We start from the raw sequence: 64,260 nt of genomic DNA on the forward strand, positions 1-64,260 counted from the left end.
TATACGTTGCGGTCTGCTAGTGATTTCTCATGAAACTGGTCCAAGCAGCTTGTGAGCCTCTAGAACTGTTTCCAAAGCGGCAGGAGGGGATCCCAACACTGCAAGGTCTGTCCAGAAAAAGTCCAGCCTTTGTTACTATAAAAACAGTTTGTGATGCATCAATGTAGCCTGGCAGCAAAGGAGAGTGGATTGTACTGCACATACATGAACAATGACGACTTCACTGTTTTGGTGGGGGCACTAGATGCCTTTTGAGTGAGCATGTGTACTGTGTGTAGCCATGGCATTCAAAATTACTTTGCAAGTAGAGCAACAAACCTGCCTCAGACTCTGTTTTGCGCTTCAACATTCCCCTGCTGAAACTATTTAGGTGATTCAGAAGGCTTTCAGGGACAATGCAATGAGTGCAGCGCAAATAAGCGTGTCGCACAAACTCTACAAAGATGGCTAAGAATCTTTTTGAAAGTGATCCATGTTCTGGAAGGATTTCAACATGCAGAACACCTGAGAATGTTGAACGTGTTTTGATCTGCAACAGGTATCAACAAAGATCAGCAACTGTGCAAGAACTAAAAGCTGATCTGGGGATTCCAAAAACGACCAAAATTTTGTGTCAAATTTTTGTGGCAAGATTTGTTCTGCGGCTTCTGCTACCAGAGCACAAAACGCATTTTCTAATGACTTGTTTCAAACCACTGCCAATGAACCAGATTTTTTCAAGAAGGTCATAACTGGAGATGGGTCACAGGTCTACGGCTATGATCCAGAAACAAAGGCCCAGTCCTCCCAATGCAAGTCATCTGGTTCTCCATGCCCGAAGTAGGCACAGCAAAGTCATAATCAAGATCAAGTTGAAGACCAACGTTAACTGTGTTTTTTGACTGGGAAGGTGTTGCCCATCATGACTACACTCCTCCAGACTTAACTATTAATAAAGAGTAGTACCAATGAAAATGGACACAACTTTGGGAAACCGGTGATTGGTAGCTTCATCATGACAACACTCCCACCCATGCATTTTTTGGCAAAATATCAAATCACCCAGGTGACTTGGCCCCCTACAACCCAGATTTGGTGGCCTGTGACTTCTGACTTTTCCCAAAACTAAAATCACCTTTGAAATAGAAGAGATTTCAGACCGTCGAGATTCAGGAAAATATGACAAGACAGCTTAGGGCGATTCCACCAAAGGATTTTGTAGAGTGTAATAACACTAAGCCAAGTAGTGATGCTGCTGTTACTACTCCTTGTGAGCTTGTAGCAGCAGAAACTAACGTTTTTAATCGAAATCAAGGGCCAATTGATCTTTTGTGCCCTCTTAAATCAGTGCCACAACTGCAACCTTCTCTGCCCCTCTGTAGGCTAAAAGGAAAGGTCTATAAATGTCACTGTCACACTCTGTTCACATAGACAGGATTCTGTTTTAATTGTACAAATCATTTATCTTGTACAGGACACAGGCTCTGTGAATCCTCTGTCACAAAGAGAAGCAGTATATCCAGATTGGTGCTACCCCCATGACTGGATCCTACATGAGCGCTCATCTTCACACTTATTGCAGTGCATATAGTCAGCTGCAGGGTGCTATACAGATCCAGGGCTGAGGTCCATCCTTAGGGAATCCAGTTCCTGAAGACCCCTTCAAGGGTATGGCCACTGAGACAGGTGAAGCCTGTAGTTTATATACAGTACAGTGTCATGGACAATTAAGAGGGTCACTATCCCCAACTGACTGACAGCTGTTGGCATTGCTACAGAGACCGTGGTACCTTGCTCCATATTTACTGGCAATATCCACTATTATAACCCTACTGGAGGTCGGTACAGGATCTTCTTCAAAGATTGTTTGATTCGAATGTTCCCCTTTGTCCCAAGGTCTTTCTATTAGGGCTTCTCCCTACTACATTATAACGGAGGCCAGATGCCTTGTGGCTTGTCAATGGAAAAGGCGAACACCGCCAACCTCCATTGAGTTGTACACCTAGAATTAAAAACGTAGAGACCATGAAGTCAGTTACTGCTCACCTTGCCAATACCGTTGAGCGACATAATGTAGTCTGGGAGCTTTGGCATAAGCGAGAAGTGTCCTTGGAGTCTACTGTGTCCCAATGTCAACAGTGGCAGTATGCTCTAATCCCCGGGAGTGACAACTTCAGGACCCTTCTTACTTTTGCATTTTCTTCTGTTTTACTAACTCATACTTGAAAGCTCTTGTTAGGCATCGAATGGTGCTCTTGGCCCTATCCCTGGGCCCATTTGGGCCTCAGTTGGTTCTTTTTGGGATGGGATCCATTGGCTAATATTGGCTAACAATTCAAACACTGTTATTGATACTTACAGATGTTATGTTACAGATGCTGTTTTACTCATGCCTTCCCTTCAGACCTATACTTTTGTTGGACTGCTGGTCTGTTGTGGGCTGTATATAATGCCCTCTTTGAATTTTTCATTTTTTGAAAAGAAAACTTGGATAAAAATTGTCAAAAAAAAAAGTGCGGCACCATGTATGATTCTGACCTTTTTTACTGTAAAAGATCAGGATTATGTTTGGATTATATTCAATACAAGTTTCAAGTTTGGTGCTAAAGCTCAACCATTCAGAGCTTACTCTCTGTGGATGACGAGGTGTTACATCTCACCACAGGTAACACATTTTACTGCCACTTCCACCTAGAGCTCTTATATTGTACTCTTCTTTTCTCTTGCCTTTTTTTCCACAAGGATTTGCTACAGGACAGTCCACATCTAGGTTGCTGCGTTCTCCTTCTGGACACCCTATCTTCCACACTGTTCTTCATTAAAACCATACAGGGTAATTCCCCTCACACGTAGCTTATGTAAGAGACTTGGTGAAAGAGAGCCATTGCAAAACCAAAGCAAACATTCGCTCTGCCAAAGGCCCACACAACACTCAATCTCACGGTACCTGTTGAAGATGTCCCTTCTTTCAATTTTTTTGCAGATTTGTTGGAGATGTTCATAAAAAGGCTTTCTTTACTTTAGCAGGCTCAGCCCTGCAATCGGCTCACTGCAATTTCCATATGTCAAACTACAGCTAACTGGACTAGGGCACGGAACAACTAATATGACCCCGTTTTGCAGGATCATACTTTAAAGGGCATTTACAGCAATTACCGTCTGCTCTGCTTTTTGTATATTGTGTAGTTGCCTTTAGAACATGTCAAGACAAATTTCCAGAATGCCGCTAATCTTCATTTTACATGCACAGGATCTTGTGGCTAAAACCCTGGACAGCTTAGAGGATCTTTGTTGATAAAAAAAATGTGTTCAGCAGCTACAAAAACTGCAGCTGCTGGCTTTTACTAAACGCATACTAACCAGTCCTCGGCTCCAGCCCTCTCCACTAGGGCTGGTTATTTACCAGTCTTTGGTTCCCTAGTGCCGCTATCTTGGATGTGAGAAGCCCGCTGTGACTTCCTGTGGTTTGCTCCCCACTGCGCATGCGTGTGTGATGTGTCCCAAAGGTTGAAAAACTTCTTCCTGGGTCGCCTTGGTGAACCAAGCGGAAGTAGGAGCGGGTACCTTTCAGAAAAGGGGGGTAAAATAACTTCCAGAAGAAGGATAATTAAAAGCAGAACTTCCCTTTTCAGGTGAAGTTCCACTTTAAGAATGCCTCCCGCATATCTTTTTCGCACCTTTTCAAGAAAGATGTCTGTATTGGGAGGCACTTTTCCATTTCACAAAAGATGAAAATAAGGGAAAGAACGTCGACCCTGGAAGGTCGTGTTAAGGAATTAGAGGACACTTCACAGCCATTAACCACTTAAGACCCGGACCATTATGCAGGTTAAGGACCTTGCCCCTTTTTGCGATTCGACACTGCGTCATTTTAACTGACAATTGCGACGTGGCTCCCAAACAAAATTGGCGTCCTTTTTTTCCCACAAATAGAGCTTTCTTTTGGTAGTATTTGATCACCTCCTGCGGTTTTAATTTTTTGCGCTATAAACAAAAATAGAGCGACAATTTTGAAAAAAATGCAATATTGTTTACTTTTTGCTATACTATCCCCCAAAAATATTTTAAAAAAAACTTTTTTCCCTCGGTTTAGGCCGATACGTATTCTTCTACATATTTTTGGTTAAAAAAATCGCAATAAGCGTTTATCGATTGGTTTGCACAAAATGTATAGCGTTTACAAAATAGGGGATAGTTTTATTGCATTTTTATAAAAATAAATAAAAAAATTACTACTAATGGCGGCGATCAGCGTTTTTTTTTTGTGACTGCGACATTTTGGCGGACACATCGGACAATTTTGACACGTTTTTGGGACCATTGTCATTTTCACAGCAAAAAGTGCTATAAAAATGCACTGTTTACTGTGAAAATGACAATTGCAGTTTAGGAGTTAACCACTAGGGGGCACTGTAGGGGTCAAGTGTGACCTCATATGTGTTTCTAACTGTAGGGGGGCAGGGCTGGACGTGTGACGTCATTGATCGTCTTTCCCTATATCAGGTGACCGGGTTTGTGGGCGCGGTCACAGAGCTTAGGACCAGGTCGCAAGCGCGCCGCCGGCAGCGCTCACGCGACCCCACGGCTGGGCTTATAGAGACACGTACAGGTACGTGATTGTGCCCAGCCGTGCCATTCTGCCAGCGTACATCGGCGTGAAGGGGGTCATTAAGTGGTTAAGTACAGATATTAAAGAAGCAATGAAAAAAAATCAGATATCAATGCTCGAAGGGTGGAAGATCTTGAAAACCGCCTTCGGCGTAATATTAGGTTGGTGGGTCCCAAAATGTTGAAAGTTTTTCTTAGTTTGTCAGTAAATTTTGTAATTAAGTAATTTTTCTCCTTTGCTGATGAGGCGGCACCAATAGGCAGCACTTAAGGACACTGATGATGAGGTACTTATATGCCGCACTGATGTGTGGCACTGATGAGTGGCATTGATGGTCAGCCATGACTGGCATCACTAATGGCCACTGATTTCTCGCCCTTGTGGGCACTGATGGCTGGCACTTGTGGGCAAAGGTGGGCACTGATTGCTGGCAGTGGTGAGCACACATTGCTGGCACTGGTGGGCGCCTAATTGTCATCAGGGCACTGATTACATCCCTAGATGTCCTCTGTGAGGAGATGTATCTGATCGGCTCTCCTCTCCTCACACTGTTAGTGGGAGGCAAAGAGCAACGATTACCGGCATCTCCGTGTTTACATGTGACCCGCTGTGATTGGACACAGCCGATCACAAAAGAGAATAGGGAAGAGAAGATGGGTGGTGGTAGGAAGAAGGGGGGGGATAGGGGTAATATTGCTCTTAGAGGCCTTGTATTCAATGGATTTGTTGGTGGATATTGTTTTCTTTTTATCAAATGAATGGTGTGGAAATGGTGTACGAGAAGCCTCTTATAGGGTATTTTTTTTCTCATATATAGATAGATGTGGGGGGTAAGACACAAGGAACATGATGGTCTAATGGAGGAGGGTGGAGGGAGAGGGGCGAAGGGGATAGAGAGAATTTCCCTTGTATCTTGGAATATTATGGGGCTTAGTGACCCAGTAAAGAGACCAGCAATGTTTACTACATTAAACCCGTTTTCTCTGGCCTATTATCTTCCTGCAGAATCGACTCACTTAAATACACATAAATACAATTATTTGAAGCATGCACAATATAATAAGCAATATAATTCTACTTGTACTACATATTCTAGAGGTGTATCTATATTAATAGCAAATTATGTTGATTTCCTCTGCAGGCAGGTACAAGCGGATATTAAAGATTACTATATTTTTTTTTTTATATTGCACAATGTATAGAAAATCATATGTTTTGGCTAATATATACAGTTGTGCTCATAAGTTTACATACCCTGGCAGAATTTATGATTTCTTGGCCATTTTTCAGAGAATATGAAGGATAAAAAAAAAAAATTCTTTCACTCATGGTTAGTGTTTGGCTGAAGCTATTTTTTATCAATCAACTGTGTTTTACTCTTTTTTAAATCATAATCACAACAGAAACTACCCAATTGGCCCTGATCATTACATACCCTGACGATTTTAGTCTGATGGCATGCACACAAGTTGACACAAAGGTGTTTGAATGGGTACTATAGGTATCCATCCTCACCTGTGATCTGTTTGCTTGTAATTAGTGTGCGTGTTGAAAAGGTCAATGAGTTTCTGGACTCCTGACAAACCCTTGCATCTTTCATCCAGTGTTGCACTGATTTTTCTAGATTCTGAGTCATGAGAAAGCAAACGAATTGTCAAAGGATCTGCGGGCAAAAGCAGTTGAACTGTATAAAACCGGAAAGGGATATAAAAAGATAGCCAAGGAATTGAGAAGGCCATTTGGTAGTGTTCAAACTCTAATCAAGAAGTGGAAAATAAGGGGCTCTGCTGAAACCAATAAATACAAAAAGGTGATTAGCGCTAAAGAAAATACCCAATGGGGTGGCTTAAATGTGGCAATAAACACAAAAATATTAAAATAAACACAAAGTGCAAGTAATGAATACAACACCAAAAATGACCATCAAAGGTGTGTGAATGAATGTACAATACAAATCAATTAGTGCACTGAAAAGTGAAAGTTATATATATATATATATATATATATATATATATATATATATATATATATATATATATATATATATATATATATATATATATATATATATATATATATATATATATATATATATATATATATATATATATATATATATATATTAGGAATCCTCCTGTAGGGCTGGTGACTCTTAGAACCATGTGATATAAATAGCAAAGCTTCTCCCCTGGAGATATCCACTTTGGGAGTGTTTATGATCACAAAAAATATCCACGCCCAGTCTCCCAGAACTCTCACCTTACTGGTGTAATAACTTGCATGTAGCAAAAATGGCAAGGACCTTATAAAGTAATTTCTCCCACTTTTCTCCAAATCCTCTCCAATGGTGTATCTGTTATGGCCGCCCGTCTTGTAGCACTTCCACGGGTCTCAGATACTCTTAATATCTTGTCATAACTTTTCTATCTCCGATAGATTACGATGAACAAGCGGTCGATGTAGTCTCTGATAAGTCCACTAGGGTGTGCTGTCCTGTTCTGTCAAAGGACCTTCGAGAAGACGCTCCTTTCCTCCTGGCAGCCAACGGTCAAAATAGCTAAGTAAGCTGTTCTGGCTGAATAACCCCCAGCCAGAACAGCTCGCATGATGGGGCCAAGCTTACTGAGGAGAAACGTGAAGTGATAAATTCAGATAAAGAAAAAAAACTTTTAGAAGGGAAATTGAAGGAAAAAGTTGGTGAACCAACAATGCACTAGCTTAAAGGAACCTATTTAGAAAATAAAAAACAAACCTTTACAATCCCTTTTAAAAAAAAAAACTTTCACAACCCTGGGAAATTCAAACTGACCAACAGGCCCAACAACAAGGGTCCGAACTGACATTATAGAAACCAAAATGGCTACTGTGCAGTAGCGATCCTCTAAGGGAATATCCCTGATGGAATTAGAGGGTGGTTTCTGCAGGGCCCAGAGAACCAAGTTGAAATCCAAGGAAGCCCAGGGTGCTGCAATGTGGGCTTAATGCAAGATGCACCTTGAAGGAAAGATTTTTACGAAGGAAAGCAAAGCCAGAGATCTTTCAAAAACAAAGGACAAGGCCGAAACCTATTATTTCAGAGTGCTTAAAGGGGAGTTCCAGCCAATATTTATGTTTATTAAAAGTCGGCAGCTACAAAAAGTGTAGCTGCTGGCTTTTAATAAACAGACACTTACCTGTTCCAGCGACGTGCCCAGCCGGGGCTCCGCTCCTCTCCCCCCCCTCCCCAGGCCGGCGTCTTCATTGTCACTGTGGGCACCCAGCCGTGAGCGCTTTCGGCTTTAACGGCCGGGCACCCACTGCGCATGCGCGAGCGGCGCTGCGCTTTTTGATTGGACAGGCGATCGCCTAGGACCTGTCACGTGTCCTAGGCGATCGCCTACAGGGAGGGGCTGCCAAAAGACGATTAAGCTTAATCGCCTTTGCAGCCCCTCGGCGGAAGGAGGAAGTGGGACAGGAAGCCCCCACTCCCCCCCCAAAAAAATTACATGCCAAATGTGGCATGTAAGGGGGTGAGGAGTGGGATAAGCGGAAGTTCCATTTTTGGGTGGAACTCCGCTTTAAGGACCAAGCCTCCTTCTGACATTTGTTGTTTACAACTTAAACGCCTTTTTTTCCTAGAAAATTACTTAGAACCCCCAAACGTTATTAAAAAAAAATTCGAACATCCTAGAGAAAAAAAAAATGGCGATTGTTGCAATACTTTGTCACACCATATTTGCGCAGCGTCTTACAAGCGCACTTTTTTGGGGGGAAAATACTTGTTGGAAAAATTTAGACAACCGTGAAGTTAGCCCGCTCGTGGAATGGCAACAAATTTTTACCCTTAAAAATCTCCATGCAGCAAGGCCTAATTCAGGTGTCAACAAAAGGTAATATTCTCTTACTATATCACCATGGGAATAAGTGAGATTGTATTTTGGCCATAACACCCCTTCACTATTCCTTTCTGTCCTGAAATAAATAGTTATTTAACTACGGTATCTAAAGCTGGGTATACACTGGGAGTTTATCCCCATATCCACACATGCAACCTGGATGCAGGGATCTCCCCTACTGCGCTATTGTATTCTGACAGATTATGCCCCCTCTGTCAGAATGTACTGATCAGCACTGCAGCCATTGGCTGCATGTTCCAATCAAAAACTGGTTTTCCAGCAGGACCGTTTAACAGAAGCCACTCTAACGACCAGGTTCTGATGAACATATGGGGGTACACACCGGCTGAAACGGTCGATTTTTTTGGACTGTGTATGCCCAGCTTTAGTTTTAGGCTTATGTGGATTTGTGCTGGAATTTATGCACATTACTTACAACTATACCATCTTAAAACTGCGTTATACTGACCACAAAAGTACTTGCGACAGACTGTTTATTGTAAACAACACTTCGTATTAACATAACCATTATCACTGTACTTTTCGCAATACTCTACAAAAATAAATTTATGGCTACAAAAATTGCTTTGTAAAATACTTTCTTATGCTATACACATATTCAGCAATAATTTCACTAGTGGTGCCTAGCCTTTTTTTTTTTAATATGGAGCCCATTTTTGGTACCAATATTTTGCAATTACGAAAGAAATGCGCTGGTTTTGGGTCCCAATCAATAGGCTGTGCACTTTAGTTCTATGCTACACTTCTATTCGACAAGCAAAAAGACCTTCGACATGGTGATCTTGTAAATCTCAGTTAACTAAATGAAGCACGAGTCATACTTTGGGAATTTAATCTCCATCTCAAAGTCTTTTCATCCTTTTTAGTTCTACTCTGCTGAGAGTCTGGTCGAGGTGTTACATTGCCAGTTTCCTCTTTTGCTGGACTGCAGTAGACCATACACATAAGAGACAAATGCTGAGTCAGTTTTACCATGCCCACTATGGATGCTCCACCAACGAGCATAAGAGTTGGCCAAAAAAGGCAATGAAACACTACTGATCGGTCATACTTTTTAATCAATATGACATCTTCTGGTTTACTGTCATGTCGATGAAAGCATGCAAATGGGGTGTCATTCTTGCCTTCGAAGTACTGTTTCACATCTAGAACACCATCCAGCAGATCATTCTTATCTCGTTGGCACTTTGGAACATAAAAGCACTTCATGAAATAAAAAGAAATATTGGGATTGTTAGTACTGGTCAGTTTTTTTTTGAAAACTGAGATTATGGACATGGTTTACAGTGTCTATATTTTTCAAACACAGACAATCTGAGATTAAGAGTAATGAGGTACACATACACTATATTGTAAAAAGTATTGGAATGTCTGCCTTCACACGCACAATATTGGGTTGGCCCACCCGATCACATTAAGACCACCCACCTAATGTTGAGTAGGTCCCCTTTTTGTCACCAAAACAACCCTGAACCCTTGAGACATGGACTTCAAACTAACGTTTGCATTAATGGCAGGACCCAAAGTTTCCCAGCAGAACATTGCTAATAACATCACACTGCCTCTGACAGCTTGCCTTCTTCCCATAGTGCATATTGGTGCCATCTCTTTCACAGTTGAGCCACACACACACCCGACCATCCACATGACGTGAAAGAAAATTAAATTCATTAAACCAGGTCACCTTCTTTCATTGCTCTGTGGTTCTGATGGTCACTTGCCCATTGTAGGTGCTTGTTGCTGTGGACATGGGTCAGCTTGGGCACCCAGACCAGTCTGCAGCTCCACTGCCCCCATACAACACAAACTGTGATGCATTATGTGTTCTGACAACTTTCTATCGGGACCAGCATTAAAGGGGTTGTAAAGGTTTGTTTTTTATTTTCTAAATAGGTTCCTTTAAGCTAGTGCATTGTTGGTGCACTTACCATTTTCCTTCGATTTCCCTTCTAAATGTTTTTTTCTTTGAATTTCTCACTTCCTGTTTTTCCTCAGTAAGCTGTTCTGGATGACTAACCCCCACCCAGAATGGCTCGGATGATGGGGGCAAGCTTACTAAGGAGGAACAGGAAGTGAGAAATTCAGACAAAGAAAAAAAACATTTAGAAAGGAAATCGAAGGAAAAGGTAAGTGAACCAACAATGCACTAGCTTAAAGCAACCTATTTAGAAAATAAAAAACTGAACCTTTACAACCCTTTTAACTCTCCTTGTGTATCAATGAGCCTTGGCTGCCCATGACCCCGTCACTGGTTCACTTATTTGTATAATTTTAGGTAGGTCCTAACCACTATAGACTGGGAACATCCAACAAGAGCTGCAGTTTTGGAGTTGATCTGACCCTGTTGTCAAGCTTTTTTCATTTGGCCCTTGGAAAAGTCATTCATATCCTTACACTTATAATTTTTACTGCTTTTAGCACATCAACTTCAGGGGCAACGTGTTGCTGCCTATTATATCTCACTCACTTTCACCCTACATTTTATGAAATTGTCCCTTCGCTGAAAATCCTCCTACCCTGATAACCCCCCCAGCCCCCTTTGCTGTCTTCCACAGTGAAGGGGAAGATGCCTTTCACAATACCACATTGAAAGGCACTCTTCAAGAGAGCCTGACTATGCCTGCCCTCTTCCCATCTGTTGTATTCCTAAAAACTGTTACTACAGCTTCTATGAAAAAAAAGCACAATCTATGAATGGAGGGGGCTGATCTATCAATCATCCACATGTCCTCCATTCATAGATTCTGTTTCTTCACATGTGTTAACTTAAAGGTTTTAAAGCTGAACTCTGGGATATAAAAAAAAGATTGACTAAATATGAAAGACATATGCATTCTTTATTTTTACTTGAATCTTTGTGTTTTTTCTGATTTTCTTCCAGATCTTTGCAGTAGTAAAGTGTGAAACTTTGCCTTTGTGCAGCAACTTTCTGCAGTAAAGACCAGCCGATCTTATACTCTCTCCTGTGTAGAATGACTGATCTTGTATATGGCCCGTACTCTAAGTCTGAAGGCAGCCCGTACATGCTACATTTACAAGTTTATAACTGCAATTGAAAAGGCATTTGGGTCACAAAAAGTTAATTTATATCCTTTGCAGCTATTAAAGGATAAGTATACCTTTGTTACATGTTCCACCAATATTTAGGGTGGCATATGTAATATGTTACAGCTCCTGTCCCCTCCCTGTGACAGCAGGCAAGGGTTCTTCTCCCCACACCCAATGTCACTTTTTAAAAACAGCGAGGCATCACCCATACAGCAGCATTTCTGTGAATGAATAAACTACAAGTACCGTCTGATAATGGCAAACGGACTTGTAGTTTGAATGGGCTGCAGGCGCGCTGATGTGTTCATAGTCCACTGACATATTCTTCAACTCTTAAACAGAAAGCCGCTACAGGAGTACAGGCTGAAAGCTGGATGACATGTCTGCAGGGGCCCACATTGCACCCATGATCTACTTATCGCGGGTACAATACCTTCCAGGCTGTTGCATGAAAAAAATAATAAATGCATTTTTTTCCTAAAAAAATATGTGCATTTATTATTTTTGTAAAATTGAACTTGGGTTCAGCTTTAGATTTCATTTTGGAAAATACATAGGGTTTTTATTGCCATTTTCTAGGGAAAATGTGGTCAGTTATATACTTTTGGCACTCTCTGAAAACTTTGTATGCAAAAGTTTAATGAAAGGATGTGTTGTATTATTGTCGAAACCCAGAATCCTGTTTGATGTATGTATCCTGTACTGTTAATATACATGTTACCGTGAGCATTGGCAGATGTCAGCGTACTCACCTTGGGGTTTATCTGGACAGCCTCTTCATTATAATGCAGGGCAGCAACATGACCAGAAGCAGACACGTTCACCAGTATCTGAAGACAGGGGTATTTGGACTGGCCATGGCAATCTACACCACATGTGAAGGAACAGTCCACCCAGTCATCCATTATATCCGCCTGAATAATTGTGCAGTTGGACTCTTCGTTCCATACACTAATAGACAGAAAAATGATTTTCAGTTGAGGTTTATCATGCACCATTGCTGCAAAGCAATACCATATGACTGTAATAAAATTTGTTTTTTTGTGGAATTGTGAGTGCTAATTATGATAGCATGGTGTTATAAAACCCCAAAACATAACAGCTTTGTCTGCTGTTCACACGCATGGACATGATAAACGATGAACTGTGGGATAAGCATATATTGTAAGAGTCATGTGAATTTATGCATAAATCTTGGTATGCTTTGTTTAGTTCTAGATCTATGTAATAATCTGGTGTCTGCCTTGCCTTTCTGTAATGAAGTCTAGTCACTGCTGCTCTCCCTCTCATTGTGCATGGTGACTGGTCTTGTATAATAAGATGGTTGTAATTAAATGTCAGTAAACAGTCTTAAAGCTCAATGGGCTGGCCTCTTACCCTAGTCATCAATATCAAGCAAATAAGCAGACCAGAGAATGATGCAAAAAAAATTTGCATAATCCAACAATAATATATACAAAAAGCATAATTCCAGATAAACCACAGTGCTGTTGCAGAAAGTAATGAAAACTTGTATGTAGCGTTCTCTATCTCCAAATGCACGTTTTATTTACCTACTGTTAGAAATATTTTTTACAAAGGCTATACATACTTAAAGATATACTTACGATACATAAGGATAAAAAAATAGCAAATAAGGAAAAAATAATATAGCGTATACAATTGCGACACAAGTCATATTGTAATTGCGACACAAGTCATATTGTAATTGCGACACAAGCTCTGTCATTTTCTGTAAAGTGCAATGCAGTATGGCTACCTGGAGGTGTTGTGTAAACAGAATGTGTACAGAACGCCCCCCAGATATGTAATTTCCAGCTTGTCTGATTGGCTCACTGATTTTCCCAGAAGTCTGCACTAAAATGCAAGTCATATTTCAGACCTCCCCTGCATTAAAAATAAAAAAGTTGGTGAGATACTCCCAATAGGAAATCGTGTCTAAAGGGATGCAGGCCCAGCAGCTTTCCTCATTGGTGCACTGCAGGTGCAGCAGTCGATTTATAATTATAAAACCACTCTGATTACTAGATTCATTGACATTCACATGAACACAAACGCACTTGGATTTCTTCAGAATAGCAAAAGGTAGGAATCTTTAACAAAGTTTGTTAAAATCCTTGTAATGTACACAGATCACCCAGAGGGGAATGTTTTTTTTTTTTTTTTCAAAAGTGGAGTTACTCTTTAAGGCCCAGATTCACGTAGAGCGGCGCATATTTAGTTTGTCGTAACGCATGTCATTTACGTTACGGCGGCTGAATTTTGTGACGTAAGTGCCGTATCCACAGAGTATTTGCGCCCAAATTTGCGCCAGCGTAACGTAAATTCCGAGGCGTAAGGCGGGGTAATTGAAAGTGGGAAGGAAGTGGGCGTGCTTCATTGAAATGAGCCGTGACCCCATGCAAATGAAGGGCCGGCCGCACTGCGCATGCGCGCACGAATCTGCACCTCACTGGGCATGCTCAGAACTCGGCCCGGCGCAATCAGTGAGATATGAAATAGGCCAAGCATACTTGGTGAGATACGCCCATGTATAAATAGCCCCACACAAACACCCTTCCATTGCAAAAGTACATCCCTGTGTTCCCCTTCCTAAAGCAAGGTGCCTTTGTTCTGTTATCTGTTGGTGTTTGTTGGTTAGTGTAGTATTGTTAGAGTAAAGATTTATTGAAGTAGGAGATTGTAGTAGCTGTGTGTTTTTTGTGTCTGTTTTTTCTGTTTGTTTTTTTGAATTTGTATTAGCTGTCTGCTTGTGTTGTTTGATTTTGGTGTCTGGTTTTTGCTGTCTGATTTTTGTGTTTGTTCTGTGTCTTTTTGTCTCTGTTTGTTCTGTGTGCTTTTGTGTTTGTTTGTTCTGTTTGATTTTTGTGTCTGTTTGGTGCTGAGTGCTGTGTGGTGAGATGGCACCCAAGAGGAGAAAGCTGAACTTCTCGGTGCATGAGAAGCAAATCCTTGCTCGGGCCATCACCCGATTTGGGCGATATTTGCATGGCCCTGAGAGCCGGGACATCACCCCGGCCAGGAAAAGGGCGATCATCCAGGACATTACGGATCAGATCAATGCGGGGGGGGGAGAGGAGGACCACCAGTGGCATTGCAAAGAAGATCAATGATCTGAGGAGCCTGGTCCGTGACAAGCTGGCCCAGGTAAATGCCCATGCTAGGGGCACTGGTGGGGGCCCACCTTGCCCCGTCAGGTGGACAGAGGAGGAGCGTGCGGTGGCCCAGTACTTCCACAGCCAGCAAGTGGTGGGCCTGCCTGGCTTTGACTCAGAGGAGGGCGTGAGGACAGGTACGTTTTTTTTTTCTATCTGGCAAGTAGCCTGTGTGTGGGGGGGGGAGGGAATATGTGCCAAGTGTGTGGATCCTCCAACCTGTGTATGTTTTGTGTCATCCACAGATGGCCAGGAGGCTGCTGGGCCATCAGGCCAGTCTGCACCATCCCCGGGACTTCAGGCTGTTGAAGAGCCCCAAGAAAGGCAGGAGTCCTCAGGGCAGGGGAGTGAACACAACTCACCTCATGGGGGGGGGAGGTTGTGGATGATCGGATGGACCTTGCCAGGGAAATCCTTTTGTCTTTGGATGATGCTCCCACTGTGGCTGCCCCTGTGGCTGGCAGCAGTCAGGCCTCCATCAGGGGTAGCCCCTCACACTCCTCCCCCAACAGGGCTCCCCCCCAGGGGGCTCCCCTCATCCCAGGCCACAAGCCTCATCTTCAGGCAGAAAGGCCACCCAGAAGACCAGGGGGTTGGCCGAGGTTCTGCCTGCCAATCTGCGGAGGGACCAGGCCCGTCAGACACAACAACTGGGTCAGGTCACCCGGTCTTTGGCCCAGATGGAGGACAGCCTGGCCGCCTTTAAGGAGTCGGTCAATGATGTGGGCACGAACTTGTTGGCGGTCATAACATGCTTTTGTGACCTGCAGACCGCCACAGCAGGCGTGGCCCTGGAGGTGAGTGCCCTGACCCAGGCTGTCAACGCCAATACCCAGGCTGTCCAGGCCAATACGGCAGCCCTCACTGTGGGCCTGAACAGGATAGCCGTGGCCTTGGAAGGCAGGCCAGCAGGTGTGCAGAGCCCAGGGGAGGCTCCTGCTTCCCCCCCCCATGAGTCTCCCCTGAGGGCCCGTGGCCGGCCCAGGCGTAGCTCACGCCACCGTTGAAAATTTGGGATGTTCTTTTGGGGGTTTTTTTTTGTTTTTTTTTATGAATTTCTACTGTGATTATGATTTGTTTTATGTGTGTGAATGATGTATGAATGTGGGGGTGACATTCCTGATGAAAAAAGGGTGTCGCCCTCATTTTTGGTGGAGTAGGGATCCCCAGGACCAGGGAGAAGTGATCCCAGGTCCATATGAATGGTGTATGAATGCACAGTGACATAATTGGAGCCTTGGCGTGGCGTTGCTGCTCCCTAGTACCGTGTGGGGTACTTGGGTCTAATCCAATTCGATGTGGATGTGGGGTGTGTGCTAGGGACCACAGTGGTGTGCATGCATTCTCATTGTGCCATGTTTAATGTGTGTGTTTACTGTGCAAAGTTGCTTTCTGCGTGTCTCTAAAGTCACTAGTATAGCTTTGAGCATGGATGCCCCTGGCATGTTGGCAGACAGATTGTTGTCCTGCAAGTGTGTGTGCTCAGCTCTTCCCTAACGGTGTTGCTTTAGCTGACCTTTACACGGCTGGTGCAAAGTTAAGGCACCTTTTATAAGGTGTAACTTTACACCGTGAAACTAGCAGATGCGCACAGGGCGTAGCCTACGCCGCACAAGCGTACTTTTGTGGATCGCCGTATCTCCCTCATTTGCATATTTAACTAGCAAATCCGTGGTGTGTCTAGCGTATTTTGCGCTCCAAGATGCGCCGGTGTAATCGTTTTACGTCGGACGGAAAAAACTGATTTTCAGGCGTATCTCGTTTTGAGGATATGGCGCATAAGTACGCGCGGCGCATTTTTGAATTCTTTGTGAATCTGGGCCTAACTCCCTGCATAGAACATTTCTAGATTATGCAATGTTATGTATGTTTATCTGCTCTACTTATATAATTGTTTGATATTAGTGGCTGGGAGCTGTTGAGTTTTAAAACTATTTGCTGACATTTGATATATTATTGTTATGGATTTATTGTTATTCAAATTTGTGAGGCCTCTGCCTGATTTTTTTAAAGCGGTAGTTCACCCTCCTTCACCCCATTATTCCATTACTTTCGGCATCGTAGCGCGAGCTACGGTATGCCGGTCTTAAATTTTTAATCCCCGTACTCACTGTGCTATTGTTGATTGAAGAATCCGACTCCCGCGGGGAATGGGCGTGCCTATGGAGAGGGAGGATGATTGACGGCCGGCTCTGGCACGTCACGCTCCCCGAAGACAGCCGGAGTAGGTCTCGGCTATTCACAGCGCCTGCGCACAGGCTATGCGCAGGCGCCGTGAATAGCCAAGCCTATTTCGGCTATTTCCGGAGAAGCGTGACGTGCCAGGGCCGGCCGTCAATCACCTTCTCTCACCATAGGAACGCCCATTCCCCGGATTCTTCAATCAACGATAGCACAGTGAGTACGGGGATTAAAAATTTAGGACCGGCATACCGTAGCTCGCGCTACGATGCCGAAAGTAATGGAATAATAAAAAAAAACATTATTTTTTTTTTTAACAGGGTGAACCCCCGCTTTAAGGTTGTATGCAAAATTGCTTAAATTTAGGTGATATTTTATTTGCATTTTATGATTGCAGGTCTTAATGCGTTTTTATCTGTTGTTTAAAACCTAAAATAAGCCAAAGAGTCAAGTAAAAGATAAAAAGGGAATCGATGATTAGCAGGAAATGGCAGTTAGAGTTGAGCCTAAGAATGGCAAACCAACAGATGTAGCCAGTTCATATCCACAGAACATGGATTTTCAGAAAAACCTGGTCATTTTGAAGTTTGTTGTCAAAAAGTCAGATCGTGTGTATGGGCCTTTAGCCATACTTTGGTACTCGGCTATAAATATGATTCTGACTGGTGCTGGTAGCAAATTACTAATAATTACTATATAAATGGAATTTGGGAAGGGCAGTTAATAATTTTTTTTTTTTTCACTGGCAATGACGGTAAGCACACTTGCTGTAAAATATAATTTAAGGTGGTAACGTGAGGCTTTTTGAACTCTAGCAATAACCCTTAAAAACGTTATCTGGAACTTACTTGAGCATGAATGGTTTCAGTATTGCAATCCCCAATAAAAAGAACATCATTACTGAAAGGCCCATCATAGTGAACCCCAACAGCATTGCTCTGTCTTCCCCAGCATTGGACACTTTCTTCTTCATCTTATCAGGTGTCTTCACCCCATCGCTGCCACTCTCTTTCCTCTTCACCTTGCCGGATACTGGAGAAAAGGCTTCCCTTAAAATAGCAGAGAATCCCGTTATCATATGAACATGTTTGAATTAAAGTATATGTAAACGCTCACCTTGTAAAACAATCCATTCAGTTTAAAATAGAAATGAAAGGCAAAACATCTGTGCTGTCCACAAGGTTTAGAAATGTGTCTATGGGAATGTTTGATCATTCTTTCAGAAGTGCAATTGTGAGGTTCTGCACTGATGTGGACGAGAAGGCCTGGCTTGCAATCTCCGCTCTAATTCATCCCAAAAGTGTTATATTGGGTTGAGGTCAGGACTCTGAGATCCTGACCTCTGCTCATCCATGTCTTTATGGACCTTGCTTTATGAACTGGTCCAAATCATTTGGTGGAGGTAAGATTATGGTGTGGGGTTGTTTTTCAGGTGTTGGGCTTGGACCCTTAGTTCCAGTGAAGAAAACTCTTAAGGCGTCGGCCTACAATGACATTTTGGACAATTTCATGCTCCTAACTTTGTGGGAACAGTTTGGGGGTGGCCCCTTCCTGTTCCAAAAAAATGGCTGTGCACAGACAAGGTCCATAAAGACATAGATGAGCAAGTTTGCGATGGGGGAACTTGACTGGTCTGCACAGAGTCCTGACCTCAACCCAATAGAACGCCTTTGGGATGAATTAGAGCGGAGACTGCAAGCCAGGCCATCTTGTCCAACATCCGTACCTGACCTCACAAATGCACTTCTGGAAGAATGGGCAAACATTCCCATTCCCACACTCCTACACCTTGTGGACAGCCATCTCAGAAGAGTTTATGCTGTTATAGCTGCAAAGAGTGTGCCAACTCAATATTGAACCCTACGGACTAAGACTGGGATGCCATTAAAGTTCATGTGCGTGTAAAAGGCAGGTGTCCCAATACTTTTGGTAATATAATGTGTGTATGTATTTTTTATATATATATATATATCCCTTTTATTAGCTGCATAAGTAGCTCAGAGAACTAGGGAGAAACCAGGTGCACTGGTCTTTCCAGTAAATGGCTGCGTGGGGGGCATGTCAGTACAAGTCTGATCATTGGAACTGACTAGGGTTGAGCGAACCCGAACTGTAAAGTTCGGGTTCGGTACGGACTTTGTTTTAGTTTTTTTGGACCCAAACCCGAACAATTTGCTGAAAGTTTGGGTTCGGGTCTGGTGTTCGGCAATGCAATGGCGGGCTGCAGGGCAGCCAATCACCATTTGTTTTGCTACTGTAACTAAGAAGCTATCACAGCCATGCCATTAGTAGGCATGGCTGTGATTGGCCAGTGCAACATGTGACCCAGACTCTATATAAGCTAGAGGCACATAGCACAGCTTGTCACTCTGCTTTAGATAGGGTAGGGAAAAGCTGCTGCTGATCTGATCTGAGGGAGAGATTTAGATAGGAGTCAGACTGTCCTGCTACAGAAATCTACACCAGCACTGCATAGGTTCCTGTGAGATACTCTGCATTAGATAGTTTAGGGAAAGGTTCCAGATTGTTCTTTTAGGGAGATAAATATATAGGAGTCAGTCCTGCTTCACAAATCAAATTGCAGCAGCATTGCATATTTTCCTGTGAGATACTCTGCATATTACACCAGCATTGCATATTTTCCTGTGAGATACTCTGCATATTACACCAGCACTGCCTAGGTTCCTGTGAGATACTCTGCATATTACACCAGCACTGCCTAGGTTGCTGTGAGATACTCTGCATATTACACCAGCACTGCATATGTTCCTGTGAGATACTCTGCATTGTATAGTTAAGGGAAAGGTTCCAGATTAGGGAGAGAAATATATAGGAGTCAGTCCTGATTCACAAATCAAATTGCAGCAGCATTGCATATTTTCCTGTGAGATACTCTGCATATTACACCAGCATTGCATATTTTCCTGTGAGATACTCTGCATATTACACCAGCACTGCCTAGGTTCCTGTGAGATACTTTGCATATTACACCAGCACTGCCTAGGTTCCTGTGAGACACTCTGCATATTACACCAGCACTGCCTAGGTTCCTGTGAGAAATATACAGGAGTCAGTCCTGCTTCACAAATCAAATTGCAGCAGCATTGCATATGTTCCTGTGAGATACTCTGCATATTACACCAGCACTGCATATGTTACTGTGAGATACACCATTTATATACTTTTCTTCTATTGTGCTATTCAAAAAACATCCATTTAGAAAAAAAAAATTGCAGTGTTTCTTCCAGTGTTTGCAGTGTTTCCTCCATATCTGTACGTGTGAGATAAACACTTTAGCCAGTGTTCTTCTATTGTTCTATTTAAAAAACACCCATTTAGGGCAAAAATATATATTTTGCAGTGTTTCCTCCAGTTTTTGCAGTGTTTCCTCCATATCTGTACGTGTGAGATAAAACCTAACCCTAACCTCGTCTTCCTAGGTCAAGACTTTATTTTTTTTTAAGTTATTTCCCTATCCAAATGTATTTGCATAGTATTTGCCATTCTCTTACAATTATTTTGCTGCCATTTGCAGCCCTCTAGCCCTTTCCATTCGTTTTTTAGAGATATTTTAGTAGTCAAAAGTCCGGGTCCCCTTTGACTTCAATGGGGTTCGGGTTCGGGGTCAAGTTTGGGTCCCGAACCCGGACTTTTTTCCGAAGTTCGGTCGAACCCGAACATCCAGGTGTCTGCTCAACTCTAGAACTGACCATGCTGTGCTCTCATGCCTAGTGTCAGATTTAATAGGGAAGCAAGCAGATGGACTGGCAGGAACACCAGGGATTTCACACAAAGGAAGAAATATAAAAAGAACAGGATCATTTTTCATACAAGTACATGGTACAGTAGACAAATATCAGCAATATGAATTGTTGAGTTAAAATATTCTTTAATATATAAGATAAATGCATTCCATTATGTGCAAACCTTTTGTGATTACTTCCACAAAGCTTTATAATAAAATATTTCCGCAAAGAGACTGTGTTAAAGTGGATGTAAACCCACTCTCATCCTTTCTAAACTACTGCCATAGTGCTGATCTATAAGGATATACATGCCCCCTGCATGTATCCTTACCTGTCAAATGTCTCCCCTCTGTCTGTTATAAGAACTGAAAAACTGCAGATTCTGTGGGTGGATCTGTTGTCTGGAGCTCGGTGGGTGGAGTCGTGATGTCAGTAGACTCCCGCCCACCTTTAGCTCCCCTTGTCAACATGCATTTTTTCCTTTGTATTCCTTACACTAAATTCACTAGCATCCAGTCAAAATCCAGAAAAGTAACCACATGACTTCAGAAAAGGAGTGAGGGTGGGAATTAAAAAAATAATGCCTCTCTCAAGGCTAGTGCATGAGATATGTAAATAACCTGTCACTCACAGCAACGGACTAAGGTTTTTCTCTGTAAGTCCATTTTTATTTACACCTACTTTAATCTACTTTAATCCACTTTAATCTCTGAAAATTGATAAATACCTAATGCAATAAAAAAAAATTGTTTGCCTTGTTCTGCCAAAAATGTTTAAAGGGTTAGTTCACCTTTATCAAAAAAAACTGCCTAAGCAGATATAAGACCAAAATTTGACCAAAATTAAATGACTTCCTTGCTTTAGGTGTTGGCTATTTAAAGACCTCATGAAGCCGGACTGGAAAACGCACAAAACGTTGATAAGGATATTGCTAAGAGGTCCAACTGTAATGCCTTGTACACACAATCGGAATTTCCGATGGAAAAAGTCAGACAGAATTTTTTCATTGGATATTCCAACCATGCGTATGCCCCATTGGACTTTTACCTTCGGAAATTCCGACAGACTTAAAAAGAGAACACGTTCTCTTTTTTTCTGTTTGTGTGGAACTCCTCCGGAGAAAAAATCACGTATGCTCGGAAACAATTTGACGCATGCTCGGAAGCATTGAACTTAATTTTTCTCGGCTCGTCGTAGTGTTGTATGTCATCGCGTTTTGGACGGTCAGAATTTGGTGTGACAGTGTTTATGCAAGACAGATTGAACGGAATTCGAAAAATCCATCTGAGTTTATCCCAACGGAAATTCCGATCGCGTGTACAAAGCATTACTGTTCACCTTCATTACAGGAGCGAGCTCTAAAACACTGAGCTTAAAGCCTACTTCATTGAGGGGGGGGGGGATGCATGTGAGGAGGTTTGAATCAGAGAAAGAGCTCACACCTATGATGATGAAGGTGAACACTAACAGCCAGGCATCTCTTAGCAACATCCTAAAAATGTTACAGTTGGGCTTCAAGAGGCACGTCAATGTTCTACACGTATAGCAAGGATATTATTCAACTTTGGTTTTTACCTACAAGATGTCCCTTATCTACCTACACCAGTGGTTCTCAACCTGGAGGGTCAAATGATGATTTGCCAGGGGTCACCAAATCCTGGGCTGTTCCTGAAGCCCGCGCCTCTTTTTTGCAGCCACCCAGCAGGGCTGTCCCTGGAGCCCACGGCCGCCCACTCAGCCTCTTTGCAGCCGCCCATTCAGTTCACGACATGGCTGGGGGGGGCAGGCAGAGACTCTAGGTCAGCTGACTGGTGAGGAATGTGAAGTAGGAGAGGCTGGAGGAGACCGTATCTCCTGATTTTGGTAGAGGTGTCACTGCTATGAGACACTACAAAGTCAGAGACATAGTGAGTAACACTACCTGTGATTATAGTTCCCATTAAAAGTCCCCACTACAGTTCTCAGATCAGCAAATGACCTTGATCAAGAGCACCTATGTTGGCTGATCAGAGCTCTCCCCCAGCACTGCCACTCATCCCAATTCTCCCACCAGCACTGCCACTCATCCCAATTCTCCCACCAGCACTGCCACTCATCCCAACTTTCCCACCAGCACTGTCACTCATCCCAACTCTCCCACCAGCACTGTCACTCATCCCAACTCTCCCACCAGCACTGCCACTCATCCCAACTCTCCCACCCCCAAGGAGTAAGGGAAGAAATAAAAATATAGAATATGTGGAAAGGAAAGGAAAAAAGAGGGGGAACAAATAAAAAGAGAGAGAAAGATTAAGAGAAAGAGCAAGAAAGACGACTAGGTTGAGGGATGGGTTTTTTTTTTTTAAATAGGATAGAGAGATAAAAGGGAAAGAAAGGAGAACAAAAAGTGGTACATACTAAAATGTACCATAAGTGGTTTTAATACTTCACAAATGTAAGGGTTAGGGGCACAAATTACTTGTTTTGCCTTGGGTGCTGACAACCCAAGCTACGGAAATTTTTACTGTTAGGGGTCCCCACAACTTGGGAAATTTTATCAAGGGGTCACGGCACTAGAGAGGTTGAGAACCATCGGCCTAGACAGTTCTTTGGTAAAGGCAAACTAGTCCTTTGAGCTAAAGAAAATGCTAATCATGCAGCTATTGTTATTTGATGTACTTATCACTTTCTACCACTAGATGTCCACACCTGTTCTTAGTTCCTTTTATTAAAATTTGTGATCTTATCTAGTTAGGGGGAAGTCAGGCATGACACCTGTGTATCCTCTACTATGGACTCTGAGTGCCTTCTTGGGAGAGCCTGTTTCTGATCAGACTCAGGCTGGGTTCACATTTGTCCAACAAACGCTTCGACATTGGGAGCTCATGTCGCATGACGTGTGAAAATCAATGTTTCCCTATGAGAGACGTCTTAACTGGTCCGACACAAGTCTGTCCAACTTTGAAAATGCTGCCTGTACTACTTTGGTCCGACTTTGATCCTACTTCAGCCCAGTGAATATAATTGAAGTCGGATAAAAGTAGGATCCTTGTCCTAACCATCCGACTTGTAACATCCGACATTTTGATTACAGCAGCAGTAAAAATAATTTATCTCGCACTGGGATTGTTTTGATTGGTCAAAGAACAAGTCAGACTATCACAAAGTCGGAGCAAAGTAGTATCCTGTTCATGAAAGTCGGATGGATGTCGGACCAATGTAGGACCGATGTAGGACCGATGTAGGACCGATGTGGCAGAGCAAAGTGGGATGAAAGTCGGATGACAGGCTGGGCTCACACTAATACGACACAACAAAGGGCCAGTTCACACCATAGAAATGCAGTCTGGATACGTTCCAGGTGCTTTTTTGCATGCACGTTATTAATGCGTTCCAGTGCATTTTTGATGCAGTCCAGTGCCTTTTAATCCCCCTCTTTTTTTAATAACCTTAAATAAAGACTTGTGTGTTCCAGTGCACTTTAGATGCATTTCAGTTCGCTTTTGATACGTTTTTCTAGTACTGGAATGCACTGGTGTGAACTATGCCATTAAAACCATATAACCAACTTTCCTTGGGTTTTTGATGCAGAAAAAAAAAACGCGCTCGACTGTATGTAGTGTGAACTGGTCCTAAGAGTTTTCTCAAGATTTGGATGGCCATTTTTGAGACAGAGTTATAGCATACATCCCAACAGTCCTGGATTCTGATACAAATTTTGGATTTCTCAAGATCAGAGTATTGTCCTACAAAACATTCCTGCCCTGTATTGCTATTTTTCCCAGCTGTTGCAAGGCAGGAGAAATAACAGCTAAAACCAATTAATCTGCAGCTAGGCCACAGTTTAGTTATTCTAATGCAGTGATTCTCAACCAGGGTTCTGTGGAATCCTAGGGTTCCTCCAGGGGTTGCTAGGGGTTCCTTCAGCATTGGGCAATTTCTACCTCTCGGATAAGTTCCCACTGACACAATTTGATTTTTTTTAGCTATCTGTAAGGACCATTCTTCCCACTGACCATCACACTAATGTATCATGAGTTGTAGATTTCACATTTTTAGCAGGGTTTTCCTGAGACCATAGAACTATTTCAAGGGTTCCTCTGTGCTGAAAAGGTTGGGAAAGGCTGTTCTAACGTAACCATTCATAAGTTCTTTAACTGCAGCCAAGCAGGAGGCTCTGAAACTGTTAAGTGCATACTCACACCTGAAGTGTCCTACTCTCCCATTGGCTACTTTCAGACTGAGGTGGTTTTCAGGTGCTTTAGCGCTAGAAATAGCCTCTGAAAAGTGCCTAAAAACAGCCTCCTATTTGTTGCAGTGTGTCTTTTAACACTGGGGTGGTGCACTTGGGTGACGTCACAAAAAGTCCTGCAAGCAGCATCTTTTGGGTGGGTTGGAAGCATGGTATTTAGCGCTCCCAAAACACCAAAGCTCTTTGAAATCTGCGCAAAACTGGACTTTTTAGCAATTTTGTTTTGATAAAAAGCGGCCGCTAGCGGCCAAAAAGTGCCGCAAAGGCGCTGCTAAAACAAGCTGCGCTTTAGTGCTAATGATCGGGCGTCCCAGTGTGAAAGTAGCCTAACGGGGACGATCACATTATCCGACGGGAATTGTGTGATGACAGGCTGTTGTCGGGAAATCCAATTGTTTGTATGCTTCATCGGACAATTGTTGGATTTTCTGAGGACAAATGTGGGATAGCATGCTTTAAAATTGTCCGCCAACAAACGTGTGTTATCGGATTATCCGATCGTACACACACAAGTCTGTCGAACAAAACTCCAAAGTACAAACATGCATGCTCAGAAGCAATGCTCACCATAACACAAAATTAGCAGCAGTTGCCCAAAGGGTGGCGTTAAAGAGCTGAAAAACCACACAGTTTCCAGTTTGTTGGGAGGCAATTCTTTGCAAGACAAGTTCCTGGCCAACGCCTTTCTGACAAAAGTCCTACGCTTTGTCCGCAGAAAATCTGATCGTGTGTGTATGAGGCTTATCTGTTCTTGCATTGGGAGCTTATGGCACAGATTGGAACTCCTTTAGTTCTGTTGTCCTGTTTAGCTGGGTAGAATGGGACTCAAATATCCTGTGCCCTGTCAGTGGAATTTTCACCAATGTCCTACCACAAAATGTTCCTCCTTTCTGAGGGTTTTTCTAGGAAATGCACACATTCTATTGCAGTCAGATGAGGGTGTGGGAATTCTTACTACAACCTGTTGCTAAGAGCATAAATTTGTTCAGAAAGCAATAGCATCTGACAGTCAGTTATGGAAAAGTTTGCAGAATTCTTTCAGGTTCTAGATTTGGAAGAGCACGGGTTCTTGTAGTGATATTGTGCAAAAGAATATCAAGTAATGATTCTGGAGTCCTAACATATATTAAAGGGTCACTAAAAGAAAAAAATTTTTTAGCTGAAATGACTGTTTACAGGGTATAGAGAAATAATAGTTAACTGATTCCTTTTAAAAACGATTAAAAATAGATAAAAATCAATCATATAATGTACCTCCTAGTTTCAGTTTCGTTTTTGCATCTAGCTTAGTTTTTGCATGTTATTTGATGCCTCTGTGCTGGACAGACCCATAGAGTAGTATTGGTTTGGAAAACGAAACAAGAATCTCCCAGTACTGTGTTGATCAGGAAACAGACAACCAGGAAGTGTCCAGAACAGAGCAGAATTACAGGAACATCAGAGCAAAAACGAAAGGACATGAAACCAGGACTGCAGTAAGGTAAAGGAAGCTATTTAGCTAAAAAAAAAAAAAAATCCTTTAGTGACCCTTTAAGTCATTATTTGGATTTTCCACACAAGAGATGCCACACCCTAGAGTTGTTGATCTTCCCAAACTACACATATGCTACATATATAAATAAATACAACGTGCAGCTTACTATGGAGTTTCTAACGGCAACTAGCCTTTTCATTTTGCAAATACATTTTTTACCAGAGCCTAGTCAATGTAGTGAAATTTCACTCTCCAACGAATACCCAGTCACCTGTAAGGAAAAAGAAAAATCTGTATTTTTGCTTGCAAATGATTGAATGATGGAAGTCCACAAAGCTTCGCCCCATTCACTATGCTCTCTAGAGAATTCCCTTGCAAAGTAAGTAACAATAGGTGAAAATGAACACCTATTGATAATGTTCCAAATTGTACAAATGGACTTATTCTTTCTGGCAGACATTGCTTTTACGACAAGCAATGCTTGATACCATTAACTCTATTTTATTTTGATCCTTTGTCCTCCTTGACTATCACATATCAGGCACAGTTTGTACACTGTTGAGTAACTATGAAATGTGTCATATTACTGGTTAATCTTTTATGGATATAGATACTGTCATTTGCAGAGGCTGGGTATTTTTTTACCACATCATCATAAATTCTTTAAAAGAAATTCACACCTCTATGCAATGTCTACTGGCATCAACGCATTCAAGGTCACGAAAACTGGGCCTTTAGTTGTTTTGATCTAATTTTAGCCTTTTTTTTGGCTGTCCTGATGTCCAATCTGATCAGCTGATACATTTGTCTATCAAAGTACATTTCTTATTTTGTGAAAGTGCACAGGCTTACTGCTAATTGGTTGCACGTCTGTAAAAACATACGCATACTGGATTGCAGCCCAGATTCTGCTTTAGCTTGTGGCAGTGTTTTTTTGTAAAGCTGGGAAGTATATATACCACATTTTGAATAAGAGTGTCATTGGAAGGGCTAGGCGATGCAGACCATATTTGGATGAAGAAGGTGCCTTAGGCCAGACTAAGCGGAACATACAAAATCTGAAAAAAGGGGTGTCATTGGAAGGGCTGGGAGATGCCGACTATATTTGGATGAAGAAGGTGCCCTAGGCCAGACTAAGCGGAACATACAAAATCTGAAAAAAGGGGTGTCATTGGAAGGGCTAGGAGATGCCGACTATATTTGGATGAAGAAGGTGCCCTAGGCCAGACTAAGTGGAACATACTACAATCTGAATAATGGGATGTCATTGGAAGGGCTAGGAAATTTATACCACAGTCTTAGTAAGAATACGTCAATGCATTGTGAGGCCTTATGCCGCGTACAGACGGTCGTTTTTTGTGATGAAACAAAACGACGTTTTAAATCATGAAATAAAACGACGTTTTTGAAACATCATTTTCAAAAACGATGTTGCCTACACACCATCGTTTTTTCACAATGCTCTAGCAAAGCGAGGTTACGTTTCACCACTTTTTTCCATTGAAGCTCACTTCATAACTAGCTTCTGGGCATGCGCGGGTTTAAAAACGTTGTTTGAAACGTCGTTTTTTGCTACACATGGTCAATTTCTGTGAAACAAAAAACGACGTTTTGAAAAACTACACAAAAAATTCGAGCATGTTCGAATTTTTTTTTGATCTTTTTTTGAAGACATAAAACGACGTTTTGCCCACACACGATCATTTTAAATGACGTTTTTTAAAACGTCGTTTTTTTTCATCACAAAAAACGACCGTCTGTACGCGGCATTAGTGTTTGTTATAATTTTTACGTCCCCTTATGGCTCATTTCAAGTGACTTGAAAAAAGTATTCATACCCCTTGACATTTTCCACATTTTGTCATGTTACAACCAAACATGTAAATGTATTTTTTGGGGATCTTATGTAAATTTAGCGCCTTTAAGTTTTCTGTAAACCGGAAGTGATATTATGATATCCCTTCCAGGTTACTAGATCGATAGATACTAGGTTGTTTGGGCCTCTTGGTGGGATGGGACAGCCTGTGCGAACCGCAGAAGGTGGCAGGAGGGGGGACGTCTCCTTCCTCTGCTTGGGATAACAGCCAAGTGGCTTCTTAACCGCATGGGTTGTTATCCCAAGAAAAGCCAACCGCCAGCTCTAAAAAACGGCACTAAGGTGATGTGTGCAGCTGCAGGCATCAACCTGGTACAACCCCTTCAAGCCATGGTCAGCGTGAAGGGGTTAAAATGTCCATGGGCTGGGTGCACAGGAATTCATCAAGTGCATTGACGGGCTGGACATTTAGCAGCGTTGGGCTGTAGGTTGCTGTCCCATGATCTAGTGGAACATCTTGCCTTCAGAAGTCACCTAATTAGTAAATAGAGTCCACCTGTGTGTAATTTAATCTCAGTATAAATACAGCTGTTCTGTGAAGCCCTCAGAGGTTTGTTAGAGAACCTTAGTCTTAGTGAACAACCAGCATCATGAAGCACCAGACAGGTCAGGGATAAGGTTGTGGATAAGTTTAAAGCAGGGTTAGGTTATAACAAAATATTCCAAGCTTTGTACATCTCACGGACTTGCCCTGTTCAATCCATCATTTGAAAATGGAAAGAGTATCACAACTGCAAACCTACCAAGACATGGCTGTCCACCTAAAGGAGAGCATTAATCAGAGAAGCAGCCAAGAGGCCCGTGGCAACTCTGGAGGAGTTGCAGAGATCCACAGCTCAGGTGGGAGAATCTGTCCACACGACATTGTGCACCCCACAAATCTGACCTTTTTGGAAGAGTGACAAGAAGAAAGCCATTGTTCAAAGAAAGCCATAAGAAGTCCTGTTTGCAGTTTGCAAGAAGCCATGTGGGGGACACAGCAAACATGTGGAAAAAGGTGCTCTGGTCAGATAAAACCTAAATTGAACTTTTTGGCCTAAAAGAAAAAGGCTGTGTGTGACACAAAACTAACACTGCACATCACCCTGAACACACCACTGTGAAACATGGTGGTGGCAGCATCATGTTGTGGGATGCTTTTCTTCAGCATGGACAGGGAAGCTGGTCAGAGTTGATGGGAAGATGGATGGAGCCAAATACAGGGCAGTCTTAGAAGAAAACCTGTTAGTCTGCAAAAGACTTGATTGGGCAATGACCCCTAAGCATAAAGCCAGAGCTATGATGGAATGATTTAGATCAAAGCATATTAATGACCTAAATCCAATTAAGAATCTGTGGCAAGACTTGAAAATTTATGTTCACAGATGCTCTGCATCTAATCTGACAGAACCTTATCTGTTTTGCGAAGGATGGCCAAAATGTTCACACTCTAAGGACCAGATTCACAGAGGAAATACGCCGGAGTATCTACTGATACTTCGGCGTATTTTCAAATTGGCCGCGTCGTATCTTTATTTGTAATTCACAAAAAAGATACAACGGCTTTTGGCAAAGATCCGACAGGCGTACGGCTTCGTACGCCTTCGGATCCTAGGTGTAATTTTCCGGCGGCCGCTGGGTGGAGTTTGCGTAGTTTTCCAGCGTTGGGTATGCAAATTAGCTGTTTACGTACCCATTCGTCGCAATCTCTTACATCGTCGCTAGTCGGTTTTTCCCGTCGCAAACTTAGGCCTGCTTTTTCATGGCTTACATTTAGAACAGCCATGTTAAAGTATGGCCGTCGTTCCCGCATCGAATTTCAATTTTTTTTTTCCGGAAGACGTCCGGGAATACGAAAAGACGTAACGCACGTCGCCGTTCAAAAAATACGTCGGGGCGCCGTAATTTCGCGCAAAGCACATCTGGAAATTTTCACACGGAGCATGCGCAGAACGTTCGGCGCGGGAACGTGCCTAATTTAAATGGTACACGCCCCATTTGAATTAGGCGGGCTTGCGCCGGACGGCTTTACGTTACACCGCCGTAAGTTTACACGCAAGTGCTTGGTGAATCAGGCACTTGCGCTGAAAACTTGCGGCAGTGTAACGTAAAGACGATACGTTACGCCGCCGCAGATATATGTGAATCTAGCCCTAAATGTGCAAAGCTGGTAGAGATATACCCAAAAAGACTTGCAGCTGTAATTGCATCGAATGGTGGTTCTACAAAGTATTGACTAGGGACTGAATTCAAATGCACGCCACACTTTTCATATATTTGTAAAACCTTTTTACAACCATTTATAATTTTCCTTCCACTTCACAATTATGTGCCACTTTGTGTTGGTCCATCACATAAAATCCCAATAAAAAACATTTACGTTTTTGGTTGTAACATGACAAAATGTAGAGAATTTCAAGGGGTATGAATACTTTTTTTCAAGGCACTGTATCTTCATTATTGGAAATTCTGGGGAAAAAAAGAAATAAAGAATGGAATTGGAATTTGGAAAAGACTATTGGGTATATACTAAGTTCTGAATAAGAGGGCATCATTGGAAGGGCTAGGAGGTATGTACGGACATCTGAATTACAGAGTGCCATTTGAAAGACAGGGTGTCATTGGAAGAACTAAGAGGTATGTACTAAATTTTCAATAAGAGGGTCTCATTGGAAGGGCTACGAGTTATACATTTTGAATTAGGAGACATTGGAGAAGTTAGGAGGGATATACTACATTCCGAATAACAGGGCATCTTTGGAAGGGCTAGGAGGTTTATACTACATTCTGAATAAGAGTGTGTCAGTGAAGGGCTGGGAGGTATACTCTACATTCTGAATAAGAGGGTGTAATTGAATGGCTGGTAGGTATACACTACATTCTGAATAAGCAGTTGACCCTGGAAATCTCTGCATGCACATGGCAAAAGTGCATGTAGATGCAGCTATGCCCTACCAAGCTTCCAAACATCCTCCCTTTCCACAGGCCTATTACATACAGGGTTGCAATCAATTTAGACAAGGCGATGGGGTCCTTTGGTAAAACACTACAAAAATCTACAAACCGTTTGTATTTAATTTATGCTTGTAGAAATTCAGAAAAGCTATGTTTACTGGTTTATTCAGTTCTAAAGCCTCGTACACATGACCGAGGAACTCGACGGGCGAAACACATAGTTTTCCTCGTCGAGTTCCTTGTCAGGCTGTCGAGGGAACTCGACAAGGCAAGTTTCCCCATTCCCGTCGAGGAAATAGAGAACTTGCTCTCTTTTTGGCTTGTCGAGATTCTGGACAGTTTCCTCGACGAAAATGTACACACGACCGGTTTCCTCGGCAAAAAAATATCTCCCAGCAAGTTTCTTGCTGTTTTTTGCCGAGAAACTCGGTCGTGTGTACGAGGCCTAAGTCTGCCTTTTTAATGGTTTAATCTTTTTTTTCCAACACATTGTTTTGTTTTGCTCTCTAATACATTAACCACCTCAGCTTGGGAAGATTTTACCCCCTTTATGACCAGACCATTTTTTGCTATTAGGCACTGCACTACTGGAAATTGAATAGTCATGCAACACTGTACCCAAATGAAATTGATATCATTTTTTTTTCACAAATAGAGCTTTCTTTTGTTGGTATTTGATCACCATTTCAGAAGATAGAGCTGGAAACTTTAATGAACCTTAATACATTTTATTAGTACATGAGAGTAAAAAATACAAACGGGTATTTTATTACCACTAGGGTTTTTTATTTTTTGCTATATGAACAAAAAAAATTGAAAAAATGTGGTATTCTTCTTTCTGTTAGAAAAAATATCCAATAAAATCAAATTTCTTCATAAGTTTAGGCCAAAGTGTATTCTTCGACATGTCTTGTGAACAAGAAAATCCCAATAAGTGTATATTGGTTTGTGTGAAAGGTATAACGTCTATAAACTCTATTATATACTGTATACAGCCCTCAAAATTTCCACTCGCCTGCTAGCATTTGGCGAGTGGATTTAAGATGGGGGCGAGTGATAACAGTTCTGCATGACCAACAGTTCAATCTGTGCCTACACTTAGAGCCACGCTGCGATTGGCGGCCGAAGAGGAAAGGTGAGTGCCCAGGAAAAGTAGTCGGGGGAGCCGCACACATGCAGAGCAGTACACAGGTGCTCTCCTTACAATTCTCGTTAAGCCATGGGACCTGATAGTATGACCTCTCTGCGCTTGGCTTCCCAACCTGACCAATTTAGCTGGAGAGCAGGAAGGAACAAGTGAGCAGGAGGACTGCGATTATCACCACTCTGGGTGTCCCAGGTAGGCAGTGCAGCACAGCGCTCACCAAGAGTTGCCCTGACAAGAGAGCGGCAGTATGCTGTGCGGTGTCAGTGTGTGCTGTGTTGTGGTGTCAATGGCTATGCAGGTGTGTGAATCTCGGTGCTGGATTGTACTCCCTCCCGCTGTGCTGCAGCTCCTCTCCTCACTGCCCGACAATGAAAGGGGGAAGTGGGGACATGCAAGTGTGGAGCCACACACAGGGGCTCCTGATTATGAGAGTGGGTAGAATAGGAGAGGGAGAGAGAGAGGAGGATGGATGGGGGTTGCAGAGGAGACAGCAAGAGAATGGGGGAAAAGACCTGGTTCTAGAGAGAAGGCAGAGGAGGAGGAGGGAGTCTAGTACACAAGAAGAGGGAAAGCAATATTTGCAGAAGTAAAAAAGTCCATGTCCCTCTGGTTTGCCCCAGTGCCATATCCCTCTGGTTTGCCCCAGTGCCATATCCCTCTGGTTTGCCCCAGTGCCATGTCCCTCTTGTTTGCCCCAGTGCCATGTCCCTCTGGTTTGCCCCAGTGCCATGTCCCTCTGGTTTGCCCCAGTGCCATGTCCCTCTGGTTTGCCCCAGTGCCCTGTCCCTCTGGTTTTCCCCAGTGCCCTGTCCCTCTGGTCTGCCTCAGTGCCCTGTCCCTCTGGTCTGCCTCAGTGCCCTGTCCCATTGTGTTAAAGTTTTTGTTGGTAATATTTAATTGTGTAACTTGATTCGGCATAAAACATTTAACAGTGTCATTCCAAGAGATAATCTACAAGGGCGTTTTTAGCAGCGGAATTAGGGGCGGGGCAGTGTAAGGGTTAGGTGAGGCAACTGGTGGCGAGTAACACTTGAGGCCTGGCTAGAAGCTCAGGGCTTGAAATTTTGAGCCCTGACTGTATACATTTGAAAATGTATCAATTCTAATGTACTGACATCCTATGTAATCTCCTAATGCCGCGTACACACAACCGCTTTTAATGTCCTAGCAAAAAAAATATGTTTTTCTCGACGTGATTCTTGTCAAGCCTGCCTTGCATACACATGATCGTGAAAAAAAAAATGCTTGAGCAAAGCGCGGTAACGTACAACACGTACAACGGCACTATAAAGGGGAAGTTCCATTCAGATGGCGCCACCCTTTGGGCTGCTTTTGCTGATTTGGTGTTAGTAAAAGTTTGGTAAGAGACGATTCACGCTTTTAAGTCTTCGTACTTTTCAGTCTGTTACAGCGTGACGAATGTGCCATCTCCACGCTAGTTTTACCAGAATGAGTGCTCACGTCTCATAACTTGCTTCTTGCATTTTTTTTTTCGTCGTTAAAGCCTACACACGATCATTTTTCAAAATTTAGAGCATGTTCTAAATTTTTAATGCCCATTTTTCACGTTGAGAAAAATGCTCTGGAGCCTACACACGATCGTTTTTAATGACATTTAAAAAAGTGCATTTTTCACGTCTTGAAAAACGGTCGTGTGTACGCAGCATAAGGCCCTTAAAATGCCAGTGCAAATCCCCCCAATTTTTTGGAAAGTCGACAGTCTGAGGTATTTAATAAGAGGCATGTTTTTTTACATACTCTCATCAGATTAGTTCAGTGTCACCATAGTAACACTGTACTACTCTGGGAGGGGGCTGATCAGGATTTTATATTTTTATATAGTTTGCTGTTACAGTGATGATCATTGTAACAGCAATGCTTTGGGTTACATTCATGACAGCTGTGATTACTAGTGATCTGTGATTGGCTACAACTAATCACATTGTACAGAGTACTGTGATTGGCCCAGGTACCATGTGATAGCTGTGGGCCAATCACTGCTTCATTCTGCAGGAAATACAGCTGTTATGAATTAAATTAATTCATAACAGCTTTGTAGATATTGTGATCATGATGTAATTCACGAGACACAGCGTAATGTAAATATTCGCCAGCAAACCAAGGATCTTCAATTGCATCCAAACAATTTTTATTGAAGAAAGATCACATCACAAACCATGTAGTGCAAAATTTCAGAGCCATGCAGGACCCCTTCATCAGGCATGTGATTATCACACTCATCACATGCCCGATGAAGGAGCCCTGCGCAGCTCCAAAATTTTGCACTACGCTGTTTGTGATGTGATCTTTCTGCAATAAAAATTGTTTGGACACAATTGAAGATCCTTGGTGTGCTGGTGAATATTGTATATATGTTGTGTATGCTCCAGTATCCAGCTGGTGGTTGCTGCAGCACCCAGTAATATTGAGAGTTCATTCCTGAAACATGTGCAATGGGAATATGGAGTATTATCCGTGGACACATCAGTCACGGAAGCAGCGTGGAACAATCTGCATGATGTACATGTAATTCAGAGCTATTTTAGACCACAGAAAGTGATATAGCAACATTACCACTAGTTCACAAGATGTATATGGTCATTAAAACCATACACAGGCATACCAAACAAGCTGCAGGGTCAAAGATTCCACTATACAAAGAAAAACAAGGACAAAACAAATCGTTTTTTTTTTCCCCTCGGAAAAGCATACACACGACCGGTTTTCCCGCTGGGATAAAGTCCGCCGGGAATCCCGGCGGGAAAAAAGAAAACGTTCTCTTTTTTCCCCCGCAGTTTTCCTGTCGGGAAAACTGCGATGGAGCATACACACAGCCCGGATTCCCGGCCAAAAGCTCTCATGGCAGTTTTCCTGTCAGGAAAACCGGTCGTGTGTACGAGGCATCAGGGTGTTTAGGCATATAATGTGCCCTTGTTAACCTTAATGTGACTGTAGACGATCATCCTGTAAAACAGCCCATTCAGTTTAAAATAGAAATGAAAGCCAAAACATTTTTGTATAAATATAATTTTTTTATAAATACCTATTTTATAAGTGTACACATCCCCTCTGTTCTCAGCTGTATAAGTGTTGGAGGGGGGGGGGTGTGGCAGCAGCACACCGAGCAAGGGGAAAAAAGGGGACTAGTAGGGAAGCAAGGGGACTAGCAGGAACACCAGGGATTTCACATAAAGGAAGCAATACAAAGAGAAAATGATACTTTATCAGACATACAGGTACATGCATATATCATAGATATGAAGTGTTGGAGTAACAAACGCTTTAAACCTCTGAGGATGGACAACTCACTTGCTAATTAACACTGTGGACAATTTTACTCTCTGCCTATCTCGCACCTCTGACACACTTTGGGGGTTATTTACGAAAGACAAAGCCACTTTGCACTACAAGTGCACTTGCTGTAGATCCGAGGGGGACATGCAAGGAAAATAAAAAACAGCATTTTAGGTTGCACATGATTGGATGATAAAATCAGCAGAGCTTCCCCCAATTTCAGATCTATCCCTCAGATTTACAGCGACTGCACTTGCAGTGCACTTCTAGTGCAAAGTGGATTTGCCTTTAGTAAATAAATCCCTTTATGTCCTTCCCTAATGTTCAATATTTTTAAGACTGGCTATTACAAGTCTAAGCTTAGTTTTGGTAAATTTAAACTACCACGTTTGGCAAAAGGTTATTAGATTGTTGGCTAGACACAATACTTCATCCACTCACATTTTCAGCTGTGCTATATTTTTAATGTTTTTTTTGTTGTAATGTCATACATAATCCTTTTCTGTCAAATTATTTGTGGGAACAAAATAACATGGTCCGTTGCTACAGAAATGGCACCTGTCCCGGGAAAACCAAAATAAGCACCAAAAAGTTGTTGAAGAATTTGCATACCTAAAGGAACAAGATAAGCATATTGCTTATCATTTTCTTTATTCTGCTTGACATAGCCAATATACCAAAAAGGTGGAAATTAGCTTTTAGCCACGAGAAAATGAAATGCTATAAATGTAATTTAGCAGAAACAAATGAAAGATTTAGAAAAGCTTAGCAATTATCACAAACAATAAAGAGCCATTTAACAACTGTCATCTCTACCTTTTATAAAAGATAACTTACCTCATTGCAAAATATGAATCCAAACCTGCTGAACCTACTTTCCTAAATAATATTTTAGTAAGCTTTTGATTAAAACACTGCAACATAAACCCAGCTGTATACAAGAAAAACAAGTATTCACGTTTCAATATTCACAAGAGAATAAGGCAAGCAAATGAAGCATCTCTTGTGAGCTCATACAAGTTTAGCACAGATTGTTGCCACATGCAGACATTTTACAACAAGTACGGCATTCACAGCTTCAAAAGGTTGGAGAAATCGAAGAGAGAGATTGCAAGAGGTGTCTGTGGTACCCAATCTCGGCACTAAATCTCTCCCTGCCTGTCTATGGGCAATAAATAAAACTAAAACTCACAAAGCATACAATCTGACATTTTTGAATAAAATCTGATAATCTGCCTATTGACTATGTAAAAGCAATTAGACTACTAAGCAATTATTGAACATGCGTATCAATTTGAAAAATGTCATGACTTGCTGGCCTTGCTCTGGTCATCTCTACATGGAATGGAACATTGGATAAAATCATTCAGCTGATGCCTCTGTCTGTGTGCCACACATGCTGAGATCTGTTCCCATCTAGGTACATATTGATTGGTGAATGATATCTGTAACTTGAAAGCTAATCAAGAATTTATCTAAAAACAGAAACACCTCTCACCTCAAGTAACGTCTGCGGCTGCCCTGTAGTGTAATCTGGATGGGCACGCTAAATGACTGCCTGTGGGCTACTGGCGGCATCCACATCTTTTCTCGGAATATTGCCATCAGTCCAGAGTATGTAACACAGACAGACAGCTAACTCCATGTCTTGGCCATCACCTCCGAATAGGGACCACTTAGATACTTTTCCAAGTGCTTATATGTGCTGTCGTTAAATTGTCCCAAATTAATACGCTTGAAAAGTAAGGAAAGTAGATTAGCTGCTTTAGTGCCAAGAAAGAGTTTGTCTCTAGTGAAGATAACAGGCCTCTAATTAAGGCTTGTGTAATGAAAAGCATATTTGATCACCTGGGTGCTTCTATATCAGGCACTGACATGTTTCTATAGAAACCCTTATCCCACTGAGACATTCTAATGTCTCAAGAGCACGGTATGGACTGGAAGGGAAGATTCTGACTTCTTGTACAGCTGGCTCACATGTCGAGTCAGAGGAATCGCACGTCATATTCGCATCTGTGCTGCTACACCAGGGTTTCTCAGCCATTTTCTGCTGGATGCAGATCAAATCTGAATTAAACAAGGAATGATTGTTTACATATGTATTTCTAGATCTGTTGAACATCATGCCATATAAAACAAAGATTAGAAACTGATACAAAACATACCATATAGTGCCAAACAGATTAAAGTTGCTAATTGCTTCAAAACTAGTCCATTAATTCATAAAATCCTAAATTATTGTACTTGTTTTGAAATACTTAGCACCTTTAATCTGTTTGAGCACTGTATATTATATTTTGTATTTATTAATATACTTTATTCAGCACCAGCACTTTAATCATATTTGTTATCATATGTTTGCATTTATCACCATATGATTTGATGTATTTTACCTATTTAATCTTTTGAGTGCCTTTTATTTACTGTTTCTGATACAATTTATTGAAAGATGCACGAATTCAGAGCAACAGGTTGCCCACACAGGGGGATCAATTGAAAAACATAGAATTACAGAGAACATCAATAAATTAACCAAAAACAGGTCTATTATGTAGAATAGGTGCTCAGAGTATGACCCCGTGGCACAGGCCTGCAAAACTGACCAAAGTCTAAAGGCATCGGCACATATCAGGAAAAAAAGAGGGTGAAGCCTGTTGTGGAAAGGATAAAAAAGAGAGAGAGAGCAAGAACATGAGAGAAGACAAAAGGGGGGAAGAGGGGGGAAAGGGACAAAAGGAAGAGAGGCGGAAGAGAGGGTAAGATACCCAAAGGATAGGATCTAGGCCAAATCATTAAGTGCCTGCTCGAATGCAATGTGGGGAGAGCGTAAGACCACCAAAGAGACCAAATTTTAGAAATTTGGCATGGAAGTCATGTAGACTACTCAACATTTTCTCATTAATCGTAAGGTCAATTAATATGCTCCTCACCACAGCAATGGAAACAGAGGGCTTTTTCCAGGCTCTGGCAATGGCTCTTTGCGGCAATAGAAAGGTAAGTCATCAGTTTTTGTTGGTAAAAAAAACAAGCCCTGGGGCAATCAAGTGTATCGAGGAAGGATTAGATCTGCAAGATGGTGCCAGGGGAGCAAAGACAGGTGAGCTTGATGTTTTTTGAAAGGGGTAATTGGATTTATGTCACAGAGAAGACACCCTGAAGTTGAGTGTAAGAGAACTGTCAGAGCACTCCGGGCGCACACGCGCAAGCATATGCGCACAAGGAACTTAATTTACCAATACGCATGCGAGGAGGAGCGTGCACATTCACGGGAGCGCGCCCACGTGTCCCCTTGGCGCCAGACAGCCTATTTAAGGGGCGCACTGATCCCAGCCTAGTGCTGACGGATCTCAGCTGTTCTGGTCTCTGTATCCTATGTGTACCTGCCTAAAATCAAAGGCTGGAAAAGTTATTGCTCTGAAAAGTTAAATAACAAAAGTTAAAAAAAAGTTGTTTTATTGAGTTAAAGGGGTTGTAAAGGTAAATGTTTTTTCATCTTAATGCATCCTATGCATTAAGGTGAAAAAAAAAACAATGGTACCGCCCCCCCCCCCTCCCGAACCCCCGTTTTAGTTACCTGACCCCTCAAAAGTCCCGCGCGCATCCATGTGATGGTCTTCGGTTCCCAGCCTGGCCGTTGATTGGCTAGGCTGGACGGATTGATAGCAGCGCAGCCATTGGCTGGCGCTGCTGTCAATCACAGCGGATGACGCGGCGCGCCGGGGCCGAATGATACAGTCGGCGGCTATGCCCGCCGCTGTATCATGGGAGCGCGCTCGCAAAATCTTTCCACCATGCGAGCTTGCTCGCATAAAGGTAGAAATCTTTTGCGAGGAGGAGCCGAGACAGCCGCCGAGGGACCCCAGAAGACAGGGTTAGGGGACACTCTATGCAAAATGAGCTGCACAGTGGAGGTAAGTATAACATGCTTGTTATTTAAAAAAAAAAATGTCTGCCTTTAGTGACCCTTTAATGTTAAATTGTTACTGTGTGTTATTCTTACCTGTTGTAATTTGCTTTTCAGGAATGCCAATCAGCACAGCACTGATCTGTGTATTCTGACAGCGGCAGGATGTTGCTCTCATATGTCAATGCCTGCAGAGCTGCAGTGGGAGATCTAAATCTCCAGTTTAAAAAAAAAGTGTGCGAGCTCAGCATTAGGAGCGTGGGTGGTCAGATGGCAGTAGTTCCTATTCTCGGCATATATTTTGTTCACTTTTTTCTGGCAGAGATTTCTTAAACCACATTGATCAATGTGAATGGAGGAATCTGTTAGGATATATTGTTCGTTCAGATCACAAGCCCCCTAAAATGCCAGGATAGTACAAACAAATTAACTATTTTTGGAAAGTAGACACGCCAAGGTATTTCCCAAGAGGCGTGGCGAGTATTTTGTGGATCTCATTTGTTGCAACATGTTTTTGGAAAATAAAAACTTTTCTTTTTCCATTTTTCATAAGCTTGTGAAAAAAAATTATTTTATTAAATATGTTTTGTAACAGAAAGTAGAATATTTTTTTTGTTTTTTTTTTCAAAATTTTCAGTCTTCTTTTTTCATTTATATGATAAAAAATAAAAAAACATGTAGTGATCAAATGATATAAATTTAATTTGGGTACAGTGCCAGTTATTGCCAGTTAAAGTAGTGATTTATTTTGAACGTATCACCATGTACTGTATTGTTCTCCCTGCTTGTGGCTAGCTTCATGCTTGAATATTAAATACATCTTTTTGAATGTGGTTCAGCAGTCAACATGTTATTGGAAACCCCTAAGTTCTGGGATTGTCTTGCAAACATTTTTTTCTTTGCAATTTAAAGGAGAAGTCCAGCCTAAGCTTGTTTGGCTGGGTTTCTCCTATGGGTCACAGGAGTGCAATTTGTTTTTGCACTCCTGTGACCCATTTTCAGAAGCGAGCGGTCTGAAGTCTGCTCTCTGCTGACATCACAGGAATCAGTCATTCCTTGTCATTACGTCAATGGAAGTCGGGATCGACCAGGTGCCTGGACTGACACCCGTCTCAGCCTCTCAGCGAGCCGCTGAGACGGACGTTCCGCCCCTTCACAGCTCAGCGCTCCAGCGAGCGAGGAGGAGCAGAGCGGAGATGCTGATTGACAGTCAGCAGCTCTCTGCTCGGGGAGCTGTGAGAACTGAGTCATCAGCAGTGTTCGATCGCTCAGTTCTCAGTGAAGAGGCAGCGAGGGACAGGTGCAGCATTGGACTGATGCTGCTTCCACCTAGGTAAGTATGATAGGGAAAAAACAAACAAACCCATACTTCTCTTTTAAAGAAGAACTCCAGCTTTTCACACAAGCTGGCCCAAACAAATTATGTTCCTCATTAACCTATGAAGCCGCTGGATGTGCGGTATAAAGCTGTGGCTACATACAGCATACTGCACTGTTAGGGGTGCAAGCTGAGACTTCCTGTATCAAATCCAGAACACAGGAGAGTCTAAAGCAGGGGTGCTCAGCCATTCAGAAGGAGTGATGTATTCAGTCAGTGAATACAAAGCTTCTTCTGATTGGCTGAGTCAGAGATGTGACATCATCTTGCCACCTCTCAACCAATCAGAGAAGACAGTGACAGTGAGAAGACAGTGATTATTGCTAACGACGATAACAGCTGCTTGCAATAACTACATTTCAAATCTGGCATGCTGGTTGTACTCAAGTGGCTATTCAGCCTGCCTATACATGGTTCGAATCTCAGCCAATTACTGCTGAACTGGCAGAGATTTGAACCATCTTTGGTTGGCTTTACACACTAACGGCTGAGTTGAGATTAGGGATAAATGGGGTACTTCATATTCTCTCTTATTGAAACTCCATACAGCCTACATAAGCAGAGCAGGCAGGTAGCAGGAGCATATAGGAAAACAAAACAAAATCCATGTAATGCGTCAACACAAAACTATTTATTTTTAACTTCCTTAGTGATTACGTTGCTTCTGCCTACTCCCCAAATACCCCTTTGCCCCCACTTACCCCAATAAGCAATCATGAAAAACACCTTAAAGCAGGGACATAATGTGGTTACATGATATACTGCAGCATATATGGTTTCCTCTGCAATTTCCTGTTTCACCCAAACCCACCCAGCACTTGCCCCTCTCACAAACAAAAGCCTAACACCTAGAGTGAGTGCTGGGACATGCAGTTTGCAGAGTCAGTTCTGGGGCATCCACAGTAGATGGCATGGGAACGTGCTGGATAGCCCTCCCCTAAAACCTATAGCGCACAGGCAGCAGAAACACTGATTGGAATGATTAAAAAAAAGAGGCGGGGCATAAATGTGAGCAGGGTTAAGGTCATTATATTGATTTAAACTGCAGAATGCAGAGCTGTTGCATTAGTAGGGGATTTGTCTGACCAATGCTGCACCCACCTAGGTAAGTATGATTTTGGGGGGGGGGGGGGTTCATACTTCTCTTTTATTATCAATTTATAACCTGTTCATTTTCATATTTATTCAGCTTCTTCTTTTTTTTTTATCAGTTGTCTGAGCTGGCCAGAACTAGTCCCAAAGGCAGACTGTGCCACATTTCCCAGTTCTTATTGTGAAGAAGTCTTTTCCTAGGTGGAAGCTAAACCTCTTTTCCTACAGATATAAAGAGTGCCCCCTTGTCTTTTATGTTGACCTTAAAGCAGAGCTCCACCCAAAAGGGAAGATCAACTTGTTTGCCGCCTCCTCCTCCCTGGTTTTGACGGGTACCAACTCCCACTTCTGGGCTAATCTCATTGTGGCCAAATCACCTGGAAGTTTGGCCCCCCTCATCCTTCCCCCGCCGCTGGGCCGACCCCAAAGCACAGTGTGATTTGCGCATAGGTAGTAGGTAGTGCTTCGCACATATGCAGTAGGTAACCGACTGACGTAGCAAGGCTTCACTGATGGTTTACCTTACAAGAAATGGCAGCAGTATCACCTGAGAGCCGATTGAAAAATCGGCTGGTGTGAAGACACCTCTGGATTCGTGGACAGGTAAGTGTCCTAATATTAAAGTCAATAGTTTTGCACCAGGTTCACTATATGGACCAAATACTGGTGATTCATTTCAAGTAATCTCTCCTCATATTTTAGCTCCTCCATGAGTCTTATCAGTTTGGTTGCCCTTCTCTGCACTTTCTCCAGTTCTCTGATATCCTTTTCATGAACTGATCCCCAAAACTGAACTGCACATTCCAGATGAGGTCTTACTAAGTATTTGTACAGGGGCATAATTATGTCTCTCTCTCTTGAGTCTATACCTATTTTAAGACAAGAAAATATGCTTATTGCTTTAGAAACTGTAGCTTGGCATTGCATGCTATTCATAAGTTTATGATCTACCAGGACACGCTTTAAGATGACTCCCCAGATGTTCTCCCCATAGAATGTATCATGTATAGTATTTCTATTTTATGTTTTTCCTAATAGTAATAAATAGATAAAATATATGCAAAAATCACTATAATGCTGGCACTTGTATGACCCAGTGCCAGCTTTTCAGGTGAAGGGCAGTCTGCATCTAGGAAGGTACCAGGAGTTCTACAAGCCAGGTGTCAGGATGAGAGAAACAGGAGACAGAGTCGAGAGTTAAAATGAAGGTTCGAACAAGCTGAGTTCACTCAAGCTCAAAACAATAACATTTAGAAACAGTAAATCTGTAAAGAACACCAAAGAAATTGCGCCCAAAGACCAAACTATACTCTATAACGAATAATTAAATATTTCTGAGTAGTCTGGCGCTATTTAAAAAAATAGTACAGGCAGTGCACACGCAGCTGGTGCAGCAATCTGGGGATATGAAATCCCTGTTTTTCTCCCCCTTCTTTTTGCAGGACCGCCAAGACCGAACAGAGCAATGATCTGTGCCAGCACTGACCAATGAGAATCGCTCTGACCTGTCCCAGAAGCCATTGTTTGCCTGGACTGGTTTTTTAAAAGGGCACCAGGCTACTCAAAAACATATGATTGCTAATTATAGAGTATAGTTTGGCTCTTGGGTGCAATTTATTTGGTGTTCTTTACTGTATTTCTGTTTCTGAGTTTTATTGTTTGAGCTTAAATAAACTCAGCCTGGCCCGACCTTTAAACTCTTGACTCTGTCTCCTGTTTCTCTCATCCTGATACCTGGCAAATAGAACTCCTGGTATCTGCCATGATTTTGACTGCCCCTTCACCTTGCCAACTGGTTTGATACTTGCCACTGGGTCATACATTTATCTAAAAAGGTAAAACATTTTAATACAGTTGCAAAGTTTGCTGGATAACATTAGTAGCTCCCTGATTGATGTTGCTTGATGCTGGGAACAGTTCTTTTTGAAGAGACTGCTGGATGATTGACTAGACAGGTTGGTTTCAGACACAGCGTTTATAGTTTGTTTGAAATAAGCAATTAAATATGTTGGTTGACCCTTGTCAGTTCTATTTAGTAAAACAGTCTAGATAAAGATATCAGACCAAGTGCAATAACTTATAGCATTGAATAGACTTCATTTTTTGTAAGGATCAGTTCAAAAGTAATTGTATAACGTATTACACCTTGCTTTTGTGAGTAAACCCAGATATGGTGCTACTTAGACATGTGCATTCGTTTTTGTCCGAATGCATTTTCGTCCGAATTTCGGGTATTTTCGTTATTGTTTTAACAAACGAAAACGAACGTGCAGAATCCGTAATTCAAAAGATCTGACATTTTCGTTGCTACAACAGTTTGATATAGATAGAAGATTCGACATGACGCTGACAATAACAATCTGTGTCTATTGAATCTGCGGTCGAATGTGTGTAATCAAACTCTATTAGTCCAAGATTATTCTACATAGAGAGGAAAGATTCAACATAGAGAGAAAAGATTCAACATTATAGAGACAGTGTTGGGGTAGACCATTCGACATGAAGATTCGACGAAGCAGCGAAAAACATACAAATGTCGAATCTGTCATTGAAGGCTTATGGTGTCTGTCGCAAGTTCTAATGCCGCGTACACACGATCGGTTTGTCTGATGAAAACGGTCTGATGGACCATTTTCATCAGACCAAACCGATCGTGTGTGGACCCCATCGGTTATTTATCCATCAGTTAAAAAAAATTGAACATGCTTTAAAATTATCTGATGGATACCTAACCGATAGATAAAAACCGATCGTCTGTAGGCACGTCCATCGGTTAAAAATCCATGCATGCTCAGAATCAAGTCGACGCATGCTTGGAAGCATTGAACTTCATTTTTTTCAGCACATCGTTGTGTTTTACGTCACCGCGTTTTGACACGATCGGTTTTTTAACTGATGGTCTGTAGGCACGACTGACTATCAGTCAGCTTCATCGGATAACTGATGGAAAAATCCATCAGACCGTTTTCATCGGATTGACCGATCGTGTGTACAGGGCATTAGAAGATTTGACAAGCAGCTAAACTGTAAGACACCGCGATCGTACATTTTCGGTCAAATGCTCAGCCTATAGGCTATAGAGGAATTTGAATGTTGGTTGACTAGTAATAATAATTTATAAATATAATTATTACTAGTGTCATACAACATTAGACTTCTCCTATAGCTTGTAGGACGGAACATTCGACCGGAAATGTACAATTGCGGCGTCGTACAGTTTCGCTGCTTCGCCGAATCTTCTTAGAAAATTTGACAGACACCATAAGCCTTCAATGACAGATTCAACCTTAATTAATTCAGATTTTTGGACAAATGCATTTTTGAACGAAACAAAATAAATAAAAACGAATTTCGGGAGTCACTAAATAAATGTATTTTTCAAAAGAAAGCAAATTTCCAAAACAAAATATTTCAGTGTACACATGTCTAGTGCTACTCAAATAATGAGATACTAAAATAGTAGCAATGAACAAGAAAAAACTGAAATAAGCAGAAATCTTAATCTTAAAATAAGTGTCATCTCAAATTTTATGAGAATAAGTTCTTTAATCTTTTTGTCAAAACTGATGAATGAGCTGCCATGTATTTATTGTCATATTTTTCTAAGAAGAAACCTGTGTAATAATACTACATGTTTTCTGCCCTGTGATGTGACAGAATAGGATTACCGTATTTACACTTTCAAAGAAGTAGAAACACAAATCATTTTACTTACCCTTCATCCTGCACCATAACAAAGGATTTATTTATCTGAGATTACGTTAATATATATTTACAATATAGTATAGACCAGTGTTTCCAAACTTCATGACATTGAATAATTGTAATGTGATTTTTTTTCTTAAATTTCAACTTTAAAAAACAGAATTTCCTCTTGAACCAGTCAAAACTACTTCTAGAAAAAAAAACTCTCTGCCAAGAACTAATACATACATCAAAAAGTCATAATGTAAATAAAAAAAAATAATAATAATAATAATAAAAAAAAAAAATATATATATATATATATATATATATACATAAAAAAAATGTAGGCAATGTGGATCCCCCACTAATTATAGCAACAGGAAACTACAAACACATCCCAAATGTCTCTGGCAAGGTTTAATGTCACCAGCGTCGGTCCATAAAGGTGCTCTAAAGCCCTAGCCTCCATTACTGAAAGGACTGGACAAACGGCTGTCATCGGATTATCTGTAGTTGGGTATCAATCAAAATCTAATCCTCTCTGATTTCTCTAGCTGCTCTGTCTACACTTTTAATCACAGTCCCCAACACACAAACACAGAACAAATGAAATACTTTACCCGAAAACAAGAATACGGGGCCATCAGACTGTTTTGAGTCCTGAGTGGATGTCTTTTTGTTCGTCATCCTTCATACACCCTTGATTGATCTTTGCTTAATATTCCCTGAAAGAATTTTAGACCTGAAGCTTTTGTATTTCTGAACATGTTGCCTTGCCAGGGATTTTTTTCTTTTCTTTTTTTTTTTTTTTTCACATCAGGCTGACTGACCTCTGAATAATTGATGACTATTTTGTTGTCTCTGGCTGAACAGGCTAAACTTGTACATAATCTTTTTGTGTTAAAGAGTAAGGAAGCTTTAGCTACTCAGTAGCTCATACATATTTTAAAAGGTGGCATCTGGTTTTGCTTTTCTAGGGGGCCAATAAAACCGTGAAATGCAACAGTATTCCCAGGAATGTGTCCATGAAATAATGACGTACAATTTCACAGGCATTATCCAATTCATGTTTGCAATTAATCCACTGTGCTTTCAGTGTGTATTATGAAGGTGATTTGTGACTTTCCAGAAAGGTCACATCACACAATTTAAGATATTTATGGCTCCTAGATTAGCCATTAGATAACAAAGATAAGATAACAAGGCTGATCATACTAAGTAGAGATGGAGAGAGGAAAAATCACAGCGCAAGGACAGGAAGTACACCTCCAAGTACAATGTGTGGAGCTCACTGAAATATTGCAATGGGATTACTGTGAAACCAGACTAGATAATCTATGGCTTTAAAGTGTAAGTTAAACATTTCACGGAAAAAAAATGAAAAGGTGTACTAAAGCAGGCCATAGATGATTTGATTGTTTCTTTCCACTGTGGGTTAGTGTTGATGGGGGAATGCCCCCCGCAGAACTATTGTTTTAAGCCAGCAGGTGGGCACAGGGAGCCTTCCTAGCCAGCAGAACACAATGATTACAGCTAGTGGCTATAGCAGCTGGCAGTAGTCGCATTGAAATAAATTGATCTCTGCCTATTAGGAGGAGGAATAGTATCCCATCATTGGTATTGGTGGACGATATAGTGCCCCATTGTTTTTGTCAGTGGAAGGAATAGTGCCTCGTATCAGTGGGAGGAATTGTGCCCCAAGGGCCAGATAAAGGCTAGCAAAGGGCCACATCTGGCCCTCGGGCCACAGTTTGGAGACCCCTGCATTAAATGGACAGCTTAACACCCTAAACCCCCCCCACCCCACTACCCACACAGCCAGTGCAGCAGTCTGGGTAGTTGAATGTCTTGGTCTCCTCCGTACATCCTTCCTTGGGGGTTCTGGGATAGATCAGAGCGTAACCACTTTGACCAATTAGAATCACTCTGATCCATCCTGGAAGCCCTAAGGAAAGAAGGGGAAGGGCTTTCAAATCCCCAGACTTCTACACCAGCTGCGTGGCCAGTGACAGCTCATAACTGTAATTCCATGAATTGCCCATGGAGGTAAGTGCAGTGGGGACCAGGGGGTAGGGAGTATGTACGGTCAGCCCTCAAAATTTCCACTCGCCTGCTAGCATTTGGCGAGTGGATTTAAGCTGGGGGCGAGTGATAACAGTTCTGCATGACCAACAGTCCAATCTGTGCCTACACTTAGAGCCACGCTGCGATTGGCGGCCAAAGAGGTGTGTGCCCAGGAAAAGTAGTCGGGTGAGCCGCACACATGCAGAGCAGTACACAGGTGCTCTCCTTACAATTCTCGTTAAGCCTTGGGACCTGATAGTATGACCTCTCTGAGCCTGGCTTCCCAACCTGACCAATGTAGCTGGAGAGCAGAGAGCAGGAAGGAACAAGTGAGCTGGAGGACTGCGATTATCACCACTCTGGGTGTCCCAGGTAGGCAGTGCAGCACAGCGCTCACCAAGAGTTGCCCTGACAAGAATGCGGCAGTATGCTGTGTGGTGTCAGTGTGCGCTGTGTTGTGGTGTCAATGGCTATGCAGGTTTGTGAATCTCGGTGCTGCATTGTACTCCCTCCCACTGTGCTGCAGCTCCTCTCCTCACTGCCCGACAATGAAAGGGGGAAGTGGGGACATGCAAGTGTGGAGCCACACACAGGGGCTCCTGATTATGAGAGTGGGTAAAATAGGAGAGGGAGAGAGAGAGGAGGATGGATGGGGGTTGCAGAGGAGACAGCAAGAGAATGGGGGAAAAGACCTGGTTCTAGAGAGAAGGCAGAGGAGGAGAAGGGAGTCTTGTACATAAGAAGAGGGAGAGCAATATTTGCAGAAGTAAAAAAGTCCATGTCCCTCTGGTTTGCCCCAGTGCCATGTCCCTCTGGTTTGGCACAGTGCCATGTCCCTCTGGTTTGGCACAGTGCCATGTCCCTCTGGTTTGGCACAGTGCCATGTCCCTCTGGTTTGGCACAGTGCCCTGTCCCTCTGGTCTGCCTCAGTGCCCTGTTCCATTTTGTTAAAGTTGTTGTTGGTAATTTTTAATTGTGTAACTTGATTCGGCATAAAACATTTAACAGTGTCATTCCAAGAGATAATCTACAAGGGCGTTTTTAGGGGCGGAATTAGGGGCGGGGCAGTGTATGGGTTAGGTGAGGAAACTGGTGGCGAGTAACACTTGAGTCCTGGCTAGAAGCTCAGGGCTTGAAATTTTGAGCCCTGTGTACGGTATTAGTTCACCTTTTAATTTTTTTCTGAAAAGATGAACTTATACTTTGATACAGTTGCAGTTTGCCGGATAACATTAGTAGCTCCCTAATAGATGTTGCTTGTTGCTGGGAGCAACACTGTATCTTGGCCTAGGCCAACAAGGGCCAGGACTAGGGCAGCACTTTGCAGGGGGGCAGCATGAAAAGAGACCCCGCCGGCTTGCGCTACACTTTTAGTGTAGCACCTGTCTTATGAGATGGACTGGGCCGCAGGACAAATAGGTCTGGCGCCCCCATAACGTGACCGCACTGCTGCCGGTATGATAGGGATGGTGCGGACAAAGGGGACACTGACATGGTCACCTATACCTGGCAGGTACGTAGTAGGACTCTCCTGCAATCCTTTGCTTGTGTCAGTTGTACATATAAGGAATCTTAATCTTATTTCTGTTGATTGCTGATGAGAAAAATAAACAGATGGATTTATTTGTTCCTGCCCCCAATCCTTCCTTTGCTCAATGCCTGGACCACATACCTTCATCACTGTGCTACATGTTTTCTGCTGCATCACTGGCATGGTTATATCCTCTTAGTCCTCCATAAATTTAGCAGAAATCTGCCCTTAAAGTAGAACTATAGGCAACACTTTTTTTTCCATTTTGGATAGAGTAAGGGATGGTTATAGCCCTTACATTTTTTTGCCATCCGTTCATTTCCCTTCATTTCCTTCCCCATAGCCAAACAGGAAGTGAGAGGAAATCTCTGCAGATTAAGAAACCCTGCCCCCCCCCCACCCCCACAAGGCCCTCAGAAGTAGTGTCCCCACTAGAAAATTTCAGGGTAGGTCTTAAACAGGAAGGGGTGTGATCTTGACAGGAAGGGGTGGATCATATTTAAATTAGGGGTTGCACAAGATTAGTCAGGCCTAGGGCAGCAGAAAACCTAAATACACCCCTGGCTGGGAGCAGTCCTTTAAATCAGAAATAGAAACAATAAGTTGATGAAGTAATGAAGTATGCCTAAAGATAAAATTCTTTAATTTTACACTAATATAATTTGTTTAACTGATTATTGTTATATTCATAAAGCCCATTTCTATTTTAGCTACCTCAGGGAAATTTGTTATGTTGCATAGATTGTCAGCAGAACCGTTTCACTTTGCAAAACTGATATTTTCACTTATTATGTGGCAGTGATTGCTTACCATTTTACACAGATGGTTTTCTACAAGCAGAAGACACTATGGGGTTGATTTACTAAAGGTAAATAGACTGTGCACTTTGCAAAGTGTACAGTAGTTGCACTCTGCAAGGGCAGTTGCTCCAGTGCTTAGTAAATGAGGTAAAACTTCACTTTGCAAAGAATAGCCAATCACCTGCATAAAATGAAAAAAAAATGCTTTTTTGCTTGCACATGATTGGATGATGGAAACCAGCTGAGCTTCTGCTCGTTTACTAAGCTCTGGAGCAACTGCTCTTACAAAGTGCAACTGCACTTTGCAACTGCACAGGCTATTTGCCTTTAGTAAACAAATACCTATGTCCCTAACAGCTTGCTAGCCATTGATTTCCGACTGATGGATCCCATGATGGACACCACAATTTACCTCTATGAAAAAGCTACAGAAACGAGAGACATCTGTGCCAGCCTGGAGTTTGGATGTGACTTCACAGGGAGGTATGTTCTGCAACACAGTCTAGGAAGGAAGAGATAGGTGAGGGAAAGTAATAGTAGAGGGCAATTGAGAGAGATTGGAGACAGACATACCCTGAATTCTCATGGTCACGTTCCTGTTGTTCAGTGCCTAGAGGACAGAACAGAAAAGTTGGAGCAGGTCCTAGATTATTTTTCTGTCTGCGTAAGAGGACTGTGGAGGGTTGACTACTGTATTGAATTTGCCACAAGCAAGTCCATTGTGATCCAGTCACTGTCCCTCAGCTTTACTTTGCTGAAACACCCTAGTATTACATCCTTAGCAATTTGTCTCACCAGGAGGTAGAGTGCATAGTCAAAGAAAGATTGGCATGCAGTACATACAGGGGATACATATAGACAATTGCTTTACAGTAATGTCTGTTGGATAAAGTGAACTGAATGAGAAAATATTTTCCTTTAAAACAAATCATCTTAAAAAGGACCGCACGCCTGTTATTTCTTCAGGATCTGTTACTGCGCAGTTGTCCAGAGTCCCTGCACAGATTTGTGAGCTCACCAATGGGAAGCTTTGGGACTTTTATACTATGTTTTGAAATCACTTAATTATTGAACAGCACCAGTGGGTTAAACATTAATATTAACTATTTACCATTATTATATATATATATATATATACAGGGCTTTTTTTCTCAGACAATAGGTGCAGGAACTCCCCCTTTCCGAGTTATCCCCTTTTTTAAGCCCTGTATATATATATGTGTGTACCATGGTGTGTTGGGTGTCCCTTCTCGGCAGCGGTGGAGTGGAGGTGGTGTCCCGCTGTGCATGCTGGGAGGGGGTACTTAAGGGGCAGATGCCTTTGATAGGGGCCTTCGCCTCGTGGCCCTCCTGGCGTGAGGTGCGTGTGTGTGAATCTGACTTCGGGGCCACGTTGGCCCGGAGTTGCTTCGCTGTTGAGCGGGCCCAGCTATGCTGGCTGGGGCCTGCAATCCTAAAAGGGATCCCAAGCTGTCTGTCGACAATGGAGGAGGCTGTCTTAATGAAGGAAACCGGGGGAGGACCTGCCCTAGAGGAGACCGGCAAAGTGCTAGTGTCTCGGGTGAGGCCTGGTGACTTGATTAAGGAGGGATCCACTACATTGAAAGCCCTGCAGTCCGCCGGTTCGGCTTAAAGGCTCTTCTACTGCACGGCTGGAGGTTCAGGACTTTAAAATCCTGTGGCAGAGGATTCCTGGATGCATCCAAGTTCATCCAAAAGGTCTGTGGCAGAGACCAAGTTCATTCTGCGACAGTCTGTGGCAGAGACTGTCTGGACATTAGTTTGTGCATCATCCCGGCTGCTAGGCCATGTGAGAGGGGACTATCCGGGTGAGCAATACCCACTCAATAGTTGAGAGTGGACACTGATTGACTATTAGTGAGCATTCTTTACTGCGTACTTGAACCTTCCCCTACTCTTCTCCTCCCTTCTACTTTCTCTTCTTCAAGTTACCCTGCAGTGAAAATAAACCCTATCTGTTGATGATTTTACATCTGTCTGGACATTGCATTTACTATGGACTTCCCTACTCTGACAACAAAGCTTAAGAGGTAACGTGCAAACCCAAAATTTAACCAGCAGCTCCTTCGGGGGTAGTGCTACATATATATATATATATATATATATAAATACACACATGTGTATATATATATATAGTTATCATATGTCTCTAAACATGTAGTTACATGTTCTTTTAAACTTTAGTTTCACTTTATGAACTGGATGCACCGTTCATAAACGTTCCCAGCATAGCTAGAGAACTGAACACAGAGGCCCAGATTCTCAGAGGACTTACGACGGCGTAGCGCCATGTACGCCGTCGTAAGTCCGAATCCGACCCGTCGTATCTATGCGCCTGATTCTTAGAATCAGTTACGCATAGATATTCATTAGATCCGCAGGCGCAAGTCTCTTACGCCGTCGGATCTTAACTGCATTTTTTTTTTACCGCTAGGTGGCGCTTCCCTCGAATTCCGCGTCGAGTATGCAAATTAGCTAGATACGCGAATTCCCGAATGTACGCGCAGCCGACGCAGTAAAGTTACGACGTTTACGTTAGGCTTTTCCCGGCGTAAATTTGCCCTTGCTATATGAGGCGCAGCCAATATTAAGTATGGCCGTCGTTTCCGCGTTGAAATTTGAAAAAGTTACTTTGTTTGCGTAAGTCGTCCGTGAATGGGGCTGGACGTCATTTACGTTCACGTCGAAACCAATGACGTCCTTGCGGCGTACCTTGGAGCAATGCACACTGGGAAATTCCACGGACGGCGCATGCACCGTTCCGCAAAAACGTCAATCACGTCGGGTCACAGTCGTTTTACATAAAACACGCCCCCCCCTGATACAAATTTGAATTAGGCGTGCTTACGCCAGCCGATTTACGCTACGCCGCCGCAACTTACGGAGAAAGTGCTTTGAGAATACAGCACTTGCCCGTCTATGTAAATCGGATACGTTACGCCGCCGCAGAGATATGCTGCTGGACGTGAATCTGGGCCAGAGTGTTTTCCTGCTTGGTGTGGTCAGTTTTTAATAAGAAAGCAGAGGGACTGGCAGAAACACCAGGGATGTCACACAACGGAAGCAATACAAAGAGAACAGGATACTTTTTCATACAAGTACTTGGTACAGCAGGCACGTATCAGGAATATAAAATGTTGGGGTAACAAACACTTTAACAAGTTGCTGGCCACCTACCACATATTTACTGCGTCATGGCGGTTCTATTGTGCAAGATTACGTACCTGTACATGATTTTGTGCGATAGCCACTGGGGGGGGGGGGCGGGTACGCCACCGGAGGCGCGATCATGCACTCATTGGACACAGGGGGAGCCCATCAGTGGGTCGTAATGTCCGCCTTACCTGCCAATGTCATTTATATATATTTTTAGAACTGATCACTGTAAAAATGTCACTGGTTCCCAAAAAAGTGTCAAAAGTGTCAGTTAGGTGTCCGATCTGTCCGCCGCAATGTCGCAGTCCTGATAAAAATCGCTGATCACCGCCATTACAAATAAAAAGTAAATAAATAAAAATGCCATAAATATATCCGCTATTTTGTAGACGCTCAAAAAAAAGCAATAATGGAGTAAGGCATAATTTATGACGTTATAATGCCAGTGTGGTTCAGTCATAATGCCTTGGAGCATACTAGAAAGAAAATGTGCTTTCTCTTTTTAATTAAATAAGTCCAGTCACAGAAGATTTGTTGGAAAGAAAGTTACCGCTCCAGGTGGATTGTGCTAGGATGATCAGTATGGTCTCAGAAGATCAAGGGTGCTGGCAATGCACCAGGCAACAAATGGGAAAAGAAAATATGGACAGCCGCACTCCAAAAAACCTTGATGGTTGTCTTTATTTAAAAAAGCAGAACCCTATAGGCATATGTAATATACCTATATGTACTAAGACACTCAAAATCGCATGTATCTTCATTGATTCATATTGTATATGCCTGAGTTATTATATCTAAGACTGACAAAGATCAGAGACTGCATAATATACATGGATAGAAAGCCCGTTTACCAAAGAAGTTGATAAATGAACTCAGGTGTATAATATCATGTGAAGATATAACAGTGTATGGAAAATATTATATGTGAGGAATAAACTGGAAGGACATATGATGTGCGGTGTTTACTGGAATAAATCCTAATCATAGTAATGGGATACGTTCCACTCAAAGTTTAACCCTTTCGGTATTCTGGTGTGTAAAAGGAATATCCAGTAAACCTCGCGCCTCCATAACTGTCTAAACCTATCCCCTCCCCTGCTGGAGGTGTGGATTTTTTCCACCCGCTGAATGGACAGATTGGAAATGTCTTTGGAATGTATCTGTAACGGAATGACCCGGGACACCCAGAAACTTTGTGACGATGGGGGATACTCCTGTGTCAGAGTCCCTGATAACTCTTGGGTCTGAGTCCACCCTGTGCCCTTTGGGCATGGGGTGGCAAGTGAATCATAATTCATGTATTACATGAGATGGGACATTAATAATAGTCCATATTGCAGGATCTTGAGAGATTGCAAGTTGTTGGTTAATTATGACCCCAACCAGTCAATAGTGACTCATCTCTCTGTGAAGACTGTTAATATGTTAAATAAGGCTGGCTCTTGAAAGGCCTTTAATTGTGTGATAACACTGTCTAAAACCTATTGATGCTCAGAGGTGTGAATAGGTGTCAAGCTGTATGCGGAGACGGAACGTCTGCCTAGGGAACTCAGTGTGTGATGGGGTTTTGTTTGTTATGCTGTTAATGAAGGAATGTGCAGTGATTAGACATGATAATTATAGGCCGGCGCCGACCTGTCTAGAATGGTTAGTAATTAGCCTTAGTGTGTGGGTGGGGAGTTGATTGTTCCTTTAATGCCTTGTACTGTATATAAGACTGAAAGAAACCATTAAAGTTGATCATTACATTTGGAACAAGCACAGAGCTGTGTCTCGTCTTGATTCTGGGAAAATGGGATGCCTGCTGATTTGTCTGTGTGTGAGATGAGCTGTCGTGGATGGGATGGAAGGTCGTAAACGGTGGTGACCGTTACAGTATCAAATTCCAATGCTTGGCCACATTGGTATTGTGATTTTTGTCAATATCGTACAGATGGTCATACAATCTGTCTTTCAGCCTCCGTATTGTCCGTCCCACATATTGAACCTTACATAAATCGCAGTTAATCGCATACACTATGTACTTAGTGTTGCAATTAATGAACTGCTGAATTTCCACACTTTTATCGGTGCTGTATGAATGTATAATTTGACCCGTCTTGATATGTGTGCAAAATTTGCAACCCTTCATACCACACTTGAAAGTGCCCTTGAAATCTAACCAATTAAGGTTAGCAGTCTTAGTTTGAAATAGGCTGGGTGAAAGGGTGCCTCCCAATGTGGGTGCCCTACGGGACACTGTTCTAATACCTTTGGATAGTACTTCCTGGTATGCAACGTCATTGTACAGAACAGGAAGATATTTGGTAATAATTTGACTTATTTTGTTGTACTCCGAACTAGGGTTGTCCCGATACCGATACTAGTATCGGTATCGGGACCGATACTGAGCATTTGCGCGAGTACTTGTACTCCCGCAAATGCTGCCGATGCCTGACCCGATACGTCTCTATTGCAAGAGAGCGGCGGGACGGAGAGCGGGCGGAGAGTCTGCGGGGGTGGAGAGCAGTCCTCAGGCGGGTAATAAGTGGCTGTAATTAGTTCTTACTGTTCTGTATCATGTCGCGCTGTTCCCGGTGGCCCATCCCCTCCTCTCTTCTCTTGTTGTACGCTTGTGACTTCATCTGAGATGGACGAGAGGAGAAGAGAGGAGGGGCCACCGGGGAATAGCGCAACATGATAGAGAACAGTAAGAACTTATTACAGCCACTTATTACAGATGTGAGCCGCTTCCTGCGCTACTCTGCATTTAAAAGGAAACTGAAACAAAACAGTGCCCTGCTGTGCCCAGTAACCTGATGTGCCCCATGCCCAGATGCCCTGATGTGCCCTGATGTGCCCAGTACCCCACTGTGCCCAGTACAATGTGCCCAAGTACCCTGATGTGCCCAGAACCCCGCTGTGCCCAGATGTGCCCTGTGCCCAGTACCCCACTGTGCCAGTACGATGTGCCCAAGTACCCTGATTTGCCCAGTACCCCGCTGTGCCCTGATGTGCCCAGTACCCTGATGTGCCCAGTACCCCACTGTGCCCTGATGTGCCCAGTACCCTGATGTGCCCAGTGCCCCGCTGTTCCCAGTACGATGTGCCCAAGTACCCTGATGTGCCCAGTACCCCCGCTGTGCCCTGATGTGCCCAGTACCCTGATGTGCACTATACCATGTGCCCAAGTACCCCGCTGTGCCCAGTGCCCTGATGTGCCCAGTACCCCGCTGTGCCCTGATGTGCCCAGTACCCTGATGTGCCCCATACCCTGTGCCCAGTACTCTGATGTGCCCCATACCCTGTGCCCAGTACTCTGATATGCCCCATACCCTGTGCCCAGTAACCTGATGTGCCCCATACCCTGTGCCCAGTAACCTGATGTGCCCAGTACCCTGTGCCCAGTAACCTGATGTGCCCTGTACCCAGATGTGCCCCGTACCCTGTGCCCAGTACTCTGATGTGCCCCATACCCTGTGCCCAGTACTCTGATGTGACCCATACCCTGTGCCCAGTACCCTGACCACCAATGTAAGAGACATCCTTCCCACTGACCACCAATAACAGACATTCTTAAATTTGAAAACTGCCACATTAAAAAAAAAGTATCGGTATTCGGTATCGGCGAGTACATGAAAAAAGTATCGGTACTTGTACTCGGTCCTAAAAAAGTGGTATCGGGACAACCCTACTCCGAACTGTACTGTGTTGGACCACTTCCCTGCAGTTCCCTCGACGTTCTTATCTTGTGAAAGTGAAGCTCTGGGGATGGCATTGACCTTTGCCAAGGCCTTTTTTATGACTTGGATGGGATAACCCCTATCTTCAAATCTATATGACATTTCCCCTGTCATCTGGTGTGCTGCAAAGGCGTTTGAGCCTTTGGAATTGGCCGAACGGAATACCCTTAATGGTGTGTCTCGGGTGTGCCGAATCCGCCCTAAGTAAAACATTTAGAGCTGTACTTTTTCTGTGTAACCCTGTAACCACACGTCCATCGATTCCGGTAAGCTTGACATCCAGGAAATCGATGGTAGTGGGCTGCAGGTTACCTGTGAACGTCGGGTTTAGGCTGTTATCATTTAGGTAGAAAAAATGGTACTACAGCGCTACTACAATATAATCACAAAGGAAAAAAACACACAGCAAATATAACCAAATAGTAGAGCTGCAAACACGGGACGGTGCACAAACCAAAAGAAAATTTAAAACATATGTGCTGCGCTATTACCAACAATTGCTGCTGTAAGTACAAATAATGTTGACGATACCTCATATACACCCTTCTCAGGAGGTATCAATATATGAATTAATCAAAGTGTGCAAAATAAGCGAAAATGAGTGATAAATACAATTCAAGTACAATTAAATGCCAAAGAAAGCCCCAAAAGAGAACTAAACGTCCCTATACACTCACACCTTGTGCGAGTGCTTATAAAAGAACAAAAATTAGTGACACACTAAATAAGGAAGTCTTATTGGCAGCTTAGGGATAATGCACACACAGGCTGATAGATTAGCCTGAAGGGGTCAGTCCCAAGTAAGCTTGATGGTGCTACACACGATGATATCAGGCAGCTAATGAATATCCATTCATCCGGAGATGTCAGCTCATGTAAAAAAGGAGACAAGACATAGTGCAAGACTGTAAAGTAAAATGTGGCAGAAAGGTAATCAGTGCGGTAAACCACTCACGAAACCCCCGATCAATCACAGCATTCAGCGAGGCAGAAAATGGGATAAGCCGCTCAGCGTTGCGATCTCCTCATTCAGACGGATCTCCCGTCGATCGCGTCACTAGGCTCCTCCCCCACGCGTTACGTCACTAGGCACGTGACTTAGTCATGGGTTAACCAAGTGACCCTATCAGCCGAGCTTTTATCTGTGCTGGCTGTGGAGGTGTTTTTTTACATGAGCTGACATCTCCGGATGAATGGATATTCATTAGCTGCCTGATATCATCGTGTGTAGCACCATCAAGCTTACTTGGGACTGACCCCTTCAGGCTAATCTATCAGCCTGTGTGTGCATTATCCCTAAGCTGCCAATAAGACTTCCTTATTTAGTGTGTCACTAATTTTTGTTCTTTTATAAGCACTCGCACAAGGTGTGAGTGTATAGGGACGTTTAGTTCTCTTTTGGGGCTTTCTTTGGCATTTAATTGTACTTGAATTGTATTTATCACTCATTTTCGCTTATTTTGCACACTTTGATTAATTCATATATTGATACCTCCTGAGAAGGGTGTATATGAGGTATCGTCAACATTATTTGTACTTACAGCAGCAATTGTTGGTAATAGCGCAGCACATATGTTTTAAAAAAATATCATTTAGGTAGGATATCCAAATATCCAAATTGGCCGAACTATCTGAGGTGACAAATAGCAGTTCATCAATGTACCGACAGTAAAAAATGGTGTCCAAACGGTGGGGGCTATCATGTCCAAAGATGCGGGACTTCTCCCACCAACCCAGGTACAGGTATTTTCTTTTTCCATAGAAGATTCGTTATCATACATTATATTGTCAAAAGTACTGGGATTCCTGCCTTTGCACGCACATGAACTTTTATGGCATCCCAGTCTTAGTCAATAGGGTTCAATATTGAGTTGGCCCACCCTTTGCAACTATAAAAATTTCAACTCTTCTGGGAAGGTTGTCCACAAGGCTTAGGAGTGGTCTAAAAGCAAGGTTTGACCATTTGAGAAGCGCATTGGTGAGGTCAGGCACTGATGTTGGATGAAAAGGCCTGGCGTGCAGTCTCCACTCTAATTCATCCCAATGGTGTTTTAAGAAAAAAGTGTGGAGAAGACTTGGAACAGCTCATGATCCAAAGCACATTACGTCATCTGTGATACATGGAGGCAGTGTGATGGCATGGGCATACATGGCTTCCTGTGGTACTGGGTCATTGGTGTTTTTTGATGATGTCACAGAAGACAGGAGCAGCCGGGATGAATTCTGCAGTGTTTAGAGATATACCGTCAGCCCAGATTCAGCCAAATGCAGCAAAGTTGATTGGACGGCGCTTCACAGTACAAATGGACAATGATCCAAAACACACTGCAAAAGCAACCCAGGAGCTTTTGAAGGAAAAGAAGTGAAATATTCTGCAATGGCCAAGTCAATCACCAGATCTCATCCTAATTGAGCATGCATTTCACTTGCTGAAGGCAAAACTAAAGGCAGAAAGACCCACAAACAAAGAACAACTGAAGACAGCTGCAGTTAGAGCTTGGCAAAGTATTAGAAAGGAAGAAACGCAGTCTTTGGTAATGTCTATGGGTTCCAGACTTCAGGCAGTCATTGCCAGTAAATAATTCTAATCAAAATATAAATAAAAAATGTTATTTATGATTATAATACTTTGTCTGCACTTGTTTGATTTTAATTGTATTCTGGTGGCATACATAGCCAAAAGTATGAAAATTGTGGTGCCTGTGTGTGGATAGATAGATAGATAGATAGATAGATAGATAGATAGATAGATAGATAGATAGATAGATAGATAGATAGATAGATAGATAGATAGATAGGTAGGTAGATAGGTAGGTAGATAGATAGATAGATAGATAGATAGATAGATAGATAGATAGATAGATAGATAGATAGATAGATAGATAGATAGATAGATAGATAGATAGATAGAATGAATATATTTATATGGTTTGTAGTATAGCTGCTTGCTAGTAAGCCAACATTTAAGGGAAAGGAGGTTTGTGCCTTGTTAAAAATGGCTCCCCATGTTCCTGAGCACAGATGGTGTGTACTTAACCTTCAATATCTCTGGAGAATTCAGCAGGAAGCAGAGGAGGAACAGAGCAACATACGGAGACTCTGGACTCCTACATTGAATATTAAAGGGTCATTAACACTTCAAAATGACAATCCAACATTAGCTAAATATTCTAGATGTAATGACAGATATGTAAATGAACAAGTTAACCAGCTAGAGCGCATTGCTAAAAGGGGGGTAGCTCTTCAAAAACTAAAAAATGGTCTTTCAATTATCTTATTCCATTAAGGTGATGAAAGGTAAAATCTGAAAGATTGGTATGGTCAGTGCAATTTTTAAATAATTATTTATTTATGTACTGTATATTAGGCAGGCTTAATGTGTACAGGAGTATACTATGCAAAAATTACATGTTCTTATTACAACCTCTGTGAGGATTAAATTTAAACATGACCTGTTTCTGCAAATTTCTAATGCACGCTCATTAAAGTCTTACTAAACCCACAACAGTCAAATCAGTCTGTATATGTGGTAAAGCATGCTTGTTATACTCACTGTGGAACCTAAGGGGTTAATCCTCTGCATTGTGTAAAAAGGCTGTTTGATCCTGTCTTCTCTGGTCCTCCCCTTCTTCCACTGTCCCCAATCCATCTCCTGATAGAACAGAGCCTTTGGAGTCACTCTCCACATGCTCAGTTTGGTGTGTATTGCTTTTTTTTGTTCTTGGGAGGGTGCATGTGACCGGCACAAAGCCAATCAGCACAGTCCAGACAGTCAGAGGGTCAGGTGTCCTGCAGCCTCATAGGACAGTCAGAGTAGAATGAAAACTTCTACAAGCTTTAACCACATTGTAAAAGACACACAGGAGGGAGCAAACACCTTTTGCATTATCATTAACAGTGGCGGTGCGTCCATAGGGACGCAGGAGCGCCGCCCCCTCTGGCTCGCTCACAGCCAGTAAAATATACAGATTCATACACTGTATGAATCTGTATATTTTCACCGCTACCGCCCACTATTCAGCTGACCGGACATTGAGCGCCGGTCAGCTGAATAGCGGCAGCTGGCTGGCTGTGTGGAAGTGCCTATCAGTACCCTGAGGCTGTAGTCGGCTTCCTGAAGCTCATGCTCGGGATATACCGGCCGTGCATCCGAGGATAAGGCCCCGTACACACGACCAAACATGTATGCTGAAACTGGTCCGCGGACCAGTTTCAGCATACATGTTTGGTCGTGTGTAGGCGCGAGCGGGCAGATTTCCAGCAAACATTTGCCCGCCGGGCCTTTTCCCAGCAGACAAATATTCCTGGACTTGTTTTAAAACCGTCCGCTGGAATCCTGCCCGCTCGGACATGTACGGTCGTCAGTACAGACCTACCGTACATGTCCGAGCGCCCGCCGTCCCTCGCATGCGTCGAATGAGTTCGACGCATGCGTGGAAGCATTTAAATGGCAGGCCCGCCCACGTCGCCGTGTCATCGCCGCGGCGACGACGCGGCCACGCCCCGCGTATTGTTTACGCGCGGACTTCTGTACGATGGTTAGTACAGCCATCGTACAGAAGCCCTCGGGCAGACATGTACGGTGAAAACGGTCCGACGGACCGGTTTCATCGTACATGTTTGCTCGTTAGTACCCGGCCTAAGACTGACAGGCGTCTCAGCCAATCAGGTAACCTGATTGGCTGAAGCATTATCGAGGGCGGGACGAGGGACATCGAGGGACGTAGAAGCCATAAAGGTAAGTGCCGGGGGGGTACTGGGCACGATGGCTAGTGGCTACAAGTGGGGGCACAGTGGCTACAAGTGGGGGCATAGTGGCTACAAGTGAGGGCACAGTGGCTACTAGTGGGGGCACAGGTTGGGCACCCCTGCTTTAAGCCATAATCATCAAAATGAAAAGAAAGAAATTTGTTGAAATATATCACTCTGCGTGTGATGCTTCTATATAATATATGATTTTCACTTTTTGAATTGAATTACTGAAATAAATTAACTTTTTGATGATATTCTAATTTTGATTGCACCTGTATGTGTGTATGCATATATAATATATATGTACAATATATCTTGTGTAAAGATTAACAATGTTTATTTTCCTTTTGCATATAAATTGTATATAAATGTACAGTAAAGCTAATTCAACTTTATCCCTGACCTGTCTGGTGTGTTCCTTGGCTTTCATGATGCTGTTTGTTCACTCAGGCCCCGTACACACGACCGGATCTATCCGCTGATCAGTTCCAGCAGATAGATCCGGTCGTGTGTACGGCCTAGCGGACAAATTTCGGCGGATAAAAATCCAGCCGAGGGATTATCCGCGGATAAAAATTTTGTAGCATGCTACAAAATCAATCCGCTGGAATCCAGTCCAGTGGATTGATCCGGTGGTCTGTACAGACTCACCGGATCAATCCGTCCCCTCCCCTCCCTCGCATGCGTCATAATGATTCGACGCATGCGTGGAAGTACTTACCTTCCAGCGTCGCGCACGTCGCCGCGTCATCGTTGCGGCGACGGTGCGACACGTCACCGCGGATGAATTTCACGCGGATTTTGATCCGATGGTGTGTACAAGCCATCGGATCCAAATCCGGAGGAGGAATCTCCGCTGGAAACGGTCCGCCGGACCGTTTCCAGTGGAGATCCCCTCGTGTGTACGGGGCCTCAGGTTCTCTAACAAACTTCTGAGGGCTTCAGATTAAATTACTGGCTTTTTAAATGTCAAAAGCCAGTATAAATGAATAGTAGTGGTAAAAAAAAAAAAAGCAGTTGGGTATGGGTTTAACTAATCATTTTTTTTGTATAATTCTCCTGTAAGAGGGGCGTGGCAGGGGTGTGTCTTTTGTTTACATAATTTTGCTAATAGATGTCCCTCGTTCTCATTTCAAAATTTTGGGAGGTTTGGGAGTTGGTAAGGCTGGGTTTACTGTACATATACTGTATGAGGTGCGGGACACCACATATGATTCGGACAGGAAATCACACCACATTCCTATTCAAATCACATGCAATGTTTGTGCGGTGCGCTTTGAGCCATTCATTTATATGGCTCAAATTGCACTAAATCGACACAAAAAAAGGTGCAGGAACCTTTTTTTTCCGGAACTAGAATCGGATCACATGGGTGTTCACAGCCATACGATCCAATTCTGTCAATCGCACTGAGTTTTGGGGTGTTGTTAATTTAACATTGCCACCCCCTGCAATTTGCATGGATGCCGTGCAATTTCAATGTGGTGTGGGAAATGCACAGGATTCAATGCGTTTCTTGGAACCACATATATGTGAACTGAGCCTAACTGCATGTGATTCATTGAGGCATTTAGGACATGACATATTTCCTCCGCGCTCCCTGTAAATCACCTTTGAAAAGTAACCAGGGATAGCTTTTTGGACATATGTTAAGAACCAGCACCGGTGTAAATGAGGCCTAAGGGAACTGTCTTTTTATAGTTAGCAGTCTGGGTGGCAGGGTTTATTTTCAGTTTGTTTTATTTCAGCATTTTTTCACAATCTAACATTCTGGTGACTACTGTACAAATGTTCACGCTGTGGGCTCATCCCAGGGAGCTGAATGCACCCAGCTACCAATCCCCAGTTCACACTATACACAATGTCACTTTGGGTGAATACAAGCATTTCCCTACATGTATGGGCAGATGTCTGCATTACAAAGCAGCCATGCAGTTTGTAAACGAAGGGCAAGTCTATGTGCACAGGATGAATGACAGGAACTTAACCAAAATAAATAAGTATTTAGTCAAATTCGCATACAATCACTGAGAAGCAAATGGCACTTTTATGATCTATTTAAAGATTACATAACCTCTGCAGCACATTTAGCAAACAGAATGTGAAATATTTAGTAGTAGTTTAAAGCGGTGGTTCACCCTAATAAAACATTTTTTTTATTTATAGCATTAAATTAGGCATAGTAGCGCGAGCTACAGTATGCCTGTATTTATTTTTTTAGCCCCGTACTCACTGTGCAATCCTATATAGAAGATTCCGACTCCCCGCGGGGAATGGGCGTTCCTATCAAGAGGGAGGATGATTGACGGCCGGCTATGGCACGTCACGCTTCTCCGGAAATAGCCGAAATAGAACTTGGCGCTTCACGGCGCCTGCGCATAGTCTGTGCGCAGGCGCCGTATAGCGCCGTGAAGAGCCGAGACCTGTTCCGGCTATCTTCGGGGAGCGTGACGTGCCATAGCCGGCAGTCAATCATCCTCCCTCTTGATAGGAACGCCCATTCTCCGCGGGGAGTCGGAATCTTCTATATAGGATTGCACAGTGAGTACCGGGCTAAAAAAATCAATACAGGCATACTGTAGC

General features: G+C 42.8%; 1 protein-coding gene across 3 annotated transcripts; it reads right to left on the bottom strand.

Annotated features, from left to right (window-relative positions):
- Positions 1 to 8,943: 8,943 nt before the first annotated feature.
- Positions 8,944 to 46,558, bottom strand: KCNMB3 (potassium calcium-activated channel subfamily M regulatory beta subunit 3). Of its 3 annotated transcripts, none has more exons than XM_040349412.1 (4): positions 46,252 to 46,558; positions 17,717 to 17,912; positions 12,285 to 12,483; positions 8,944 to 9,687 (listed from the first exon to the last, which is right to left on the bottom strand). In XM_040349412.1, exons 1-4 carry the CDS (start codon positions 46,316 to 46,318, stop codon positions 9,280 to 9,282), a joined length of 870 nt encoding a protein of 289 aa, XP_040205346.1. In that variant the 5' UTR covers positions 46,319 to 46,558; the 3' UTR covers positions 8,944 to 9,279. The 3 variants fall into 3 exon arrangements, with proteins under 3 accessions (XP_040205346.1, XP_040205344.1, XP_040205345.1); XM_040349410.1 differs by lacking the exon at positions 46,252 to 46,558 and adding an exon at positions 37,069 to 37,620 and having other exon boundaries at positions 17,717 to 17,917; XM_040349411.1 differs by lacking the exon at positions 46,252 to 46,558 and adding an exon at positions 36,408 to 36,572 and having other exon boundaries at positions 17,717 to 17,917.
- Positions 46,559 to 64,260: the final 17,702 nt, after the last annotated feature.

Source organism: Rana temporaria, chromosome 4 (assembly GCF_905171775.1).
Source record: "Rana temporaria chromosome 4, aRanTem1.1, whole genome shotgun sequence".
Lineage (NCBI taxonomy): Eukaryota > Metazoa > Chordata > Amphibia > Anura > Ranidae > Rana > Rana temporaria.

Excerpts from the sequence above, each read along its gene's own strand:
- KCNMB3 (XM_040349410.1), bottom strand. The coding sequence starts at position 37,175 with ATGGCAATATTCCGAGAAAAGATGTGGATGCCGCCAGTAGCCCACAGG. Across the intron at positions 17,918-37,068 it reads AGCCGCAGACGTTACTTGAG|GGAAGCCTTTTCTCCAGTAT; the intron begins GTGAGAGGTGTT and ends TGCTATTTTAAG. Across the intron at positions 9,688-12,284 it reads CTGTCCAGATAAACCCCAAG|TGCTTTTATGTTCCAAAGTG; the intron begins GTGAGTACGCTG and ends TATTTCATGAAG.